The following is a 72089-nucleotide window of genomic DNA, read 5'->3' on the forward strand; positions in this document are numbered from 1 at the left end:
TCTCATTCATCTGAATCTCTAATCAACCAGTCGGCCAACCAGACAGCAAGCTAGTCACCCAGCTGTTCGGTGGGTTTCATTCATTTTACCCGATAGTTTCAAGTTTCAGGAAGTCTCAGGAACTCAAGGAAAGTCTTCCACATTTTACATTTATCTCCTCTCTTTACCAACAATTGCTGTGATTATCCATTACATATTATTCAATTTTCTCAGTTTTCTAAGTTTCATTATCCAGGGTACACAAGATTCTTATGCAGAATCTTATTATCGTATGTTATGATATGAAATTTCGTTCACTAGAGTGTAAATGAATTATGAGTAAATATTTTCACTATTATTAGAAATTATGAAAGGACAAAACAGATGAAAGAAGGAAATAATAAAGATAGGAAGTAACTGTATCCAGTAGTAATCACTATTATTGTGATCATGGCGTCCTAGCTTCGTCTCTTCGATGTATATCAACTGTTATATTTCTCTCTTGTGTCTCCCCTGATGATGTGAATATTACACGAAAGTGTATGAACAGACTAGTATCAGAATTTTTCCTAACTACCTCAGAGAAATCACAAACAAGGTTCTAATCGTTGAGTAATATCAATACAGAAACAAGAACCAAGACTGCTTGTGATGTTGGGGCCTGACATTGATAGATAGCATTTTCTTCCCCTCTTGTGGTCTGTTGTTGATAAGTTATTCCGGTGTGATACGGTACTGAAAATATGGTAAAAAGATGGGAAATATTGAGTTAAGATGTTACCATTCCATCTGTTCCATTCTGCTTATAAATCTAGACAAAAGTAAATTTTCTTCCTCGTCTCTCATTACCATAATCTGACGTTCTCCATCGTAGGTAGTATACAGGTGTTTCACTGACTCCCATTCAGCCAGCACCAACGCCTCCCCTCACCTGCGCCTCATGACTCATGCACCGCTTCCAGAGTTCCAAGTATTTACTACTTTCTCGAGGCTGCCTTCCACTCCATACACACCACCTAACTAACATGAAACTTGTTATAACTTTTCCAGACTTACCTGACGGAAAATCCAAGGCTCACGCGTAAATTTTAAGTCTCACGCTGTTTTGTTTTTGTACTACTTGAATTTCCTTTATTGTCCTCATGTCTTGATGCGCATCACTTACCCCACACACAGGTGAGACCACTTCTCTACCAAGCCTGTCTGTATCCCTTTGATTTAATCTCCTCTCCACTTCACTCACTTAATGTCCTTCGTCAGCCACATTATGCATCATCCATATTTGTAAGATGATAAATCATATTGCCACGGTTATATAGGACGGCTGTAAGTTGCTTTAAAAGCCTCCACACACACACACACACACACACACATACACACACATACACACACACACACACACACACACACACCTGGGCCACAGCAGTTCCCCGGGGAGCAACACAAAGTTGGGGCAGAGGGCTGTAATGAATTCCTGTCTGGTGCAGGTGTGCCCAACTTGCTCCACTTCTCACGTGCCGCCCGGACGGTCTTATACCAACCTGGGCACTTGCTGCCGGAACTCTGCTGGAAAATACGATCAATTTATTGCCACTGAACGTGAGGCTATAACTTGTGCCTGAGTAAATAGCCGTTGGGTGGGTAGGGTAGTTTGTTGATGGTCAGCCATCACTTGTTGCAGGCTCCCTAACCCTACTGGCCCACCTACAGGGCGTAGTCCAGTGGGAACAGGCCTCAGGGTACATCCCACTGGTCCACCTCACTCAGTAAGGACACAGGCAAGACATTTCCCTATCAGATATATTTACAAATTCAAATAACATAATAGCTGAACTATACGAAAGAGACGTTTTCTTTCCTCTCTATATATATGGTATGGTTTGTAGAGAACAACGAGACTTAAGAAATGTCTCAACATATAACAATTTCTCCCGGCCATTTTCCAGTATTGCTCTGGCTATAAATAATGTGTTATCTCCCTGCAACCTCCCCAGTTGCCATAACTCACCTGAAGAAGGTTGTAGTTTCCAATTACCTTTACAGGTCCCATGGGTCCTTCCTTGTGTTGAATTACGTCGATTTCAATTTTTTTACAAATATTATCATCAAAAAGTGTATTTTCTCTTCTCTGGTGTACGTACGAGATTCTATTAACTCGGGAAGCTCGGGTAAATGTAAACCATGCAAGACCATTTATACTCAGACGGTACAAATCACTAAAGAGCTAGTTAAGGTACAAGTACCATTGCCAGCTCAGATCATCAACAAGTTACTATGTAAGGTATAGGTATTATTTCGGTCGACAGGGAGCACTAACAAGCCTGACGTCAAGACCTCTGTCAACACAAGACAGATGAAAAATACGTACCACTAGTTACACAACGGAACACAAACCAGGCAAGTTATACACACTACACCAGCAACTCAGGAAACCATTTCATGCGTGAGAAGCCCACGGACCGCTTGACCTGTTCCTCAATACCCACCACTGACGCATCACATCTGTCGCTCCTCATGACATCAGATGTTTCAGTTCTGCTGGGCTTCCCTTCCTCCTTTGTTTTGTTCCATTCTCTACTGTATCTAGTTCCTCTCTCTCTCTCTCTCTCTCTCTCTCTCTCTCTCTCTCTCTCTCTCTCTCTCTCTCTCTCTCTCTCTCTCTCTCTCTCTCTCCGGGAGTGTCGCTGGCTCCTAGGCCAACACCCACCTCAGCCAGCACTGGGGATGTTTATACGTATCACACGCTGAACCTGATCGCTATTCAGAGCCTCACCCCGATCATCACGGCCAACCTCATCGTTTATTTCCCTTACATGAGCCTCACCTCCCGTGCGCACCTACCTCGGGCTCTTGCTAAATCATACACAAAAAGCTAACTGTAGTATTCATCAAACTAAAGCTTCGCAAACTTGGAAAAAGAAAGTGTGTTGGTGCAATATGTCTCACTTACCGTAAAGATGGCTCCCAGTCGGTCAGTTGCCTGGTTGGTATTCCAGCTGAATTCCAGTAGATAAGGAGTTACTTCCATATTCCTTCCCCGCCCGACCTACACTGTATATAAATCCTGGAGGCCCGACCCTCGAGCCTCCAGGAAGTCGACCATCCCTGACCAGGACCCTAGTGGGGACCTCCACAACTTCCATGCGTCCCCTGGAGCAGGTTTAGGGAGAATTCCAGCTAACCATGGCCCAAAAGATCTCACAGCACCTCCCTGCATCCTCTCAGGGAAGACTTTCCCCTGACCATGGACCTAAGTTGCCTTCTTCACCGCCTTAGATGCCAGCTTCCCTCCACTGTGGGGTGTGCCTGAGCCATCCACAACCCGCCCATACCCACAACTCGCCCATACCCACAACCCGCACATACTCGCATGCCCTCATTATTTCCTGCAAAACAATTCCCTACAAGTTAAAAATTGGATTTTCATTGTGGAGAGTCTGGCCTTTAATTTCGCCAACTTGTGAAATGGGTTTTGTGAGAATTAGGGTTTTAACCTGAGCCGGGATATTGCTCCAGAGTTTGTAAAGAAACTTGTAAACTGGTTAATACTGGAATGTCCAGCTTGTGACCGTCTGAGTGGCCAGCTAGTGTCCAGCTTATGGCCGTCTGAGTGGCCAGATTATGTCCAGTTTGAGGCCATCTGAGTGGCCAGCTCGTAACCGTCTGAGTGGCCAGCTGGTGACCGTCTGAATGGCCAGCTGGTAACAAGCTGAATTAGGTTTCAACCACCTGGCACGTCCTTTCTTTGAGCTAGGAACACTGGTGACGCAACTGTCCCTATTCTGGCAAGGGCCATAGTGACCCATGGACCGGTTCACTGAAGGTCAGAGTCACAGTGACCCACGCACCGAGTCACTGCAGGTCAGAATTACAAAGGGTCACTGCAGGTCAGGCTGACAGTATCAGAATCAGTTCGACACGTCAAACCAAGAAGGTCATGGTCAGGTCATGGTGCCATGATAAAGGATGGAGGTCATGTTTTGCATGATACGTGTGATGATACAACATGTCACAGGACATCTGGTCCGCTAGAAATAGTTAACCTCATTTCACAACTTCCTAAACTTGTCATTCTGTTTGATTACTTGTTACTAAGACAACCTCCCTACTGCACTCATGACATGTCTGAAAAACCTGGCCACATGCGGCCTGGTGGACCAACCAGGGCCATCTGGGTCACTCAGAGGCCAGCAGGGCCAGCTGGGCATATTTCCCCCAAGAATAATCACAGATCGTTAGCGAATGGTCAACAAGGGAAGACAGGGCGGGAAGTGGGTCGTTAGTGGTAGTTGCGTCTGAAGGAACGAGGAGTTATAGCCCCACCGCCGCCACACTCCACCCACCCACCCACCACTCTGTTCCTCCCCTTAGATTGCCCCTCTCCCTCCCCTCACCGCCGCCACAACAGGGGAGCCACACACCTCCCGGCCCGTGCCAGGAGGCTTGGCAGTGGCTGTGAGGAGGGCTGGCTGTGGATGAGGGGAGGGTTGCTTGTGGGTGAGGGAAGGACTGGCTATGGATGAGGGGAGGATTGGTTGTGGGTGAGGGAAGGACTGGCTATGGATGAGGGGAGGATTGGTTGTGGGTGAGGGGAGAGCTGGCTGAGGGTGAGGGGACAGCTGGATGAGGGTGAGGGGGATGAGTGATGGTCTCACCTTCACCCCTGCCTCCCATCACTGAAGGGTCTTCCTGACTGGGAGAATACAGGAACTATATAACGAGGAGACCTGATAAGGCCGTCCTCAACCCTCGTGCCCCCACCACCAGATCCAGGGATCAAATGGATTATGTTCGAAGATAAATCCCGACAAGAGGGAGACAGTGGGGATTACCCAAGCGTGATGAAATTTACCGGAAGTCTTCGATGATTTCACGAGAGAGAGAGAGAGAGAGAGAGAGAGAGAGAGAGAGAGAGAGAGAGAGAGAGAGAGAGAGAGAGAGAGCTGTTTGTCGAGCACCAGAGAATTTTCATATTTTGTAACCATTTATTGGTCTTCCAACATCAGACTCCCCTCGCAGTTCAGTCGCTCCTAACTACCTTGTTCTCTCTCGTTTATCAGTTAATCAGGTGAGAGTGTCAGTTGTTATCGCTCGTCTGATCGCTGATGGGCGTTGACAGTGTCAGTGTAAGGTTGTTTGATGGTCTCTCTCTCTCTCTCTCTCTCTCTCTCTCTCTCTCTCTCTCTCTCTCTCTCTCTCTCTCTCTCTCTCTGAGTGAGTGAGAGTTGATAGGTTGCATTAGAGGGAATGAGGAGAGCGGTTGTAAGGGATGTCTGTAAGTGGTTTAAGTAGTATTCATATCTGAGTGCCCATTAAATGTTATGGTGCTGTGGTAGATCTAAGGAATGAATGAAACAAAGGTGTTCAGTTGGTTGCAGCCTTTTTCCTTGTGACTGTGATTCTTGGGCATCAACTTTCAATATAGACTCTACACTCCACCTGCACAACGTACTATATCAGTGTTATTTATCTTATCGTATATAATTCAGGAAGAGAACTTATTCTCAAACCTCATCGCTTGGGGGTGATACCTTGACTAGACTATGAGGAGAGAACAAAGGACAGTAACATGTAACTTACACACGAACAAATCGCGTCCTAATGATCTCTGAGCACATGAGAGAAAGTTGGAAAGTCAGAGTAAATTTTCAGGTAGACTTGGTCACAAAGAGTCTTTATAAGCAGGTCGTCTAATGGTGAATAAATACACTATCGTAATAATTAACTCGGAGGTATAACTTTTCTTGCTCTTGTTAGGGTCGTGTGTGTTTGTAAATCATTATATAAGTTTATGTTAGACCTGCTGCTGCTACTGGTGTGTGGTAGTGATGGTGTTGTGTGGTGGTGATGGTGGTGATGGTGGTGTGTGGCGGTGATGCTGGTGATGCTGGTGTGTGGTGGTGGAGTGTATAACTGATTGTGTCAGTATATTCACTACATCAAACTGTCGCTAGTGTACCCCCTGCACTGCCCCAGTCACTGACCTACACACCTCCGGCCTGGACGTCATTGCTGCAGGAACACTACGTCACTGAGGAGCTCTCTCACTCTCTTGTTATCCCCATAATAACATTAATTTTTCTATACATACGATGTTCAATAAACTTCACAGTATATTGTAAAGCTACGAGAGGATAACATTCTCTGTTTCGAAAAACCTTTAGAGAATCAAAGTTTTGAGCTTAGGCTCTTCCCCCGTTAGGTCCAGGTGGTCGTCACGCCCATCTTGCTAAACTGCAGACTTGAACCACATCTCAGCTGACCACAGTACAAAGTATAAACATCACGTAAGAAAGTGATGGATTTCTACACTTACAACTCGACAAATCCTAAACGGTGATGTTAGAAACCAACTGGATTACAAGGGATTGCGCGTTATTGTCCCTCCTAGCTATAGGGGATGACAAGCGTGACGCTGGTACGATGAAGGCAACCAGTAATGAACTCTGGTCATCCCCTGAGGGTTAAGTAAATAATCCGGAAATGTTCAGAAAATATTAATATTATGGAGTAATTTCTGATTGATCGCATGTTTCAAAACTTGGAGTAGTGAAGATAGAGGCGTGCTATGTATAACTACCAGTCTGTTATTGTAACAAAGGCAAAGACTTAATTGATATCAACCAACAGCCAATGAAAATTTAAGGTCCATGAGAGTCTTCATGTAGACTGGTTTTTTTTTTTTCATACAGATGAACAGCTTATTTGTCCTTCCCAGAGCATCCCGCGGCGGTAATTAGATTGATGTGTGTCTTCCATTCATCCTTTCTCACAGAATATCTATATCAGCATACTTCCTCTCTGTCATATGATGTCGATGGCTATTTCTCTATTGGCTGATGTACCGGAAGGCGTGGTGGATCGGGAGGAGCCCTGATATTTAAGGTACTGTTACCGTCCTCCAGCAACAAACATTGTCACAGACCATCAAGGGTTTTATGATTTGCCTTTTTCATTTACTCCTTACCATCCTCCTCTTCTTACTCCTCCCCTTTCTCACACACCTCCTCACTCCTGGCTAGCCTCAGCCAGGCAAGTCTGTGTTGATAATGCTAATAAGTTTCCTCCAGTAAATATATTCATACTTGGGCAAGTCCGCCGCCTCTTGAGGTGGGGATAAGATGCCCAAGATGGTATAGATGTGATAATAATGGTCCTCTAATATCACGAAGAGAAGGAACAAAGGAGGAGCAAGAGAGTGAAAAATGTCATCGATATTGCTTTATCAACTTCCAGCGAATCATCCAACTGTTACTGACGGTAAGAAGGAGCAGTGTGGCAGGAGCCGTTGGAGGAGCAATGTGGTAGGAGCCTTTGGAGGAGCAGTGTGGCAGGAGCCGTTGGAGGAGCCGTGTGGCAGGAGCCGTTGGATGAGCAGTGTGGCAGGAGCCGTTGGAGGAGCCGTGTGGCAGGAGCCGTTGGAGGAGCCGTGTGGCAGGAGCCGTTGGATGAGCAGTGTGGCAGGAGCCGTTGCAGGCGTCGCCATGCTGGCCAACCCTGAAGGTTGCCGGGGCCGACAGATCCAGCCCCAAGAAGTCCATCTTCCAGTAGGAACATTATACTGACTACTACAGTACCGTGTACTCCCGAGGGTGCATGACCAGAACAAGTGGACTCTAGTAGTAACATTCCTTCCTGTATGAGTCAGTAGATAAGTAAAGGAATTACCGGATAAATGGAGGAAGGAAACCCAGTTTGAATTATGATGAACAGATGAAGTGGCCTCCGTGACAGATGTAACTGATGATTAATGTCTCTACATCAACTGAAGGTCATTAGTCGAGAAATGACTTGTTACCAAGGTATTGATGTTACCGCCCTAGTAACGCTGCCTGAGTAATGACACGTTGATGACCAGCATCTTAACCACACTCTACCCACCCAACAACATGTCCACAAAAACGGAGTGCCGAGCATGCCGCACTCACAGTCAACGCACCTTTCTTTCCTTTCTGTGAACAACGCACTCACCTCCCTTTACATTCAACGCACCCACCCACCTTCCTCCTCCCTGGGCTGATCAACACAAGCAATATATCTGGAAAATTCAATTTCATGGCACCATTGTCATGCCCGGGTGTGAGCGCCAATCACCTGCAGAGGACTCGACCCAGCGAGGCAGACCCTCCGGCATAACATCCAGTGCACTGGACGATGGTAGCAGACGCGCCCCCGTGAAGCTCTGGCGTCGGACCTGTGATGCAGCAGGAAAGACCCGCCCTAATATTTTTCTGGAAAATTTAGATGATGCGTAAGTCTGGTGGGATGAAGTATTAAAGGCCAGAATCATCAGGGGAGTATTATAACTTGTGGCAAGAAGGCTTCCTGCCACATCATGGCCCACTAAAATCTGCATGGCATTAGCATAATGTCAACACCAGAGTCTCGGCCTCTCCTTAAAAATGAATTTACACCATCTTCCAGCCGAACCGACTTGCCTCAGTCTTGTCTAAAGCCTCCAATGTTCTCAGAGTATGTGATTTTCTCTGGAATACACAAGAAATAATCTCCCACACAGGAACAAGATCCTTAAATATTTTGGTCAAGACCATATTCTTTATCGACATGATATATTCTACTCCAGATATAAGAAGGAGACGGAAGCATCACTGATCACAATTTCAAAAAGTCAATTTGTGTGAAGCGTAACTCGGTGTTCACAGTCCAGAAGCTGGAACGACGAGTCTGGAAAATACTGGTCTGTCGAGCGCACCATTTGCTGCATTAACATAAAGGTGAAGTCTGGATACAAGCCAGATGGTGGGGACAAGGAGTTCCAGGTGTCTAGTGGAACACATTCTAGGCTGAATACAAGCCAGGAGGCATTGGAGGAAAAACCCTAGCTGCCTGATGGAACACATTCAAGGATAGATTCAAGCCAAGTGTCGAGGAAGAGGAGTTTCAGATGTCAAGGTGAACATAATTCAGTAGATTTTTCCCGCGGGCTCTTGCCATATATTGTTTATGATTACAGCTGAAGAAGGTCGATATTGATGTCCGCTTCGTATGTTTGTTGCAGAGTATGATGTAGTACGTGGATACGACGGAAAGTTTACTCTGGTCGGTTTCACTCAGACTATCCCAAGCTGTTCTTGAAGGTTGTCATTGCAAGTGTTCATTCTATACACTTACTACAGGTGACCATCCCAGTTGATTATGTTATTGTCTTGCCCCTCTTTGTGGTTACCAGCAGTTTTCCATGTTGCTTTCGAAGAAAGTCAAGAGATATTACTTCCAAGAGGCTGTTCACTGTTATTGTTTTCTGAAGTAACGCCATTTGCTTCCTCCAGAAAAGTTACTGTACATTTTTCTCCAAACACTTTTAAATGGAATTCAAAGGCTGTTACGGAATATTCTCAGATGTTCATCAGAGATGTTATTCCAAGAGGTTGTTCCTAGATGTTGCTCTGAGATGTTCCAAGTTAATGTTCCAAGAAGACTGCTTGAACTGGTTGTTCCAAGATGTTATTCCAAAAGGTTTGTTTAGGGGTTCAAGACACTGTTACTAGAGATTGTCCGTAAATAGCAACATTTGTTCTAAGAGGTTGTTCCAAGGGACTGTTCCCTAGAAAGTTCCAAAAGACTGATCCAAGACTTTGTTCCAAGGGACTGTTCTTTAAGAGTTCCAAAAGTCTGTTCCAAAAGTACTTTTTCCCAAGAGATTCTTTGTAGAGAGTTCCAGAAGGTTGTTCCAGACTCTCTCGTGCAGTGACATTGTCTGAGGCTGTTGCAGGGTCCCAAGACACAAGGTACCTGAAAATCACACAAAGTTCCTGATGCTGCCCTATCTCAAGGATGGATGTTACTCAGGACCAAGGGCAGAGAACTGCATGAGCAATAAGATAAGGGAATGATAACTCAAAGAGAAATATGATCTGAGAAATGGCCACCGTTTCTCACCAAAATTTCAACGAAGAATAAAATTCTTGTCTCATAAGTGGTCTGGAGATTTACAGCGGACGATGACTGCCTTGTGAAACCTCACTTCTTTACATCAAAATACTTGTTGAATCTCGTAAAAATCCCCCCAAGACGTTGAAGAAATATGTACCACTCCACCCCAGTGATGTTATTCTGGCCAGCTGGACTACTAGATGAAATGTTTATTCAAATTGAAAGTAGTTTACATAGCGTTTGTTGGTCGGAACTATTTTCGAAACATTTTTGAAGAATGAAAAATTAACTTAAATATTTCTGTAAACAATGGGAAGATGAATGGAAGAGGAATAGAAATATTCATATACTGAATCACACACACACACACACACACACACACACACACATATACATATATATATATATATATATATATATATATATATATATATATATATATATATATATATATATATATATATATATATATATATATATATATATATATGTATGTAGAAGTGGTAGAGGATGTGTGGATCAGGTGTTTGCTTTGAAGAATGTATGTGAGAAATACTTAGAAAAACAAATGGATTTGTATGTAGCATTTATGGATCTGGAGAAGGCATATGATAGAGTTGATAGAGATGCTCTGTGGAAGGTATTAAGAATATATGGTGTGGGAGGCAAGTTGTTAGAAGCAGTGAAAAGTTTTTATCGAAGATGTAAGGCATGTGTACGTGTAGGAAGAGAGGAAAGTGATTGGTTCTCAGTGAATGTAGGTTTGCGGCAGGGGTGTGTGATGTCTCCATGGTTGTTTAATTTGTTTATGGATGGGGTTGTTAGGGAGGTAAATGCAAGAGTTTTGGAAAGAGGGGCAAATATGAAGTCTGTTGGGGATGAGAGAGCTTGGGAAGTGAGTCAGTTGTTGTTCGCTGATGATACAGCGCTGGTGGCTGATTCATGTGAGAAACTGCATAAGCTGGTGACTGAGTTTGGTAAAGTGTGTGAAAGAAGAAAGTTAAGAGTAAATGTGAATAAGAGCAAGGTTATTAGGTACAGTAGGGTTGAGGGTCAAGTCAATTGGGAGGTAAGTTTGAATGGAGAAAAATTGGAGGAAGTAAAGTGTTTTAGATATCTGGGAGTGGATCTGGCAGCGGATGGAACCATGGAAGCGGAAGTGGATCATAGGGTGGGGAAGGGGGTGAAAATCCTGGGAGCCTTGAAGAATGTGTGGAAGTCGAGAACATTATCTCGGAAAGCAAAAATGGGTATGTTTGAAGGAATAGCGGTTCCAACAATGTATGGTTGCGAGGCGTGGGCTATGGATAGAGTTGTGCGCAGGAGGATGGATGTGCTGGAAATGAGATGTTTGAGGACAATGTGTGGTGTGAGGTGGTTTGATCGAGTAAGTAACGTAAGGGTAAGAGAGATGTGTGGAAGTAAAAAGAGCATGGTTGAGAGAGCAGAAGAGGGTGTTTTGAAATGGTTTGGGCACATGGAGAGAATGAGTGAGGAAAGATTGACCAAGAGGATATATGTGTCGGAGGTGGAGGGAACGAGGAGAAGAGGGAGACCAAATTGGAGGTGGAAAGATGGAGTGAAAAAGATTTTGTGTGATCGGGGCCTGAACATGCAGGAGGGTGAAAGGAGGGCAAGGAATAGAGTGAATTGGATCGATGTGGTATATCGGGGTTGACGTGCTGTCAGTGGATTGAATCAGGGCATGTGAAGCGTCTGGGGTAAACCATGGAAAGCTGTGTAGGTATGTATATTTGCGTGTGTGGACGTATGTATATACATGTGTATTGGGGTGGGTTGGGCCATTTCTTTCGTCTGTTTCCTTGCGCTACCTCGCAAACGCGGGAGACAGCGGCAAAAAAAAAAAAAAATATATATATATATATATATGTGTGTGTGTGTGTGTGTGTGTGTGTGTGTGTACCTTGAACCTTACATCCTCAAACCTTATAAAACGCTGTATTGTTTTGGTATTTACATAACTGTCTGCAGTACATAATGGGGCTGTAGAGACCTTGAATAAATTAGGTAAACGAAAATCTGTGTAGAGCGATACTGGTTCGTACTTTCACTTTCCTATTTTTCTCGTAATCATTCAGCCTTTTATTTCCCGTGCAATTAAGTAAAACATGCCGAACAAATTTCTAACTTGTATATGCTTCTGTTTTTTCCTCGAAGCATTTTCATGGGAATTTCATGTGTTTCCTCTCTATCTGCTGACTCATATATATATATATATATATATATATATATATATATATATATATATATATATATATATATATATATATATATATATATATATATATTACGGAAGCGGGAGCTCAGCTGGGAGCGAACCATAGTTAAAAAGAAATAAAATCATATACATTACAAACACTAACTCCCCTTCCAATGAATATATTTTTGCTGTTAGTTTTTCTGGCCAATATACATTTTTACCCCCTTTGCATTTTATATCCAGGCAGAGTAGTGGTGTGAAGTGCTGAATGTATGAGCAGGGAGCCTGAAGCAATAATACTGGCATGTTATAAAATGTGTCACACCGTAACCTGTGACAATATGCCACTATATCATGCCATGTGGCATTTTGTGACGTCATAAAACGTTATTGAAAACAACGCAAGTTTGGTTAATGTCACGCCTCGTATGACGTCTCATGTGAGGGGACGAATCGATAATGGGTTACAGCACATGAGGAAACGTGATTGGCTGTGACATCGTGCAGGGTGGAATAGGTTATTGTGACGGGGCGCAGTGAACCAAGATATGACGCAGCTTGACGTAACGTAACCCTGGGATCCGACGCAATATGACGTCACAAGGCACAGGAGCACGTGATGACATGCTGACTTGAGATGCCACGACGTGAGGTGATGTAACATGATTCTAGTCAAAGGTAATGTGACATGACACAACCAAAATGATTCTGGAAAAATGATGCTCATCCTTGGCTATGGTTATCATGGTTAGGGGTGGGGCGGGCGAGGGGAGACTCGAATCATCACAACAGAAGCATCATCATGACTGAAAACCTTGAGCAGTGCCAATAGTTCAGGCAGAGCCAGCGACCACAGAGGCTGTCGAAGACCAGTGCTGACTTTCAGAGGACAGTACAGGCAGCACACACACTCAGGTGTCTCTGTGAAGGTGAACGGGAGGCGGTAAGCCACATCACCTCTGCCATCAATCCGTCAGTTGGTCATAGATTTGTTCGTGTCAACTCTAGCATCACAATCAACTCATATGTCATTATAAAAGACCGGATGCCGGTTGACCCACTCTCTCATCCGTCATCTGGCGCTTCGCTTAGCCTAGTTGCATATAGCCATCACACACACACACACACACACACACACACACACACACACACACATCAACCAGAATCATCATTGGGATCCTAATTTGATTTTTCGCCTCATAAAACTGATTTAGAACTAGGGCGACCCATCCTTTCTGTCATCACTTGAAAAAATGACATACAAATTTCACATGAGTTGCTGCAGTGAATGACGCTATGCAATTAAACAATCAGAAAATATCCATAAAATATACAAGTCTTTCACTCCGTCTGCTTCAGGTCACTGTGATATGTTTGTTGAAATGATTCATGTAATGTTTGATGATCCATCAGACTGTGTGGATGTGTGACGGTGTTAAGTAAACGTGATTGCTAGACGCTCTCCCCTGTCAACACGAACACGATTGTTCTAAGCCTCGTAAGCACTCTTTTACACACTTACACACTTCACGCGTACACACACACTTAATCCAATCTACCCCCCGACCCAATCACACACACACACACACACACAGTAGCTACCCGGCTGGTCATGTCTCAACGTTCTGTTGTCTGAAGGAGCTCCAGGTGGCGCCTCCCAGACACACCTTGATTACTTTACCGGCCAACATTTGACACCCCCACGCACCCTCCCTCCTTGCCCTACACTGAGGCCACGCACCCTCCCTCCTTGCCCTACACTGAGGCCACGCACCCTCCCTCCTTGCCCTACACTGAGGCCACGCACCCTCCCTCCTTGCCCTACACTGAGGCCATGACAGCCAGAGTAGCTGTGCAAATTTTTTATCTCCTTTTATGGATCAGATTAATCTCTCTATTTATCGAAAATGGTCGTTATACATCGACGACGCGTCTGTAAGTATGTGGAATTTCTACTGTTAGTGCTGATTTGGTGGTATACAGCGCTGGATCCTTGGCCATAATATTGTCTGCATCACATTCTACCGATCTGTATCACACTCTACCAGTCTGCATCACATTCTACCAGTCTGCATCACATTCTACCAGTCTGCATCACAACATCTACAAAAATACGAGTTTTGCGACCAGATTACTTCCTGGCCAACGCCACCTCCCCATCCACACCAGAGGACAGTGATAACGAGAGAAATTCTCAGTTGGACAGAAACCAACATGATTTGTGGGAAAATAACAGGTATTGAAAAGGGATCAATCAGCTAGATAACAGCAGTCTTGTAAACAACCTTTCCTAAATATCTTCATGATATAAATAAAGATCTATATACGAATATATATATATATATATATATATATATATATATATATATATATATATATATATATATATATATATATATTATCCCTGGGGATAGGGGATTAAGAATACTTCCCACGTATTCCCTGCGTGTCGTAGAAGGCGACTAAAAGGGGAGGGAGCGGGGGGCTGGAAATCCTCCCCTCTCTTTTTTTTTTTTTTTTTTTTTTTTTTTTTTTTTTTTCCAAAAGAAGGAACAGAGAATTGGGCCAGGTGAGGGTATTCCCTCAAAGGCCCAGTCCTCTGTTCTTAATGCTACCTCGCTAACGCGGGAAATGGCGAATAGTTTAAAAGAAAAAAGAAAAAGATATATATATATATATATATATATATATATATATATATATATATATATATATATATATATATCCCTGGGGATAGGGGAGAAAGAATACTTCCCACGTATTCCCTGCGTGTCGTAGAAGGCGACTAAAAGGGAAGGGAGCGGGGGGCTGGAAATCCTCCCCTCTCAATTTTTTTTAATTTTCCAAAAGAAGGAACAGAGAAGGGGGCCAGGTGAGGATATTCCCTAAATGGCCCAGCTGTCTGTTCTTAACGCTACCTCGCTAACGCGGGAAATGGCGAATAGTTTGAAAAAAAAAAAAAAAAAAATATATATATATATATATATATATATATATATATATATATATATATATATATATATATATATATATATATATATATAAACGTCTTCCACAAGTTCCATAATTCATGTATTGGAAACATGAAAACAATCTCAATTTCCACAGAGCCCCTAAACCTGTATCCACTGTTGTTGGCTCAGATTTTTTTCCAGTTTTCCAATTACGTCCAGAAGTCCCTCGAGGAGCCTCACATGGTGGGCTAGACAGGTCGTCAACAGGTTTTGCTTCGAGCCTCAGCCGCGCTGTCGTTAATGCTTGAAGTATCACTAACGTGTGCAGAAAATCGAAGACATTGTTTACATGAACGTGTGTGTCTTCCTCGTGACCCTGACGACCACTTGCTGCTGCTGATGTCCCGTGGTGTAGCGATTAGCGTTGCTGACCGTGACGTATTCACGGGGCACCCAGGGGCGAACGTATGGGTTCGAATCTTATTCATGGCAGTCAGGTCCTCAGGCAACACAGCTGTTCATCAATCCCTGGAGGTTGGTCGATGAAATGGATACCTAGCTCAGGCTAGGGTATATATATATATATATATATATATATATATATATATATATATATATATATATATATATATATATATATATATATATATACAGCAGTGTTTCACCAAGTAGATCCAGTAGATCCAGTAGATCCTAGTCTCACTTTTGTATTCATGATAATTGTCGATTTACCACTGTCCTCTGCGGAGCCACAAATATGTGTTGTTACTATGTTATATATCGTATTCCTCCAGGTGTCTGTTGTCTCAGTTTTGTACTGATGATGTTCCGAGTATCATGTATCACCTGAGGACACCGCTGGCAGGTGTGATCTCCCTACTGGAGATGTTCCAGAGCCTCCAGCTTCTCCAGAACGCCTCATTCTTTTTTTTTCTCAAGTCACGAGTGGTATGTGATGAGGTTGTGTATGTATGTGTGTGTGTGTGTGTGTGTGTGTGTGTGTGTGTGTGTGTGTGTGTGTGTGTGTGTGTCCTCACCATCTTTTTACGTTAATTCCTTTTCTTGTCTTCCTTTCATTAATTTTCTTCAGATATTTTCCTCTCTGCTCTACAGCGTCATCTTCATATCATCTTCTTGTTTCCATATCATATGCTTTCCGTCTTTTTGATAGGTTCTAAGTAATTCTCATCATCCTTCAAAATGTTCATCAATTTCTCTTTTCTCTTGTTGCTACCTCTAATTTTCTCTCTTCTTTAGTTTATGATTCCCTTTGTTCTTTCCTTGTCTCTTCTCCTCTTCTTCAGTCCTCCAGGTTTCATCTCCATACTTCCTCCTTCTCCTCCTTTTACTATCCTCTCCTAATCTCCCTCCCTCTTCAGCTCTCCTCTGCCATTCAAGTTTCATTTTAGTGTTTGTAATCCTGATGAGTTTTCTCAAAATATGTATTCATAGCCAGGTGGAGCCAGATGGAGCCAGTGGCTCTTGAGACGTGGGTGACGGACCCTAGCCAGGTGGAGCCAGGTGGAACCAGTGGCTCTTGAGACGTGAGTGACGGACCCAGCCAGGTGGAGCCAGGTGGAGCCTGGGTTACGGCCAAAGCTACACAAATATGGAACATAACAATATAAAGTTAACACTAAGAATCAAGCAAGTATAAACAGAGGAGACAACATATCTTCAAAATATTGTTTTCATTTTCATCAGTTCATCAGTTGTACAGAAGCCGACAATGAGAAACATTAAAGAGAAATTTTCTCCTTACATTAGCATATTCAACAAGCCAGGAAAGTTGTTCTGGACAATGAATATTTGAGTGGAAAATGTGAAGCTTTCGGGAGGAATATCATGTTACCTTTGTATACTGTATCTCTTCTGCAGTACTCTGAGCACAGGACGCTATCGTAATATTGCTCTCTTCACTATGATTATGATAAGATGGTATACAGAGCTGGGCTAACGTGCGTCTTGTATACACTTCCTGAAGTGTCGTCGCTTTGACTTTTGGTGAAGTAATACTACAGCAGGCTGTTGTGATACCCCACCATCATCACAGGCTATTCACGGGGAGTGATTACGTCACCAGCAGCTGAGGCCATTTAACTGGTAATTATGTTTCACCAGTAACACAGGTCGTTCACTGGTAATAGCGTCACCAACAACACACACCATCAGGAGATTATAACGGGAAATGTCGTCCCCTGTCGCATGGGGACCCATTGGAACTTGCATGTCATTACAACCATGTTAACAGGAGAGCCTCAGCCTGAGAGCCACAGTCTCAGAGCCTCAGCCTCGGTCTTACTTGTTACGTGTTCCGAATGTTTACATTCTGTTCCGGAGGTTCTCAGAGAGTCACTCACCGTACACAGAGACGTCGTTCTAACCTACAGGAAAAACTATAATGTTTTCATATATTTTTCTCGAGAAATCATTCCATAAAGTTGTCACAGTTATCATCCGCCGTAGCGTGTGTCATCATTCTCAAGACGACATTGTTATTGGGGATTATTCTTGGAACAATTTTACCAACTGCCTTATTTACTGTGATGGCTGTTGACTGCTAATGGGCCAGATGACATCTGGAAATGTAAGATACATCCTTACAACAAGAAGTCTAAGCCAGGTTTATTTGCTACCAGAAACCACATCAGTTGGTTTGAACACCTCGAGCAAAACAGATTTTGGCACAGGAATCTCTGGTGTCCGGTTTTTGAAGAAATTCCGTCACAACTGTTGTGATGGACGCTCTCCTGAGGAGGGTCCATACATGAACATTATCACCAACACTTCCAGCGTCACTTCCAGCCCCGTAATGTCCTCTAGTTCTAAGAGACTCAGAAATATCTAGAGAAAAATAATGAAACATGAATAATAAAAAGTCTCATCATATATATATATATATATATATATATATATATATATATATATATATATATATATATATATATATATATATAGTTTAACGACCAGTTTACATAGTTTAGCTTTCGATTTCAGATTTTGATATTTATAAACTAAGTAGCCATCGAAGGTTTGTTTCAAATGATGTTACTTGTCCATGAACGTCAAGTTATATGGTGGTGTGAGCTCTATAAGTATTCTATAAGATCAAGCACAAATAAACAGCCAGAGCCTGAACCGCACTTTGGGAAACTAACTAGAACGTTTATTACATGAAGTGAGTTTCCCTAACTTTAATAAAGTCTGCTTCCCAGACTGCGATCTAACGAATTCTTTATCCATTTCGAATAATCATCAAAAGTGAAGCGAAATTAAATCAACAGCGAGCTTTATTCCGTTTTCGTTTGGGTTGACTGATGATCATCATCTGTACCACAGACCACAGGATATCAAGCAGACAACAAAGCATTAAGTATCGACGCACCTCAGGTGGAGTTCTCGAAGCTGCTTCATTCATCGGTTCAGTGTTGGTGTCGGAATATGATGTTTCACTTCATCTTTCAACCTTATATTGGGGTTTGATCGGCAAATTGGTCGTCGTTATGTAATCTCAAGAGGAATGACGGAGATAGAAGAGGAACGGAAACTCCAAGGACAAATGATCACTAGATGACCTAGTTGATAGCGCTGTTAAACAACACTTTGAAGAAAACATTATGGCAAGATACAGACGAACGGAACGCTTCGAAGCCCGTGTACCGCAGCTCCCTGGGGCCGCTACTGAGGCTCATTTGTGAAGGTATCGCTCAGTGATGGTTGAACAGTGTTTCATGTACCACCAGACGAGTATGACCGGAGGTTATGACGGCCGGGGACCTTGATCTACTGCGACTCGCTGTCCAGACTCGTGAGTGGCTAAGTCCTCCGGCAGGTGGTCAGCAGTATAACCCGGCTTAACCTCCTTATCTGTGGAAGGCGAGTATCATACACCGTCATGTCCTGACCTTCTGCGTGGGTATATGTTGCATACAGTGTTCACGTGGGCTTTAAGCCATATTGTGGTGACGAAATCTGGCATATGGAACGGTTACGTCTGGCAAGGGTATGGAGGGAAAGGCAATAACAAGAAGGAACTAAACTTTTTCATTGGATGATTAAATACAAGAGGATATACAGTTCGAATAATATGCGAGGGGCGCCTGGGGTTTACTGTTTGTTCTAGAGGCACAACAGTTGTGGATATACCTGGTTATAAACCTGCTTCCCTCGAGGCATCTTTTTGTACAGTGTATCATTAATACTTCGTGGAGTAGCTGACACGTGATTGTTTACCTTTAGTCATTGTTGTACTGGAGACGACACGCGAGACCATGTAGTGACTGAAGGTTGGGTGGTGATGGTGGTCACATGTTATCATTCTGGTTTTGGCAAAATTACTCGTTAGGTGACAACACCAGTGTTTGCGTAACTTGGCTGGATAATACAGTGGTCTTGACGTCACGGAAAACGTTTTGCCATACTGTGCTTTTCAGACAATAACTACCAGTTTTGAGTTGGTGACATCACTGTGTGGTCAAATTATGCTTGTGATTTGGTTGGTTACTTGAACTAACGACCAACAAATTACTGGTTAGCAGACTCGGGACGACGGTCTTTGATGTTGGCACTTCTATCTTGGTCGACTCTGGTGATGACTATGGTCGTACCGAGACGAGACCTGGGTGATCTGGGTGGCTTGCCTCTGACTGGTTGACATGTCCAGTACCCGTACGTTGACTGGATGAAACCTCGGGAGAACCATTACACCACATGCAAATATTGAATTTTGCAAAGGAAAAATCTTTATCTAAACCTAAGTTCATCTAACCTAACCTCCGTTACATCTTCTAGAAAAGTAACACATCCGATTTGATTAATTTGCAAGTTTTGTGACCAATTTTTTTTTTTTTTTATATATTTCTGCACAACTGAAAGTGTTGCATTATCACCGTCTCTTGTATACACCAGAGTAAAGGTCGCTGACCCACAATCATTCTCTTGTGTGGGCGTCATTAAACGTCAGATGACCTTGTTTCCATCAATGGCCGTCCACAAAGATGTACCGGCTGCCAAAGGCGATAGCATTCTTTTAACAAGGTTTAATCTGCCTGTAACTCAATGTTGAGAAAATGCTGTTCGTCGGGCTTGTTTCCTTGTAATGTGTTCGTACAAATAGGTTTCCAATTTTCAATTCCGTCATAGATACTTGGAATCTAAGCTCATATTTCCCGCAAAGCACTTGGATTCTACACTGGTCGTGTGATGGAGACGACAACGCTAACATTTGGATTCGTTACAAAATTGCTCCAGACGTTTCTTGCTGTTTCTCTTGGCTACTATAACACACGAGTTTGGAACTCTCTAAAACATCCATCGCTGGTAAGTGCTGCTCGCTGGTCTGTGGAGCGAGGGTCCTCCTGCCTTAGATGAAGGGGATCAAGTATATCCAACTTGGCATTTTGATATCTAGTAGTTGGTCTATATATTTCCTTTTCCATTTACGGAGGAGTTACCACACATTCTTGACCGTTATCAAATTGACATTCTGCACTAGTCCAGACTTCCGTAATCCTGGAAACAAAAAGAAGGCACCTAGTCATCTCGGGTGACCACCATTTCCCAGCCTTCCAGTGCGCGAAGCCACGTCGTCGTCCAAATCTGTGTGAAGACCTCGGTTGGTCCTTAAGCTTACCAGAGTTGTAATTCAAAACAATACTAAGTCAGAATAGGAAAATGTTTTCGAGAGGAACTCTTTTAAGTTTACTCGTTATTTAGAATGTGTGCCAGTTATATTTACCAGCTGTAACTGGCAACTCTAAATTGTGTATATTCTTCTCATACATCTGGTTTATATACCAACCTAACTGTCGTGTGACTACTTGCAGACACCTTGTGAGGTGAGGCTCTGTGGTGACTCCTCCTCCCTGGTGACCTGACCTCTGAACTCCAGGACCTTACCAGGATTCCCTCGTGGTCATCGTGTGTGTTGCAGACGTCATCATGACACAGGAGTACACCAACACCATCGGTAGCAGCAGCTGGTGCCTCCTGGTCAGGCTGCTCCTCAGGTGGGTCTGCCAGGGGCACGACCAGTTAGTCAATGGGAAGGTGGCAGGGTGGGGAAGAAGGGCTGAGAGGAAGGGGGGGGGGGAGAAAAGTTCCTGCAGGGGAGCTGCAGCCGCTTCAAGGACGGTATTTGGGCAATTCTGTTTACATTAAATTTGACCCCCATCCACACTGCAGTGAGGCACAACCCCTACTACTGGCCCCCATCCAAAAAGCACTGGGACACAATTCATCTACTATCCCTCATCGCACAGCCCTGGACTACCTTTGCTATATCATCTGGTGAGGCTTAGACTTTGATGATTTAACACAACTCTAAATTGGAAATCATTAGAGAAGTTTCCTTATGTTATACATAGAACACAAGTACGTGACTGGGAGACTTTACATATTCATTTTTACGAGTTTGTTTCTAGAATAAAATTTCAACAGAAAAATATAAAGATATCCGTAAAAGGCTTGGCTTGTAAGGTGTGTCAGCATGAGAAATGTTTACAAAAGTTAACTATAGTGATGTTGACAGATGGCGGGGCAGCGTGTATAAGGTGGTGTGGGGGGACTTGCTGGTGTACTGTCTCCTGTACACTTTCATCTCCTGCCTCTACCGCTTCAACCTCGACGGCCCAGATAAGAAGTAAGTAGTTCCCTGATTCTCCAGGACTTGTAGTACGTGGTTCTTCACTCTCAAATCCTATATATGCATTGGTTCTGACAGTGGTCTGCTCCTAACTGGTTCTATGGACTGACAGTCGCCTTGGCTCCCCGTCTGGTGTTCAGTTCTTAAGATTGGCAGACGAAAAAAAATATATTTAATACTTAATCTACTGATGATCTAGTTCAGTATATTCATTTGTTGATTCAATATGCTTGATTAGGTATTTCATTTTTCATAACTCTTGTCTATCCCAGCAGTAATCTACTAATGGCTGGCAAATTTGTCCCAAACAATTTTAGACCTTTAGTTTTACATGACCGTCATGGGTTGTAATCTATACATCTTTTATAACTTTCTCGGGTCGGTGATGTGACTTGAGGCTAAAACCCGGGGTGACGAACTATCAAGGTACAGATATACTGGATTAGACATGACTTAAGGGGCCTTGGCTACCTCGTACGCCACTCGACCCCGACGAAAAGTTAATTTCATATCTGATAAGTTCATATAACTCGACAAATCTCTGAACCTTTATGAATGGCCTATGTAAAATGTCTCGTTTACACGTCCTTCGCTCACTGGCAATACAGTACTTTCTAAGGGATTCGTTCCGTTTTGTGATATCTTCATTACGGACAACTGTTTGGTGTACGACGTAGCTACTACATTCTCTAACTTTCCTTGATGATATACTTAGAATACACCAGCATGTGTGGGCCGGGGAGGTAGAATCTCGTCCACTGAGCAGAGGTGGTGCCCTTGATCTGATGTTTGACCCTTCTTATCCAGGATCTTCGAGGAGTTCGTGATGCAGATCAGCCGGTACCGGAACCAGGTCCCTGTGTCCTTCATGCTGGTGTTCTACGTGTGGCTGGTGGTGAGCCGCTGGTGGAACATCTGCCTTGCTCTCCCAGACAACACTAGCACCGCCATGCTCCTCGCTACCTACATCCCAGGAACAGTGAGTCTGTGTCTTGTTCTCCTCCACATTGACCACTTTATGGGTTCCTCTGTGTCGTTCTAAATCTGTAAGATATTCACTCTGACTTAAAGATCACTTAAGGTTGTCAGCCGAAGCAGTTCCTCGAGTGAAGCCTGTCGTAGTTTTATGTAAATCTTGTTTAATTATAATTGAGAACCTGTTAGGTGTACATACCTCTAACGCTATATGGGTATTGTGACGGCTCTTTTCAGTCTGTCGCGCCATGTGTGGAAAATCTATACATACATTTACTCAGATTGCTTCCATACTCAAGTCTGACAAGACAGTGCTGGAATGATCAAGGCAATACTGGGTTAAGAGAATTGTGATCCTCGTGTGATTGCATGATCACACGGAAAATGAAAAGGCAACAGTCAGTCTTCTCAATTTTGGTCTAAAACTGCAAAGACTATGAAAAAACGGCCACCATTTTTAGATCACATGATGGATATAGGTTAATTGTGACAAATTTGGAGGTAACTCTAGTAGTTTAGTTGGCAAGGGCGGTGCTGGCCCCTGCCGTCAGCACCGGTCACGATGCTGGTGAAGGTGTTATAAACAGATGCTGCAGGACCTCTTGACCACCATTATCTCTCAACAGGACAGCCGAGCTTTTGAGGTCCGCACTCGGATCGTCCGCTACATCAACCTGACGTACTGCATGGTGTTCGCCCACATCTCTCATCCCGTCCGCAAGAGGTTCCCAGACTCCCAGAGCCTCGTCAATGAAAGTAGGTCCTGCCATAATCTTGACAGTTTGGCCCAGTAAGTGTCACTTGTTCTGTTAACGAGGTAGGTCATGTCCACACTAGACTGACTGAAGATGACTTGGACAGTACCCAGCCATGGCCTCCACACAAGTAAGTACTGAACTAATCTGTTTCAAGACATCCTTTACGTGGCATGAAGTATGACAACTGTTAAACCATTTTATCACACTCTTGTTGCTTTGTCACATGTCATGTTACTATGCTTCATTCTGGCCTAGGGCCACAAATGTTATTCGTTTTTCAACCATTTGTAATTTACATAATGTTTCACTTGCAGATTTTGTGACTGGGGAGGAACGTGAGGTACTGGTGGAGGTGGCGGTTTACGGGAGCAACATCGCTAAGTGGGTGCCTCTGACGTGGTGCTGCCAACTGGTGCAGAGCGCCAGGGAGGAAGGCTTCCTCCAGACTGATGCTGGCAAGGACGATCTGGTCAAGGAGATCGTCGACCTCCGTCGCCAGTGTGAGGTCGTCCTCGACTGGCACCAGTACAACATCCCCCTCCTGTATACCCAGGTCATGTTTCACTTTCCCTCGTTTCCTACACCTAAAGCAGATGAATACACTTTTGGAAAGTCGCATGTTCGTTGAGTTACAATTTTAGGGTACTGGAACTCTTCTGGGAGATTGCCTAGCACATAGAAGGCTCGGACATCCTCGGATTAACAGCTTTAGGAGGCTCATGAGCATGTTGGAGGCTGATCTCTGGTATGCTATCATACCTTTGAGACTGTGATTGAGAGATCAATGCATACCGAACAGGTTATTCTAATTCCTGGATGCCGACATTCATTTTGGAGATCCATAAACATTTAGAGGACTACATTTTCGTTGTATAACCTCCAGGAAGCTACTTAACAAGCGTAACGTTATTGTATTGTAAGGAGAATATTGTCTTATCTGGTCGGGTACTACCCATCTGGGAGGATGGTACACGTTTCAAAGGTTTTATCTTCTCTGGGAACCAATACTCATTTTCAGGATACCACATATTGGCAGATTTCTAAGTTTGATGGACCTTTTAGAGCTACCCATAATTTTGGTGTCTTGCATCTTTTCATGGATGACACATGATTGGTTAGTACACTTCAGCAAGGTTAGTTTCTACCACGTCCGTATGCACCAAAGATGTTACTCCCAGAATTGACTTTAGCAGGACAAGTTTGAGGAACTCCACTTGTACTTGAGGAGCTCTACTTTAACAGGTGTCCAGGTTACCAGTTGTTACACGTGTATCGCAACATTGTACAAGCTCAGTATCTGCCAGAGATACTGTCCTTGTGCTGTGCTCTGTTCCCCTCCCGCATGTGCTCTGCCAACAGCCTGTTGAAATACAATAACCTGAGCAATTATCATTAATGAGAACAAAATACATTAATCCTCCTCTTTATACGAACACTATTTTGGATTAAGCCAATAGCCATGATTTTGACAAAACAAGGGAATTACAGCCCAATTCATTTTGATTTACTGCAGCCATTGTTCACTGGCAGTTGGTTGTAATCACCTGAGCTTGACTTTTATTGGGTGTTGGCACATGGTGTGTGGGTCTGGTGCCACCACTCTCCCAGAGGAGTTTCATGATATGCATTATGTAATTATTGTTCAGTCTCTACTTGCAATGACGTGGCCTACATGTAGCTGCTCCTAATTACTATTTGTTTATACTTTCAGATTCTAACCAAATCTGGTAAATTTCTATGTATATGAATGGCGTTTCGTAAGGTAAAGTGTCAGCAGCCGAATGACTTGTGGCAAATTTCAGTAAGAATGTTAGCAACACTGTCCCCTTGTAACCTAGCCTTCCCACCTGTTCCCTAACGCAGTCTCCCAACTTGCAGCTGTCCTTCCCGTCACTCCCACTGCCCCTTTAGTCAACCTCCCCACCTGTCCCCTACCAGTCTCCCTCCTCACCTGGCGCCACAATCTAACCCCTTGTCTCTCTACCACCACAGGTGGTGACGATCGCAGTGTACACGTACTTCCTGGTGTCGCTGGTGAGCGAGCAGTTCTTGGACGAGAGCCTCCACTACCCCAACCACGAGGTGGACATGGTGGTGCCAATCTTTGCACTCCTCGAGCTCATCTTCTACCTGGGCTGGCTCAAGGTGGCCGTCGCTCTCCTCAACCCCTTCAGCAGCGACGACCACTCGTTTAACATGATCAAATTTATGGAAAACTCGCGTCAAGTATGTTTATACACGTGTCTCGTTGTCTACAAGTGGAAATTTATAACAATTTTGATCTGCTGATAAATTTCTATTCATTTGAAAATTGTAAGCAAGGAGATGGAAGAAGACTACTTTAAACAAGGTGATGTATATACACACAGACGATGAAACAGCTGGCATAACTATTTATCACATACATAACTCGAAGCATGTTACAGCCAAGGGTTGAATAAGTCTCCCATGATGACTATGTTCTCTTCCAGTCGGCCTTCGTGCTCTGCCACACGCGCTACGGCCAGTACACAGCAGCAACCCAATGGGCATACAGGGAGGAGGAACCAGGACACGCCTCCGACCAGGAAGGGGCTTCCGGCATAGCAGAGAATGAAGAGCAGTTCATGAAACAGCCTTTAGTGGGGCCCTCCAGTCGGGACCAGTAGCACAAGCATTTCCCAGGAGGGAATAGTTCTCTACAGAGGGAGACAATATAGTAGGTGACTATTTATTGGAATCCTCCAGTGGAAGCTTCTCGGAAGATGCCTCCAGTAGTGGGCCTCCTGTTGGTGGGCCTCCAATGATGAGCTCCTCGTGGTGGGCCTCCAGAGCGAAGAAGTCTCCAGTAGTGGGTAATGGGTGGGAATGGGGGAGGCTTTTTGGAGTGATCCTGCCCAAGGAGACCAGTGTTCGCTCTCGTTCCATCCCTTTCCCAATCTCCTTCTCCTCGCAGTCACTCCCATCTGCTGCCTGTCTTCCTTTTCCTTTATCTCTCTTCTTCCTCATCCTACATTCTTGTTCGTTCCCTCGTTCTGTCCTTGCCCTCTTCATTCTCTCTCCACTATTCTTTTTTTTTTTTCTCTCCCCTATCGCCTCGCCATTCCTTCTCTTCTCCCCCATCCCTACCTTCTCTTTTCCTATTCCCTTCCACTTCCTCCTGTCCCACTCTCCTTATCCTCTTTAATCTCGCTACCCCTCCTCCATCTCCCTGCTCGATTCATACCCCACCCCAGACACCCACCCGTTATTATTAGCAACAATATGATCACCATATCATTACTTCTAGTCACCTTAACTTAAAACTGTGATATTTATGCAATAAAGTATTCTTTATCATCGGTCTTTGGCTTGTACTGTACACTTCCTGCAGACTGCCCCTAGTCTGATCACTTAAGATACATGAGCGTTGTGGGGCTGCAGGCCAGGTGGTATAGGTTAGACCTACACCCAGGGAAGTATAGGCCAAGGAGGTAAAGGCCAGAAGGGTACAGGCCAGGGAGCTGCAGGCCAGGGCAAGAGAAGGTGAGGCCGGGTCAGACGTGCTTGGTATGCGACCCACGGAGCAACTTGTTAATTAACTCGAGGACTGGCAGAAGGTAGGAAATAAATTTGGAGACTCCTCTGTCTGCTGGACACCCTCGGGGCAGCCTAACTCTAAAGGAGAGTTTAAGCTGACCTAATAATCCTGCAAGCGAGTTTACCGATGAATATCAAAAGACTTGGTGTTTCTCCTGTCACAGTAGCAGGTTTAACCTTTGTTTCTCACAAATTTCTGTTGAATTAAGTATAGTCAACATCTACTTGCTCAGTATGATATTCGATGCAATGTCTTCGCCGCTATAAAAAGATGTTTGACACTAGTTAACCAGAGACGCGACACGTCACTCCTGCGTGACACTTGCCACATCGCCAATACCGGGAGTAACAGTCCACCTTGGTAACGCTTAATCATAAGACGGGCAGTCCTACAGTATCTTGCACACAGCAGATTTCAACACTCCGTCAGAGCGCTGAATAGCCTTGGAAACTCCAGCGCTTGACTTGCAAGACTAAATTTTATCGAATCCAATAATCCATCATTACTTGAACGCGCGCACATAGGCGCGCACACGCTAACGTTTGTGGCAAGTGTGGTAGTCTTTTCTAAGAACCAAAAGGAAAGATCTGAGGAACCTTCAGGACCTGCTAGAAACTAACCTACGCTGATGACTTGTATACCAGCGTCAGGAAGGTTACTTGGTGACACAGTCGCCAAGATGAATGTAAACAAAGGCTTTCTGAATGAAAACTGCCTGATGAACGTAAAGCGGGCGGTGCTGAAAAAAGAGATTGCAAAAATTGGAAACCAGGTACTCTAGCTACTGGATGATTCGGAAGTTATGTACTGGGGAAAAACTCGCAGGTGTGGGTCAAATGTATGATTCCTATTGTAACCGTCTGATATTTACAGTAGTTTAGAGAGAGGAACATGCTGCAGGTGGGAAGGTAAGCAGATTAAAGAAGAGAGTTTGGAGCATTGTGAACACTAACTAAAACACAGATGGCCACACAATGTTGTACACACCGTCTGCAATGAACAGCACACAGACTGTGGAACCTCCATGTAGGAAGTTGACAGAAGAGTGTATGACTATAGATGAGACAGGAGAAGTTGTCAGTAGGTGAGACTGACAGTAGATGAGAAGAGAATGTGACTAATAGACTCTGGAGGAGCACAGCTGGTGCAGGTAGACAGAAACGTGAGAGCACAGCCTGATGGAGACCTTCAGAACATGAAGAACCAAGACTGCACATTTCTGTTGTTTCACAGTAGCTGATGCAGAGAGAGAACATTCCCTTTAGCATGTGCCTGTACTACCGACAGGAAGTGAAATATCGGGTTTAACGCTGAGGAAAATCTGTGCTGGTTATGTACTTGAATGTTGAGGTTGCTGCTGCCTCCTAGATTCGGTTTATAATGCAGGATGACGATACTTGGATCTGCTGACGGCCATGTGTTGACAGAAGGGCGCATGGTAGAGCGACACTCTGCACATCACGTAACGTAAGACGTTTAGCTTGACGCGCGCACACACACACACACTGTAGCCTGATAGCTTACTGTTGCTTCAACCCCGTCAGCTGGTGCAGCAACATCCTAGGCAGCCGATTCACTAACTAGATATGAGAATAACGAGACCAACGGAAAGCTGCTGGAAAACTAAGACATTTCTGAAGATATTCTGAGATATGATGTGCGGTAATATACCAGTTGACTTAATAAAATGCTTAAACTATCGAGAATTATGTAATGCACAAAGATTGAAGAACATGGGAAGAACGTATGACAGGAGACCTGATGGTAACTGGCGACGATCTGCTAATGAACAGGTGGTGTTGTCCTGACGTCATAAACATATTTGCGGTAAAGACAGGAGAGTAAAGCAGAGGGCGCTTCCCTTGCCACCACTCCCTCCAACACAACAATCGATAGGGAGATTAATAATAGTACCACCGTAAGATAGATAGGTTGGACTGCCGTGGAAATCTTACATGCGGGAACTTCCCTACTGTGACTGCAGCAAATTCTCGGGAAGGAAGCTCAAATCCGATTACTAAAGAAAAAATGTTGAATTTTAAAACGATACAGAAGCATCCGAAACAAACAATGGCAACACTTGAAGACATGGAAGATACTAGCTCGAGCCGTAAGACAAGAGGGAATATTTGGAATATATCATAAAAGTTCAGCTAACTGTGGGGGCTCTTGGATCAGGTATGGTCCGTGGCGGCTTATGGATGTGTTACTAGAGTAAAGGTAAACTAGTGAGGACATGTTAGGTGAACTGTTGAGGTGCGTTCCAGCATCACCTCTCTCTCTCTCTCTCTCTCTCTCTCTCTCTCTCCTACGGTCCATATTGCTACGAGGAGGAAGGAGGCCAGTTTTTCCGTCCCCTTCAGGGTCTCCGACATGGACCAGACTGAAGATGATTAATCTCGTTAGCGTTTATTCGATCAATGGCAGCGCTGGATGAACTTATCAGAAATGACTCGATTAATCTTACCCTTGACTCATTACATCTCAGGATACACTATTGATCTCAGGATACACTGTTAATCTCATTTCTAGGGCTAGACTCAGCCTCTGCTCGATTATTCCAAGCGTTAATTTGGTTGATCTTGGCCTAGACCAGATCGATTCCGGTTTGATGTAAATCATCTGAATTTCGATAGATGTTTGATTAGTCGATTAATCTCGTACATCTGTAGCTTAATGATTAATGTCAGCCACGAATTGGCTTCTTTCTCCTCTAACTCAATGAATCTTAGCGAGTCTTAGATTAATCTCGGCTTCGACTCCATTAATCCCAGATCTCAGCTCTTGGGTTCGTCTCTCGTGTCATGTTGACCGTCGTGTTGTGTCTGATAACGACCCTGAACACAGCAGCATCGCTTGGCGCATATTTTGCTCGCAAACTTTGCTTCATCTTGTAATTTACTGGCGAACATGAGAACCCGGCTTTACTGGTAGGTTGATGAGAGTTTCCCACGGTGCCAAGGTCGGGGTGCCGCCCGCATACAGTGCAACTTTACTGGTTAACAGAGAGAGAGAGAGAGAGAGAGAGAGAGAGAGAGAGTTCATCACTTCTTACTATCTCTCGACATCCGAGAGAGACGAACTAGAGGATGAATCAATTTCCGAACTTTGTAACTATTGGATAGTTTGGCTATGTTCATTTCTATAGTAGCTTTTTCATATATATCATCCCTGGGGATTAGGGAAATAGAATACTTCCCACGTATTCTCTGCGTGTCGTAAAAGGCGACGAAAAGGATTGGGAGTGGGGGCTAGAAATCCTCCCCTTCTGTTTTACTTTTCCAAAAGAAGGAACAGAGAAGGGGGCCAAGTGAGGAGTTCTCCCCTCTACGGCTCGGTTATCTGTTCTTGAACGCTACTTCGTTAACGCGGAAAATGGCGAGTATGTATGGAAAAATATATATATATATATATATATATATATATATATATATATATATATATATATATATATATATATATATATATATATATAACAAACATCACAGAAAACATCTTTTTCAGGGCAAATGGCAGACAAGGTTGTACTGTGTGTGTGTGTGTGTGTGTGTGTGTGTGTGTGTGTGTGTGCGTGGCTCCAGTTGGCTGATGTGAACCATCTGGACCCAACATTTTCATCTCTAACTTTGAGTCATGGGTAACACCTGCTGGATGTTTCACCTTACACTGATATTCTGGATAAGAATCTTCCCATGATCTCTTTCTCTCCTCGTTCACTCCCTTAGTTTGGCTTTGTTTCTCCTTTGCTGTTTACCCATATCATCATCAAAGTGTATTTGTATTTTCCATTTCATCATTCCTTGGTAATAATTGAGTGTTTTTATTATATCCTCACTGTTCCCTGCCGCCCCCCGCCACCCCTGCGGCCACTTCCGTCCCCGACGCCCCTGCCGCCCCCAACACCCGTGCTGTTCCCGTTAGTGAAAGAGGATTATGGTAAGGGGCGAAGATGGGGACCTCAGCTGTTGCTAATGGTCTCAGTCCCTTGTCATGTGTCAAGGCTTCTCATAGGCCTCCTCAGCCCAGCAGTAAGACCTTGGCAGCGGGTGATCACAGCTTATGATAACACGAGATACGGCAATCTTCCAGGTGTGCAAACTCAATCTTCAGTACCCGATCAAGAACTAAACAGTTTTTTTTCTAAAGACAAAAATAATCAAAGGACTCTGACAGTTACATCCACTGTGTATGTTCAGTGTTCCTGAAGCTTGTCAGAGAGGAGGTAAGCTCTGAGTGAGAGGTATGTTGATGCTGAAACAATGATTGGTGAAGGACGGAGCAGTAATGTAAGTGCTGGGCTCACACCGGCAGGACTGCTGTGTTGCCCTCACACCGGGAGAACTGCTGTGTTGGCCTCACACCAGGAGAACTGCTGTGTTGGCCTCACACCGGGAGAACTGCTGTGTTGGCCTCACACCGGGAGAACTGCTGTGTTGGCCTCACACCGGGAGAACCAGTCTCACTTCTTTCGATGTCATTCCTGATCAGCATCAACAATCATCATTAACAGGCTGATTTATGATCAATACTAACACGAAGTTTAACTTCTATAATGTAGTCATTTTGAACATTCAACGTGAAAAGTTTGACCCCTAAATTTCGTTGGCATGTATGACGTTCAAGAATTATATTTTTTTCTTTTGCTTTTATATGGATGATGATTATCCATGTAAGAAGAACTATAAACAAGTCCAACTTTATGGTTACTCTTTTGTTTTATGAGCATTATCTTTTTTTATAACCCACGGGATTTTGAGCAACACCAGACTGATAGTTCCGAAACTGCTTCACTGATCAGCTACGGGTAAACAACGGAGTTAACGCTTCATTTGGTCGTTCGAGAAGTGCACGGGGGTTTGTTTGACGATGTATTTACAACAGCTGATCCAGAAACAGGATTCATGGATTTCACACAGTCGATTATGGAGAATGAGAAGACGAATTGGAGGAGAGTAAGATAAAAACTGTTGATAAATCCCTTCAAAGTTGATAACGCTACCAGAGACGTGAAACCACCACACATCAGCGTTTCAAGAATAATAGAAAAATGTTTTGGCAACAGAGTCGAACGAAATGCTTCGAAGCTTCAGTATCGTAGCCCTCCCCCTATGTTTGGCTCAGTCCCATTATGAGGCACGAGCTGTGAAGGTATCTGATCGCTCAGTGACGGTTGAACAGTGTTACAGGAGGGAGTGACGGCCGAAGACCTTACTCAGTGTCCAGACTCGTGAGTGGCTAAGTCCTCCGGCAGGTGGTCAGCAGTATAACCCGGCTTAACCTCATCTGTGGAAGGTGAGTATCATACACCGTCTTGTCCTGGCCTCCTGCGTGGGTACGTACATTTCATAATAATGAATGACCTTAGCTCCACCACCTGGTTAGGATATTCAGCCATTTGCTCTATAGAATGAAACTTGAAACATCATAGGAAACGCGGACATATTGGTTTAGAGAGAAAGATGATAGTGATAGTAAGTTTTCAGTGAACCGTTGGACAAGCCCAAGTTGTTGGGTGTGGGCAGCCATATTGAACTGCAGGGAAGGGACTGGATCATAACAGCCGGACCAATCAACCTTAACTAACCCTACCCCCCCCCCCCCCAGGCTACCTTACAAGTGGACAATAATTCGGAAATATTTCACGAGAAGCGGCGGACGATGGCCAGCCTTCCATCAATATGGTCGATCTCTTCCCACACTTCAGCTAGGGAAACAATATCTTAATGAAATTTATTTTTCCCTCACATATTCTTTGTCTTTCGGTATTTTCAACCATTTTTCTTCTACAAAGCTGAAAGAAACTAATACAGTGACGTAACCAAAGAAACTAATACGGTGACGTAACCAAAGAAACTAGTACGGTGACGTAACCAAAGAAACTAGTACGGTGACATAACCAAAGAAACTAGTACGGTGACGTAACCAAAGAAACTAGTACAGTGACGTAACCAAAGAAACTAGTACGGTGACGTAACCAAAGAAACTAGTACGGTGACGTAACCAAAGAAACTAGTACGGTGACGTAACCAAAGAAACTAGTACGGTGACGTAACCAAAGAAACTAGCACGGTGACGTAACCAAAGAAACTAGTACGGTGACGTAACCAAAGAAACTAATACAGTGACGTAACCAAAGAAACTAGTACGGTGACGTAACCAAAGCATTTACTTATGGCTCATAGAGGTGCCAGAGGTGGGATGAAAACTTTTTTTTTTTTTTCTGTAGGTTCCAGTTGGCCATACACGTCTAGCTGGTGGACAGGAACCGTCCAGGTGTGACGGGCAGCTGACGACGCGGCTGCCGACACTTCAGCATACCAGAGGATGGATGTTGTGATGGTGTTGTGAGGGTGGATATTTGTGATGGTGTTGTGATGGTGTTGTGACGATGGTGTTGATGTAATCATGGGATGATGGTAGTGATGTGGTGATCGTGTGATAGTGTGATGATGACGTGATGATGGTGTTGTAGATGTTGACCCTACATCGTCTCGTGCTGTACGACCATTGTGAAATTAAAAATCTTAAACTAAGGTGATTAATCCTCCAAGCATGACCATACGACCCTTAGCGCAACAGTTGGACCCTCGGGCATTATAACCAGGCATTTGGCCAAGTCGTTAATGGTTATACTGCTATACCCAGAAATTCTTCCATCGTGCTAAAGGTGGTTAAGAGGTCATTTGAGGTAACAGGAACATTTTAAACAGATTTGTTGGTTATTACGTTTGGTTTATATGCCATTGTGTACTTTAACCGACATACTCTTAGCTATAACGAATCAAGCACAGATAAATAATTCTGCCATGCAATCTGTCCCATTGATAAAGCAAACACGGTGGATTCTATGTTCCTTGTGATGAAATTCATGTTTGAAGATTTGTGTTGTTGTATGTTGACCATTATATGTCTTCTGCAGGGACCAGCAAGGCTCGTCATAACCTCTCCACTGGTGACCTGACCTCTGAACTCCAGGACCTTACCAGGATTCCCTCGTGGTCATCGTGTGTGTTGCAGACGTCATCATGACACAGGAGTACACCAGCACCATCGGTAGCAGCAGCTGGTGCCTCCTAGTCAGGCTGCTCCTCAGGTGGGTCTGCCAGGGGCACGACCAGCTAGTCAAGGGGAAGGTGGCAGGGTGGGGAAGAGGGGCTGGGGAGAAGGAGGGGAGGGAAAAGTTTCTGTGGGGAGAATGAGGAGGGGCAGTTCGTCCTGCAGGGGAGCCACAGCCGCCCTAAGGTTCGTCAGAGAAAAGAGAAAGATGAATGTTTGTAAGTCGTGTTGTTGTTGTTGTTGTAAAAGAGCAAAAGATTATTGGTAATACTCACAGGATTAGCATTGTTTTCAAACTACGACAAGTTAGCCAAACGAGAGTGTATGTAAAGACAAAGGTATCAGTCACAGTCACTTCTGAGTTACATGTGAACCAACTGAAAGCTTGGTAGAAGTGATGACAGACCCTAAATTTCCAGAAATTAAAACCTGTCAGTAGTGTGCTCAGTCCCTAGCGGTGTCTGTAGGAGAGCTAAAGTTGACTCTGTAATATTGATGTTGACAGGTGGCGAGGCAGCGTGTATAAGGTGTTGTGGGGGGACCTGCTGGTGTACTCCATCCTCTACACTTCCATCTCTTGTCTCTACCGCTTCTACCTCGACGACCCACACAGGAAGTACGTGGCATTCTCTAACACGGGGTACTTGGCTCTGTAGCCTTATAGTTGCTCTTTCTTTAACGTAGTAGTTGTCTGGTACTAACTGAATCTGTGGGCAGATAGTTGCCCAAGTATCCAGCCTGGTGGTTTACATATGTCATCTACGTTAACAATAAGAAAAGGTAAACAGATTCAATCCAGCGGGTGTTTGGCCATGATTGTTTGGTTGTGTTTCCTGACAAGTTTTGTTTCGTATGTTTACTGTAAACTTGTAGTAGCAACATTCTAATTTCTCCCTAGTTATACAGTCAGATAAGCTGATTCAGAATCGGGAAGCCTTACATATTTATCAATGATCCTTCAATACCACATTGAGTTTTCATCTGTACAGTTATCCTAGTCTGGTCCAAAGTGTTGTCACCATGATTATTGATCAGGTAGAAGCACAGTAGCTGGAGCTGTAAAGGTGAGTAATAGATAATCTATAGATGTGTTACTTGCCTTAATTACGATCAGTGCGACACCTGTCGGTGACCCCTAGCAGCAACAGTACCTGTAGGGTGGAGGGCAAAAGTATCATTTCAAACATCGTCCATTTACAACAGCAGAGGTGCCCTTAATGATATATTAATAATACACCAGCATGTGTGGGCCGGGGAGGTAGAATCTCGTCCACTGAGCAGAGGTGGTGCCCTTGATCTGATGTTTGACCCTTCTTATCCAGGATCTTCGAGGAGTTCGTGATGCAGATCAGCCGGTACCGGAACCAGGTCCCTGTGTCCTTCATGCTGGGGTTCTACGTGTGGCTGGCGGTGAGCCGCTGGTGGAACATCTGCCTTGCTCTCCCAGACAACACTAGCACCGCCATGCTCCTCGCTACCTACATCCCAGGAACAGTGAGTTTGTGTCTTGTTCTCTCCACCAACCTTCTAGGCAGTGTGTGTGTGTGTGTGTGTGTGTGTGGTGTGTGGCTCTCCCCTCGCCCATATCCCCACCGTGTGTCTGCCTCTTGCTCTGCACCCACCCACACCCCAGGCGCCCAGGAATCCCACCTACCATTCAGCTAGCTTATGGCTTCATATCTCTCAGTGGGGCTTCAGCTCCCTCTTATCGCCGTTTCATCCCCCCCCCCCCCCTCTCTCTCTCTCTCTCTCTCTCTCTCTCTCTCTCTCTCTCTCTCTCTCTCTCTCTCTCTCTCTCTCTCTGTTTCATTATTCAAAGGCATCAGGCAAAGCGTTGTCCGTTGCACCGCTTACAAAGCACCTACACCCCACTGTGTGACTGGTTGCTGTGTGATGTGTGGACAGTCGTTGTAAGGATTTCAACATTTGACGCAGGGCTGAGGTTTTTTGATCTTATGTATAACTGAATGAAAGGTTGTAGCATTCCTGCACGAAAATTTAATTCATTGCCACAAGTATAGTCACTAGTTTGCAGTTTTAAAACGATTGATTTTGAAGCCTTTCTCCTTACGCTGACATTCAAATATAGACTAAAAGTACAAGATATCTGGACAGCTATTGTTGCATATTGGCTGCTCACTGACAAACCAGCGAGCTGGTGATGGTCTGCTATACTGTCCCAGCAGAGATAAAGGGTGTGGCGAGGCAGTCGACTGAGTAAATCATGGACGACCTTTACATAATCTTCATCTCTCGACAGGACAGCCGGGCCTTCGAGATTCGCTCGCGGGTGGTGCGTTACATTAACCTGACGTACGCTATGGTCTTCGCTCGCATCTCTCCCTCCGTCAGTAAAAGGTTTCCAGACACCCAGAGCTTCGTGTACGAAAGTAAGTCCTACCTCTCTCTCATGTACGAGAGCTGACACACCAATTGCCTACCTGTGACTGATTATCACATGGCTTTAGGCTGATAGTGTACATTCATAACTCGAATTTCTTCCTTATCTAGTTGTTCAGGACCCAGTTATCTTTTGTCCAAGGTGCAACGACACAATTTGGTGTAAGACTTTCAGTAGCAGTCAACCCAGCAGGTAAGGATGGAGAACACTGTCAACTTGAAGTATCTGTCTTGGTGGTTCATGGAGAACATCTAGAACCACACCACACCTGTCTCCGTCGGGTAATATCTGTAAAATGAAAGTGTCGTGCAAGTACGCGCGCGCTAGCGTCTGAGCTTACCAGAACATCGTCAGACTCGCATCTAGGGCTTTGTACTTTACGTTATGCTGCATCGCGTTAAAATTTGGCAAAAAAAAAAATGTTGCTCTCTTGGTACGTGACATCGAAGTGACTTAACACGTTCAAAGAAGAATGGTAATAGTTCGTTATGAAAGAGCGAACCTATGTTCGAGAGCTTCGTTATATGGGGTTTACTTGTGTATATTTCCTTTGTGCTTCTTTCCGTGCCAAAGCTGAGTGATTTTTCGAGAACGTAAGACGTTTGATATTCTTGCTTAGGAAATTACAGATGTGATGGTGTTCTACACTGCATGATCTAATCAGCCTTACTGGTCTCCTTATATCATGCTCTCGGTCTGCTTCAGAGTCGAGTTTGAAGGGTTATAATTACTCTTGATCTCTCCATCTAGTTTATCATGAAGAATGTCAACAATGAACTTGCAAGTGTTCGTCAGTCATCATACTTTGCGCCTGTTTTCATATCTTTTAGTTATTTACTTAGTTTCTTTTAATACTAGTAACTTTTCTATTTGTTTTACATTCATGTCTATCTACTTCATATATTTTTCATTTCTCGGTAGGTCTTGACCTATTTAGCCTGAAGTTATAGGACAATTGTTGATCATGAAGACGGCTTGTGTGTTTTAAGAACTGAATCATGAAAACAAAATAAGAAATCTTAATAACTATTACATTAGATACAATGAAGAGTTTCATTCCAATATATTACGTATGTCTGGTCTTAAAGGTGTTGTCAAGTATCCTGAGCAGAAATATTTTGGCCGTTGCTCGTCTCACCAGCAGGGGCAGATGAAGGATCATTTAGATTTATAAACATAGATATGAAGCTCGGCTTCACTTGTTCTGAGTATCTTGTACCGTATTGTAAATCTGTTGTAAACAGTGATGTGTACCTTTGATGTTTCTACTTAACACCGAGGAAACTCGCGTGTCACTAGTGAGGAACGTACATCGAATGATCCTTCCCTGACAGACTTTGTGACGGAGATGGAGCGACAGGTGTTGGAGGAGGCGAAGCAATACGGGCAGCACTGTGCCACATGGGTGCCTATGACGTGGTGCTCTCATCTGGTGCAGGTTGCTAGGGACGAGGGCTTCCTCGAGACCGATGGTGGCAAGAAGGCGCTGGTTCGGGAGATCAACAGTCTGCGTCGCCAGTGTGAGAAGTTCCTCGACTCGTTCCAGTTCAACATCCCCCTCACATGTACCCAGGTAAGGATACACCCGCAGTAGGCTATACCGGCTCCGACAGACCACAACACCTGTAGCTGCACGGTACCTACTATATGGTAAGCTGGTATACCTTCAGTACTTCATAAATACTTTGGTTACTACGTATTGGGTAGACAACTTTCATTTTGGGTAGGGTAGACTATTTTACCTTTCGGAAAGCACTTCACCTATGGCAGGCGATTACACATGGGGTAAGTTATCACAAAGTCAGTATACCTTTAGAAAGCTGCTGTTCCCATGAGAGATTACTACACCACTGGGAGGCTGTTGTACCAGTATATCTGCTGCAAGCTATAGGGGACGTAGGTCTGTGTACACACCCCAAACACGCGACCGCTGCACGAGGCCTCATCTGCCAGGAACATAAACTTTGACAGGAACTTTGTGTTCCCCACTGATCTCGTTATCTGGCACTGTGAGCAAAACACGGCGCCAAGGACTGAGGTCAGAGATTCAGATTAATCAGTCTTATGCTGCAGGTTGTTAACTTTAAACGGTTAGTCCCGAAGACTTACTTCACAGATGATTAGATTGATCTTAATGTGATTATATATACATGAATTATCTAAATATCCCAGGAAATCATCAGTTTTTCTCTCGGGTAATCACGGATTATGCTTTAGAACCTTTTGTGATCATTCAGGACGGTTTCATTTTTGTCAGATTTATGCCACCTCTGGTCTGTAACGGCGCTGGTATCCCTCCTCACAGCTGGCGCCGCCATCTGACCCCTTGTCTCTCTACCACCACAGGTGGTGACGATCGTAGTGTACACGTACTTCCTGGTGTCGCTGGTGAGCGAGCAGTTCTTGGACGAGAGCCTCCACTACCCCAACCACGAGGTGGACATGGTGGTGCCCATCTTCGCACTCCTCGAGCTCATCTTCTACCTGGGCTGGCTCAAGGTGGCCGTCGCTCTCCTCAACCCCTTCAGCAGCGACGACCACTCCCTCGACCTCCTCAAGATGCTTCAAAACACCCGAGATGTAAGTTCACTTGAATCTTTTCTCTTCGTTTTCCTCTTGTGTACAGGAAGGGTGTTTGTTTCACAACGACCAATGCAGTTCACATGAAACTACACCTTTCCATGAGTCAAAACCATTTGTTGAAACTTTCTTCCTCAAAGAATGATGCTACTAATGTGTCCCTTGTCAACTGTTAGCTTCTTTTTCAAAGATATAGTTGCGGAGGGGTTGTGTTTTTCTCTGCATAGAGGCAAGCATTGTTTTTGTTTTTGTTTCCCTTCGGAGGTGGTAGCCATTTAGGGTTGTTTTCAATCTTCTCAACAATCAGCTTCCGGACTTTAACGAAGATGCATTTTACCCAGTCTGTATGACCAGTAAGTGCCAGGTCAAACGTCAGCGGTGTCCAAGGCGTAGTGAATATTAAGGTGCATTGAAGTTAGCCCTTTGACCTACCCTGATTGGATCAGGTCCAAGGCTGGCATACGTTAAACTCTTGTATAACGAGAATTGGTCTGACCTGCTTAAGTGAACTTGGTGAGTGAAAGTGTAGAGGAAGGCGTACTGCATTCTATCGCCAGTGATGGCATTTCTAGTTTAACTTCAACAATTCGCAAAGCTCCGTCCCCACCTTGTTGAAGGCGTTGCTTCCACTTGCAGTCCGGCTTTGTGATCTGCCATATGGCCTACAACCAGTACTCGCCCGACGCCCAGTGGAGACCCAAGGAAGAGGACCGGTTAAGGATCATCGACCTGGGGGTCTTGACAGCGTGGCAAAGACTGGAAGCTCTCTCTCTGGAGGAGAGCTACCCCAAGGCCAACATGAAGGCAGCCTTCAGATCCAGTCTTTCTTCTGGAATCTTCGAGGACCCCTCCGCCGCCATCCTCCAGTAGGTTAACTCCAATGGGAACCTCCCCTCCAGGGGCTCCACTGGCAGCCTCTCGTGTCGATCGTGTTACAGGTGGAAGGGTGTTTAGGGAAGTTCGTTGCAGGGGTTCCTTGTTCCCTTCACTCTCCACTTCGCCCCCACCCCTACCCCGTCCCTCATCTGTGCTCCTCTTCCACTTTCCTATTTCCTCCCCTACTCTCATTAATATTCCTTTCCTTTTTCCTTCCTTCGCCTCTATCCTGTCCTCATGAGCCTCATCTCCCAACAACCAATACGAACTGAAATTTACTTAGAGATAGAGAGAAAAAACTGATGTCATTTCCTACTCTTGTTTCAACATTGTGGAATAAAGTGATTACAACATGATCTTTCACTTTTCTCAGTCATGTTTTCTCAACGTACATATCTACCAACCTCTCGGCCATTAGGATTTTGATCAGCAAAACTTTGAAAGGCAGTGATGATTTGGTTGTTGTCACCAGTTTAATCGCTAGTGCCAGTTTGATTACTGGCATCAGATTAATGTGAGGTGTCTATTTGATCGCTGGCGACAGTGTGATCGCAGCCATCAGTTTGATTGTTGGTGTCTGTTCTATAGCCAAGTTTGATCTCTGACGTCATCGTAATCGGTGGCGCCAGTTTGGTCATTGGCGTCAGTTTGATCGCTAGGAATAATAACTAGCACCAGTTTAATCTCTATAGCCAAATTTAAACCGGCGCTAGTTAGATATCTAATGCCAGTTTAATCTCTAAGGCCAGTTTGATCGCTGGTGTCAAGCTTTAAAATCGACACAACTTCCATTAGTAAATTGCTCTGAGAATCAGTTACTAATTACAACACTGATATTAGTTCGCGAATATACTGTTTTGTTGTATTTCATACCCGTACAGTACACATATCTTGACCTCGACAATGTATTTGGTTTTATGTTGACCTCGACACTCTCTGTGACCAGACAACTTTGATCTAGGGTTTGTCCTCCTAGCGTGGAAATTGACTGACAGGCACTGCTTCAGAATGTGGGTTCGATCCAGGGACCCCGGAATTACTTCTCCAGAACAGTGATCACTGTATCATGGAGGCGTTACAGTTGAGGATTCCACCTGTAGAGGCGGGGATGAAGGGCGAGGGAGAAGATAGCAAGTCCGACCAGACGACCCATGAAAGTACTCGTGCAGGGGATGTGAAGGACATCCTGTGGCTACTTCTTCCTATCCTTGTTCTATCTATGGTTTTTAAGACTCTCTCCACTCAGCTGTCTGAGTCATTTATGTCACCACCATGCAAGGTTACAACCAGCGCTTAGTTGAATAATGGCAACTACCGGCAAGTTGGAGAGCAATAGGTGAAGAATTATTAAAATAACAGTTGGAGAAAATGGATCAAACAGCAGCTATCAACGCAGCAAGAGATAAAGAAGCTGGGTGCTATATAGGTGGAGGTTAGGGAAAGCAGGAAAAGCAGCAGCAGCAGATCAAGAATTGGCAGGCTAGGCAGCAGGAGGTCAGGAAGCAGCAGACCAAGGGAAAAAGGTGACACAAGGACGACGGTGTTTGGTATGCCACCCACGAGGCAACTTGTTAATTAACTCTGGGATCTGGCAAGAGCCAGCAAATAAATCTGGTGGCTCCACTCTGCCTCTGAGTCCCGTAGGCATTCTGATGGCGGGGGAAAGTTTCTTTGTGGATAACTCAGGATCGTGTCGTGGGGATGGCGAGAGAGAGAGAGAGAGAGAGAGAAATGAAGCGGGCCAGTTCGGATGTGATAAAGGACCCAAGAACTTTTGATTGTGGAACCCAGAAGAGTTAGAGCCGTCCCTGAGCCTTACACTGAACCATTGGGTTACTTTAAGACTTTTCCCAACAATAAGAACCACGATAGAACACCCAACTCCTGTAGTAAGGCCTGCCACAATTGTGATGCTTGGCCTCATCCCAAGTCTGCATCTACTTACCTGCTCACCAGAGGACAGCTGAGCATCCGGAAAGGCCATGCGCCCTCATCCTGCACCAGAGATCGACCCCGGACCGGTGGGGGTAGACGTTAAGACTACACTACTGGAACACCTACACCCCAAATATGACCCTTCATATCGCCCAGAGAATAACAGTATCATGTTCGGAGGATCAGAGGAATAATCTGATACGTAAGTTTCGAAATCCTCGAGGGACTTTATCTTGCGTCTGATGTGTTGTAAAATGCAACCAGTTCACTTGACAAGTTCATATACCTGACTAGGGTATGCAAGCTCGAGGAAAACAGAAATTTGAGGAAAAAAATGAAAAAGTGGAGAATGAAATTAAATCATACACGTATAGTCGAGCCCAAAGCTGCAGTTCATACAGGTTAAAAAAGAAAAAACAAAATATTTAATTCAGCACAGGATAAAATTCCAGTGTAAGGCCTCGCCAGTGATATTTGAAGCTGAAGTTCAGAGGTCCACATTGCTACAGGTGGGAGGTTAAGCAGCTTAAAGAGGGGACTGTGGACCATTTGGAAGACAACTTTTAGAACCATGAGCACATGCCGCACTAGGGACGGTCTTCACTTTACAACACGAGACAGAATGGTCTTTATTGTAATGTGAAGAGTTGGGGAATCAAGAGGAGATGAGAGATGAGAATCCTGCAGCTTGTGTAAGACTCCCCGAGCAGCCGCCAAGCCAATGTGTGTCTGTACTCCTTTCAACAGCCTAGATAAATTATGATAAAAAATATGATTAACAGTAAATAGCAATATTTCTGAGGTTAATGAAGATGGCAGGCTTTATAGAATGAGGCACACAATAGCCACCTCTATGTGTCAAGTTTCTAACGTGGTTTTCCAGCAGCTGTAAGAAGCCATACGTGGGTTGTGGCCGGTGGTAACCTACTCGGAAATTACTTATAAACTCGGAGGGGCGCCAGACCTGTTGAAGCTGCTGTCGTGGCTAGTGTGTTGCGAGATCCGTAAGCCAGCCAAGTGTCAAAAGATCGCTTGACGATACAACACACAGCTGGACTGATACAGAGTAATGCAGGTGTTCGTTAACACTGGAAGTAAAAGTTCAAAACATTCATTCGTCATTGGATATGACTGCAAGAGACTTGTAGTTTTTGTGAATATGATTCCTTATCAGCAACTCAGTTTGTCTCGTATGAACCTTAACATCATGGTTGTGGAGCTGGTGACGACAAGGGATTGTGAACTTGATCAGCCGTTCAGGTGAGAGTGACAGGGAAGACAAGACTTTTATGAAATACTTCAACGTGTAGAAATCATTACATGAGGACGTATGTTAAGCACTGGTCGTCACGTTCACCTTGTCACAACACGGGCCGAGAGCCGTGGTCGTCACGTTCACCTTGTCGTCACAACACGGGCCGGGAGCCGTGGTCGTCACGTTCACCTTGTCGTCACAACACGGGCCGGGAGCCGTGGCCGTCACGTTCACCTTGTCGTCACAACACGGGCCGGGAGCCGTGACCGTCACGTTCACCTTGTCACAATACGGGCCGGGAGCCGTGGCCGTCACGTTCAGACAGTCGTAACAACACTTGACAACTGTCATCACTCGCAGAATCCATCACACAACTTGTGGGACAAACTACTAAATGTGCAGTAGTTATGTTGGCTTCCTTGTGTTGTGTTGCCTGTGGTAGAAACCTGGAGGTGAGAACGTTATGACAGGAAACCGTCTGGTAGAAACCTTGTGGCGATAAACTGTGATGGAAATATAGTCGTGGAAACTCTGTGGTGATCGCTTTGTGGTGAAACCTTGTGTGGTAGAAACATTGTGTAGTAGAAACCTTGTGTGATAGAAACCTTGTTTGGTAGAAATCTTGTGTGGTAGAAATCTTACCATGTAAGATCAGCGGTAGGAACCGTGTGGTAGAAGCCATGGACACAGTCACCCACCTGGGTCGATGTTTAGTATTCGTGGTGGCTGCTGCAGCTGCTGCTGTCTTGGCCAAACGTCAGAGACTGGCATCATCGGTGGCAACATAAGGGCCACTGAGGGCCACCCTGGATGGCTCAGCTACTCACAGTGCCAGGGGTTGGAGTGGGGTGCCCCCTTACACTAGGTACAGCCTTTGGGACTGCCTTAAATATATATATATATATATATATATATTATATAATATATATATATATATATATATATATATATATATATATATATATATATATATATATATATATATATATGTGTGTGTGTGTGTGTGTGTGTTCAAGATATACCCATGATTTAATGATTATTGGAAGCTCAACCTTTACTTCCTCGTAGGTCGTCCGTATAGCGTTGTAGCGATGGTACAATCAAGCCTTACCTGTACCAGTTATATCTAGTCTTAGTCCACAAACCTGTGAGACGTCACCACAACCAGTTCATGCAGTTTGGGTGATTTATGTTCTCGTGTCGCCACAGTACCAACGTTCGTCAGGTATCTTCCCTGTTGTAATCCTTCTGTATCTATAGCAGATTCCTTACTGGCCTCATAAGATGGTATTCTTCCGCATGTAGAGTCTCCTGTGCTTCTCCACAATATAAGTTGCTATTTTCCTCCCTCTGCAGAACCTTGTGGACTGGTGAGACATATGGTAAGTGGTGAGTTGCTTATTTTACATTCATTTGCATTCTTGATTGGCATTACCTAGAGGAAAAAAGACGAGAAGCTGTAAAATTTCAGCTGCCAAGTCATTTAAGAATGTCATTAGGTTAGAAGGTTTTTCTTCTCGTCCCAGAGCCTCGTTACGGTAAGAAACATTTTATATAAGACGAGGGTCGAGGACTGTGTGTAGGGACGTGTGAGGGGCTGTGTGTAGGGGCGTGTGAGGGGCTGTGTGTAGGGACGTGTGTGGGACTATGTGTAGGGACGTCAGAGGGGCTGTGTTCGTGGACTCTTGAAGGGATGTGTGTGTATCGGGGGGAGGGGAGAGAAGACGTGTATCTGGGATAGACGCTAGTCAGCCGATGTAGGTTTGTGGAGAAACGTTTATTTGTACAATGTTTATTGTGTGGAAACGGACGTGTGCGGTTTATGTATGTGTGGGGGTAAGGGGGGGATAGGAAATGTGTAGGGGGAACACAACCGATCATGAAGTGTTTTGGTTAACAACCACACGAAACTAATCCACTCACAACTTTCATAGGCCACAACCACTGACTGTCTGTACGACCCACTGAATGTCTGTACCACCCACTGACCAGACGCGGCGTCTGACCCAACCCTCATCAGGAAGCGCACAAGACGACCACTCTGATGTAACTGTGTTCAGGTTTTGTAGAAATTCCTTTTTTTTTATATTCATTTTAGCATTACATTTTCTGTTATCATACATATAATTTCAGGTGACCATGACTTACGTGCAGAAGTGACCGACAACATTTTTTATATAATTTTTCTTGATTGTGTGCCCAGCCTTCCTGCCCGTCACTCTGGTCACAGGTGAGCCAGGATGCCCGCCAGCACCACCACCTGTCGCCCTGGGATTTCTCTCACACTGATTTTTTATCTTTCTTTTCTAAATCGCTCGGATAATCTACTTTTTTTCATGCTATTATTATTTAAGTACGTCCCTCTGTGTACTTATATCTTGCTAGGTAATTTACTGACCAGGTCCCCTCCACATCATCATCCATCCTCAGGCCTTCACGTTATAATTTTCCTCATCTTGCATCATTAATTCCACCTTTTTCCCCCTTTTCTCTCTTCTTCTGATGGTGTTCCATTTTTTCCCTTCACCTGAAGTAATGCTCCCCTCCTCCATCCCAAGCTATGGTTCCCTCTACCTCCCTTCTTTCTTTCGTTCTCCTCTCCCTCCTCTCACCGGCCGCCACAACCCTCCCAATTACTGGTGAACATAAAGCCAACTTCCCCGGCGGCAAGAGAGAGCTTCACCTTAGAGAAGTGGTCGATCCTGATGCTCATCCTCCCAGTGAGGACACTTGGGCCATCATCTCCGTCGCTTTTATTCTCCTCCTTAATTGTGATTTAGATGATCTGAGAACTGGCTACGGCCCCTTCATGTGACAGGAAGGATGGGCCTTCCTGTAGGACCTGGGGTGGTGAGCTGGGGGCTGGCTACGGGCCCTTAATGTGGCAAGAAGGATGGGCCTTCCTGTAGGACTTGTGGTGGTGAGCTGGGAGCTAGCTACGGCCCCTTGATGTGGCGGGAAGGATGTAGCTTTCCTTTAGGACTAAGGGTGGTAGGCTGGTGGTGCCTGGTAGGTCGCACAAGGGGATGTGCACCCTAGTCTGTCCTGAGGAAGCGTGTGGCCCTGGTACGTCTTGCTCTGGTACGATCTGAGGGGGGGGGGGGGGGTTGGTGGAGGGCGATGTTTAGGTGCTGGAGGATAATTTGAGCGTCCTAGCAGGTACGAAAGATTAGAAACCTTTGTAGGTCCTTTGTGAATCCAACGAATGGGTTCTAAAAAGTATGAACATCCTCTGTCAGGTCCCAGGAAAAATATATACAACTTTTGTTCGATCCTGGAGGAAGGATAAAAACGTTGAGTAGATTGTGGAGGAAGCTGAGGGACATTGCTAAGTTAGAATGGATGGACGTTCTTGCCAATGAAAGTATCAACCTTAATATACGTCCGTGGGAGGTATAGGACGATATGGTCTAGGGTTTTGGAGGTATGGATGAAGGCCGTCATATGTACAGGAAAGAAGAACGGGACTTCAGATACAGGAAGTCCTGACAGATAGAGGGAGGTGTAAAAAAGGGACGATGAAGAGAGGGTCATGGATGGAAAAATGAGGGAAGGGAGAGTAAGAAGATATCCTCCATCTTCGTTAGAGTCTGAAGGAGTAAAGAGGAATGGCTACATGCATAGGGAGGGAGCTGTGGGCATCTTGAAAACGGAAGTTTAATCCTTGAGAAGAATCTGTCGTCTTTCCTCCGTTACCAGAGTAGAAAGGAGAGTCATGAGTCACTCTCTTGGGTAACTGAGTAATTCTGGAAGTTTCTTGTGGCCCACAACAGTTCCTGGAGAAACACAGAACTGGAGACTTGTGTTTGCTTCCAGGAAAGGGAACAGATGGCAGGAATAGAGTAGATATTACTAGTTGTGTCGGTTCTTGTTTGTCGTTTTGCCTTCCATAAGCATGCAGCGCGATGCGTCTAGCTCATCACTTATGTGCTACCAGGGATTTGATTTTTATCCTCACTTCTTTGAAAGAAGGAAACTGTGAAAAGTTATCGTTTGAAAGAAGAGCAGAGGTTTCGTGTCAACATCTTAAGTTCTCTTGACCTACTGTTGGGCACTAGATTGAAAGAGCTGAGTGGATAATAGCGGGATTCTCTGATCTTATGATAAAGTTCCTGGAACAGGCTCGACAGTCTCTTTAAACTTTGTGGAAGGACAGTGTGTGAAGCTTCAAGTGATCTTTGGTTAAAGAGAGAACCTTGAGGAGGCCAACCCCGGCGCTGGCTTATAGAAATGTCTGACAGACGAGAGTGCTCCTGGTGGTGTGTGCAGAGGTAAAGGTCCTCACGCCAGCAACTTCAAACGACGAATTTCACATACAACAGGAAGATGAGGGGATGTGTGAGGATGGGTAGGGCTATGAGGATGTGTAGGGCTGTGAGGGTGAGGTAAATATACGGGTGTGTGAGGCTGTAAGAATATGTAGGGCTGTGAGGGAGAGAAAATATATGGATCGTGGGGTTGTGAGGGTGAGTATTAGCCAAGTGACTCAACCCAGCGTGGCCCAGGCCGGGGTGACCCAGGCCGGGGTGGCTCAGGCCGGGGTGACCCAGGCCGGGGTGGCCGCCCCACAAGTAACCTTACCCGACGCCACTACCATTTTTCCCGGCCTCTGATCCTCCTCTGCTATTCCTACCGCCTTCGTCCGGCACAAGTTCCTCTCCGCGTAACTTTGATAGCTGGCATCTCCAGGGATATCACCAGGGAATTTCTCCAAGTAATGTTGTAAGTAGCAGTCGTCTGGCCGGAACTTTGCTGGCCCCTTGAGGTCTGGCGTGGGAGGAGGCGCAGCAGCAGCAGGCCATGCTGGGGATATTATTGTCCTGGCTACCTGGCCTCTGGCTGTACAGGATATTATACCTCCGGTAGGGCCAGACCAGTGATGCCGCACGTTAGGCACCGCGATGGAAAACAAGAGAAACATGGTAAATGTCTGGACCGGAACCAACGACTAGGGTTCAGGCTAAGGTAAAGTTGGGGGAGTGTGTGTGTGTGTGTCACACGGACGTCCATACAGGTACACACACACACACACACACACACACACACACACACACACAAACAAACACACCCAGCTGACCACAGGAGTTCTGACCCACCCAGCTGACCCCACAAACTCCACAAACTTCCTCGAGGGTCAAAGGGGCGATCGCCTGACTGACGTCCGTCCCAAGTGTCACCTCGCACCAACCCACCAGTGGTGCACACATACAAGACCGTCCTCGCACCAACCCACCAGTGGTGCACACATACAAGACCGTCCTCGCACCAACCCACCAGTGGTGCACACATACAAGACCGTCCTCGCACCAACCCACCAGTGGTGCACACATACAAGACCGTCCTGTGCCTGCTGCTGTGAATGTTATAAAGCAAGCAAATAGCTTGGTTTTCCCATATTTATGCGTATGTCAACTACTATATTACTGTAACACAACCAACGTGAAAATATGCATCACTTAATGTCCACCATTAAACACACAATGTATGTCAACACGGCACTGCTGTAGTTCAGTTATGTAACTTTACATCGCTTAATGTTCACCATTAAAATACATAATTTATGTCAACACAATACTACTGTAATTAAGCCAATATGTAATTTCATATCACGTAATGTTCAATTAATCACTACTAAATGTATAATGCATAAACCATAAAATTTCCTATGTTGAACTTCCTATACTGTGTCAATATCTTTCACTCAAGTGCTCGTCCAAAGCCCAAAAGTATGCGATAGCCCCACCTTGACTTTCTCTTTTGTGATAGACTGGTGATCATGAAAACCTTATGTAATTCCTAATCTATATTTCTGGGTGAATGTCTGCTTGAATTCAATAAACTGTTCTTTATTTATTTATTTGTTTATACATAATCCCCAACGTTCTGGACAAAGCTGCTGTCTCCGTGTACAGACAGCATATTGCCTGGCTGTCCTCCTCTGTCCGTCCGTCTGTAGGTGAGGCCGTCCATGCAACTCTGTGTAATACACATGTGTCTCTCAGACTGTCAGTTTGTGTCCTGCTGTACGAGGCTCTCTCACTTCCTGTCCATGTTTCTTACCTCGTCTCATGAGGGTCAACAGTGGACAATACACTAAACCTGGTCAACACAGCCATGATAAAGTACGTACACGACAGTGTCTCTGGCATAAGGCAGAGCAGAAAGGAAAGGTGTGTTGAGTGATCAAAATATCTTAAACAGTAAACCGTTGCTACCATCTGCCACAAGCCAACACTAGCAAACGTAAGCCAATACAAGCCACTCTGAGCTACCAAGAGTCAGTGCAAGTCAATATATGACACTATGAACTACCAAAAGTAAGTAAGTAAGTAGACTATTACAGGTAAAGACAAGTTCCTGCAGGGAGGTGTTGGCCATTAGCAGGGAGGGCTACAGGCCAGACGGAGGTGAGGCAGCAGGGAGGTGCTGGCCACCAGCAGGGAGGGCTACAGGACAGACGGAGGTGAGGCAGCACCAAAGTTTAAGACAGACCGGCAGTGAAGGCAGACTAGAAATAAAACACTGTGAAAGACTATAATCCCACAGTGAAGGCAGACTACATATCGAAAGTGAGGGTAGACTACCAACCCACTCTGAAGGTAGACTACCAAGACATTGTGCAGGCAAACAAACCCATTATGCAGGCAGAATAAACCTACTGTGAAGGTAGAATACAAACCCACTGTGAAGGTAAACTACAAACCCACCGTGAAGGTAAACTACAAACCCACTGTGGAGGTAAACTACTAACCCACCGTGAAGGTAAACTACAAATGCAAACGGGAGAAAAATTCTCTTTACACAGGTGGGCCGTCGTCCGTCTGCCTTTGATGTGTTCATGTGTTGGTTACCCTTCCATGGTCCTGTGTGTGTGTGTATGTGTGTGATGTGCTAATGTTCTAGTTACAATGCCATGCACAAGTTTTCAGGTAAAGTAAGTGAAATGCGGCAAGCGACGACCCTAGAGTTACGTACTGTTGTTTTTCTTTAACAATCGGGTCGCGTCTCACTAGGTATATATGTATATACATCCTGGGAATAATATAACAAGCGTATATCCTGGGAAAAAACCTTAATCATACATACAGGGAATTATTAGACCTTAAGTCTATATCCTCGGGAAAATAAAACCATTCAACATCCTGGGAATACTAAAACGTTGTCAATATCCTGGGAATAGTAAAACATTCAGTCAATATCCTGGGAATAATAAAACGTTGTCAATATCCTGGGAATAATAAAAGCTTCAATCTGTATCCGGGGAATCATAAATAAAAATCTGTGCACATCCTGGGAATAAGAAAAACCTCCCAATCATCATAGTACTTCAGGTGCTGTGTTGCAGACTCAATGAGCAGGACCTGACTCGCCATCTCCCCATCTCATGGTACCCCAGCTTCCCAACTCATGGTAGTGAGACTGAGGGAGGATATTCACGAGGCAGTGAGGAAGTAGGGAGACTGTGAGGAGGTATCTATGAGGAAGAGGAGACTGTAATGGGAGGTGACTTCTGAAACAAAGATAAGAACATTGGACATTGCTTACCTGAGGCAGAGGAAGAAGGAGAGCTGTGAGCGCAGAGGGAGGAGATGGTGAGACCAGGAGAGAGGGGGAGGGAAGGACTGTAGTGATGCGTGGAGGCAGGAAAGTGAGGGAGGGAGAGGGAGTGGTGAGAGTCCACCGTCAATAGTAGGGAGAAATGTGATGAGACATTCGTTGAAAGGAACAACACTAAGGTACTGCAAGATAGGAGTACTTCGTGAGGGGCAGAGCGGGAGGGAGAGTGTGTGTGGGTGAGAGACCGGGAGGAGACGAGTAAGTGTGTGGGAGGTCAGGGAGTGTGGGGTTGGGGGATGTGGGAGGGGAAACCGGGGGGTCAGTGGAAGAGTTAGGGTCATTTTAATGCAAATTCTTACAAGAAATTCTCAGGAATATTCCCTTCACATAGTAAGTTTGGCCATAACTTCTCTAGCGTGAATATAATCCCCACAAGCAAGACACAACTTCCATCAGTAATGTACATCCCCCTTGAGGCAAAATCTAGCCTTTGGCGCCACAGAGAATCCTCTTAACGTTGGTCTGTCAAACATGGACTGAAAGTGTTACTGTGCGGTGGAAAAGCACCTCACCAGCTTCTTAAAACTTTCACCTTTGACGAGTGACAGTGCAAGGTGTTTGTACGTGAGGCAGGTGGGTAGGCAGCCTCTGTCGGGACACAAGCACCACCGGCTGAGTGCAGGTGGGGTTTGCGTCCTCTGAGGCATAATACCCAGCGTCGCCAATAGTTTATGTATGTGCAGAGACCACAGAGACAAGGAGCGTGTTGTCTTACTATAATGTGTGTGATCATAACTTTGTTTGGTCTGATGGTACGTACAGTCTACCCAGTACAATTGTACTATGTTCGACTACACTCACGTTCATTCCAGTTAAACGCATAGTCTTTATGATGAAACTGCAATTCCAACATTACATTTGTTTCTGCCCCAGTATCTCCGTTATGACTGATTCACGTGCAAAGCCTGTCTGATTAAATCCTCGGTCTATCCAACACTAAACTATAGGTAATGTATTCACTCATTTCTATAATCATTCAGCTACATTCCTTTAATCTTCCCAACAACATATCCTATTAAATCCCCGTAAACCTTGCCTTTTATCCTGTGAATTCTACTTCCCATGCGACCATAGCAGCTTATACCACCAGTGTGTGTGTCAGGTCATACTCGTAGTGTGTTCTACTGTTCCACAACCTAACGTATGACCTGACGAAGGTAAAGATGCCCTCCAGAGCCACCGTCAGGATAGCAGACGGACAATGAATATATTGTCTTCCAGATGACTCCAGACTATATCAAGCTGATGAAAAACCTTGAAAAATGAGGATTTATAAACCTTATTCCTTTTACCTTCCGAGACTAGAAATATTTGTGTCTCTTAATCGTGGCGCCGTTCCTCGCCTCGGCCATTAGCATATGCCAGGCTGCTCCAGGGGAGGGAGCAGTCATTCCAGGCTCTGACGCAGCATACATCACCCTGTCAGTCTCCGCCTGGAAGACAGTAAAGACCTCCCCTATGGCTTTCCAGAGCCCAAAGGAATGGAAATATCATTCTTAATTCGATTATGCATATAATACTGATACATTCAGTGATGGCTCAGGATCCACTCTACTGAGTGTTCTTATCCGTACTGTATGGAATATTAACTTCTGCTGCGTCAGTCCTCCAGCACTGCACTCACTAGATCTGAAAGGTCTCCACAAAGTGACCTTCTAGCACCACTACCCAACATTCCAGCACCACTACCCAACATTCCAGCACCACTACCCTGACGTGTGTGTGTGTGTGTGTGTGTGTGTGTGTGTGTGTGTGTGTGTGATAGAGGGAGAAAAATATAGCAGGAAAGCTGTAAAATTATACAAAATACGAAAAACTGGCGTAGAAGGAAAAATGGCTTATGATGCACAGGAAACTGAAAAGGAAAACTTCGGTCTCACCTCACCAGATATTTGACCCAGACCTCGACCTCTGACCTATAAAAATCAGAATTCTTTTTTTTCCTTGTTAGTTATCTTTATCACCTCCATAACATCATCACTAAAACTCGTTGCATATTTCAGAAAGTCATATGTACATGATGAACACACACACACACACACACACGCGGGCCTTCATGGTGTAGTGTCTAGCGTAACTGACCATGAGTTGGGGGGGTCGGGCTAACATGGGGTCACCACTCTTACGGCACAAGTCATCTGCGTCACAAACTGTGACTAAATGACCAGGTGACGGTCAGTGTGCCCTACTGCTGACCTCTAGCGAGGCTATTGGTCAACACGTTCGTTATAATGATCATCAGGCACGTGAAATGAACCAATAAGAGAAATGTCTGAGACACTGTGAGAGTCGGAAAGTTTGTAAATCCACAATCCTCTCTCTCTCTCTCTCTCTCTCTCTCTCTCTCTCTCTCTCTCTCTCTCTCTCTCTCTCTCTCTCTCTCTCCCGCGGCCACTGTTCCTCCCAGCCATGGTCGGTCACTCCAGGATATCGAGCCAAGAAATACGTCGGAGAACGGAATATGTTTTGGTGGGAATCAGATATTAATGGCAGGGCTATTGTGGTGTCTGACAACCTGAGCGACAGTTAGGGTCGGGTATGGGTGGCGAGGAGAGAGAGAGAGACGGAGGGTAGGGAGAGTCAGCAGTGAGGGGAGAGAGAAGGAGGGAGGGTAAGGAGAGTCAGCAGTGAGGGGAGAGAGAGAGAGAGGGAGAGTAAGGAGAGTCAGCAGTGAGGGGAGAGAGGGAGGGTAAGGGAGGGAGTGACGGGAAGGAGGGTAATTGGAGAAGGAAAGAATGAAGGTAGAAATGGGAAGATGAGAGGGATGTAGCCGTGGGAAGATGAGAGGGATGTGGCAGAGGGAAGAGACGGGGTCAGGGATGGGGGAGAGGACAAGGGAGGCGGTGAGAGAGCACAGGGAGAGGAGAGGACGGAGGAGAGTGAGGGCCTGGGAGCCCCTAAATTCTTGCTGTATCCCTCACGCCCTTAAGGGCCGCCATTCCCGGGACAAGAGTGTCTGGACCACAGCCAGAGACCTGACACTGTGGCTGCTAGTAACTGGGAGCATGTGTAAGGTATGCCCCTACCCCCACACTAGGCAGATGGAGGGAGCCATTAGGGGGGAGAGAAAGTCAGATGGGAGCGAGAGAGAAGGGAAGAGGGTGGAAGTTTGGAGGGAGGAAAGGAGGGAGAAAGGAAGGTGAGGTGATCCCTAACCTTGTCACTTGGCCCCAAGCTGTCATTAGATGGAGGGAGTTGTGGGTAGGAGGGAGGATATGTGTACATGGAGAGCCCTACAGGTATACAGGAGGTCCTGTATGAACACTGTAGGTTCTGTTTATAGAAAGAAGGTTCATAATTGACTGCATAGATTGTGACTACTTCCTCCTATACATTTAAACGTGTTCTGAATTTCTGATTTACATAAGTACTTCAATTTAGTGAGAACCAGTGAGGGCCTTAACCAGGGAGCCAGTCTGTGACGAGACGATCAACGTACATCCCAGTCAGACTGAAAGATGAGGAAACGTTCCCAGACAACCAAAAACGAAATACCAAGGACTATGACCCAGTCACACGGGGATGACTAAGCCTACAGGCCAACCAGGTATGGTATAATACCCAACGTAAGGGTCAGCCAGACAACCAGGTGTGGTATAATACCCAACGTAAGGGTCAGCCAGACAACCAGGTGTGGTATAATACCCAACGTAAGGGTCAGCCAGACAACCAGGTGTGGTATGATACCCAACGTAAGGGTCAGCCAGACAACCAGGTGTGGTATGATACCCAACGTAAGGGTCAGCCAGACAACCAGGTGTGGTATGATACCCAACGTAAGGGTCAGCCAGACAACCAGGTGTGGTATGATACCCAACGTAAGGGTCAGCCAGACAACCAGGTGTGGTATGATACCCAACGTAAGGGTCAGCCAGAGTCAGGACCCACAAGCGAGGGTAGGCGGTGCTCCTTGTAAGAACACATTAACATCTTCACATTAGATAAATACAGGAGGAACATAGATTACGTGGCTTTAATACGCCTGCAAGGTTTCCCTCACACGACCAACCATTTCCTGCATGAAATTTGGTCTTGTTTACTTTGTTTACTTCAGTGATTCTGAACAAACAACTTGGCTGAAAATAACAAAACACGACCGAGATGTGTGTTGTCAGTGTAAACATGGAGAGAAGCGAGCCTGTTTTGGTTGGTGGGAAATATGTCCTCAGACCAACAGTTACCTTCTCTCCAATAATCATTTATGAATAAAGAAAACTCATTTATAGCTCTAACGTCAAACGAATTATATAGAAGCTTTGTTTATCTGTTTGTTTGTTTGGTTTGTATAATTGCCACCTGGAGTGGGTGTTCTGGGGGAGGTAAGACGACCGACCCGTGGTTACCTTACCAAGGACTGGGGAACCTGGGGGTCAAGGAGAGGCTCCTGGTAGGGTGACTCCCACAGGGAACTAAACATCCAACGCAATAGTTGGTCTCCAGTGTAAACCTTCTTGAACTTTATAAAGAACAGATTTCTCTTACGACGACGATACTTATAACAAACCAGAAGACTCATTTGCATAGTTGCATGGTTTTACGTAGAATATACAAGTTAAGGAAGCTCATCTTATATCATTAATGCAACACAAGCCAAGTGATCAATGACTGAAAATACCAAAGTAGAATGCATCTAAATTTCCTTGAAAAATTAACATTTTTGTTTTTACCCAAACAAACTCACTTAATTCATAATACACTTAAAGCCTCAGGGATATGAAGTATATCTTATCTTCTTAACACTTTCATCACTTTTTACACTTTAGAGAAACTTATCTACGTTAAGTAACGATAAGCATTCAGGTCCTGGTCTTCCTGTGGACATCATACCATAATCGCTCGATCTGTTCTACATAAACCTTCAACTGGTGAGAACCTAAACTCTGGCTATCTATATACATTCCTCGCTCTCTGCTGCGTCTCTCCTCGCTACCGGAAGTCCCTCACGCTCTCATTCACCGTCTGATGTATGATTCATTGTATTTCCTCACCTCCCCCGTCAGACCCCCGCCAGACCTCCCCTCACGACAACTCTACCCCACCTCCCTGGGGATCTACGACGGCCTTCCTGGACGGCGTGATCAGCTGATGGTGTTAGGGGTATGGAGGAGGAGGAGGAGGAGGAGGAGGAGGAGGAGGAGGAGGAGGAGGAGGAGGGGGAGGAGGAGGAGGAGGAGGAGGAGGAGGAGGAGAAGGAAGAGGAGGAGGAGAAGAAGAAGAAGAAGAAGAAGAAGAAGAAGAAGAAGAAGAAGAAGAAGAAGAAGAAGAAGCTCATTCCATTCTTACAATACATACTTTCCCCGTCACATTACCGGTCTTGATCCCATATATTGCCTCCAGTTATCCACCACATTAGGCCACATCTTCACTACACCAACGATACAAGTGTGGCAGCTGCTGCCTGGCACCAGGGGGTCACACAGCTCAAACGCCCGACTGAGAGGAGGACTCTCCGGGTCATGTGAACCTTCTTCACCCCCGAACACACGCCAAGACTGAGTCAGGCTGGAGTCTGCTCAGTGCACCCTGTACAAGCCTGTCCTGAAGTGTACTTTGATGTACTGCCATGTACCTTATTATCATGCCTTGGACTGTATCACACTGTAATGTATTCTACTGATGTGTAATGTGCTGTATCATAATGTACTGTTTGGTAATGTACGATGTTGTAGTATAATCCCCTGGTGTGCACTGTAATATGCTGTCATGCATGGTAAGGTATACTATAGTGTGATGCCCAGCAATACTTTGCACTGTAATATGTTTCAGTGTAATGGAATGATGCACTGTAACGGACTGAAATGTTGCACAGAGGACACTACTGTATTATACTGTATCGTCTTGCAATGTCCTATAATTGACTTTAAGTATAAGTAACATACTGTAACTGAGTGTCATGTATGGCAATCCCACTGTAGTGTTCTGTGTTGGACTACAGTGAACTGCAATACACTGTAATGGAACACAATAACTGAAGCTGGAGAAGTAAAGTGATTATGCAGTTGTCGTGGAGGCTGAGGTGAGGCTGAGGATAATAACCTCTACAACAACGACAATGTTGCCAGAGAAAACCTGAGCTGGGAATTTAAGGCGGGGTTCCCTCACTCACCCTTGTTGTTGTGGCTCAGTAATTACGGTGTGAGCAGGGAGCGGATCTCAGCAGGCGGGATCCCTCAGCAGGAAGGAGCCCTCAGCAGGCAGGTGCCCTAACCAGGTAGGAGCCTTTAGCAAGCGGAGGCCTTCAGCAACTAGCAGTCTTCAGCAGAAGGAAGCCCTCAGCAGGTAGGATCCCTCAGCAGGCGGAAGCCCTCAGCTGCAGGTCGCACCGTGGAGCTCTGTCTTGTTGTTCCGGGGCGGAGACAGTATTTCTCCGGCGAGGACAACTGCAACAGAAGAATTTTAATTTGAAGTCAGAAACACCACCGGAGGAGGAGGGGGGGGGGGGGAGGTACGAGTGGGATGGGGGAGGAAAGAAAAGAGGGTAGGGTTGTTGGGGAGCGAGAGGACGGGTGCTGGGGAGGGAGAGGACGGATGTTGGGGAGGGAGAGGACAGGTGTTGGGGAGGGAGGGGAGAGGGTTTAGAGGCAACATCCTGGTCTTTGTTGACGTGGCGGCCATGATGGAATCTCCAGGCAGGAAGAGAAGATGTGGCCTTAGTAACGCTATACTGAGGAGGATCATACCTGTGTGGTGCTATACCTATGTGAGGCTATACCTGTGTGGTGCTATACCTATGTGAGGCTATACCTGTGTGGTGCTATACCTATGTGAGGCTATACCTGTGTGGTGCTATACCTATGTGAGGCTATACCTGTGCGGTGCTATACCTATGTGAGGCTATACCTGTGCGGTGCTATACCTATGTGAGGCTATACCTGTGTGGTGCTATACCTATGTGAGGCTATACCTGTGCGGTGCTATACCTATGTGAGGCTATACCTGTGTGGTGCTATACCTATGTGAGGCTATACCTGTGTGGTGCTATACCTATGTAAGGCTATACCTGTGCGGTGCTATACCTATGTGAGGCTATACCTGTGTGGTGCTATACCTATGTGAGGCTATACCTGTGTGGTGCTATACCTATGTAAGGCTATACCTGTGCGGTGCTATACCTATGTGAGGCTATACCTGTGTGGTGCTATACCTGGGGGCATAACCTTCAAGTGACTCCAGGCGAGGGGTCCCACCTGAGGGTGAGTCTGGCGAGGGTTTACAAGCTATTCTTGTGTATCACCTCCATGTTTTGACAATGTTGGCCATAGTTTGGGAATTTGATTCTGAATAGTAAGAGACTTGAGACTGCTGACTGATGGTTCAGTACTGGGGAGATAACACAAGTATTTATGATGATGGACAACAGAAAACTGTACAGTTCTCTCCAACACTTGTGTGATGACGCGATAGGAATATCCTCAGCTCATAACATATGATAACAAAGATATCAATTTATAACGATAACAGGAAACTTCAACCGTGGATGAAGGACCACAAAGAAGTTGCCAACTTCCGTGTAAAGTAATGGTTCCAAAACATCCAACTTCTTCACCCAGGCGGGATATTCCCTCTGAACCAACAGTGATAACACAAACCTGATTTATACCGGGTATAGAAAGGCCTGAGTTAGGGCCAGACTGAGCAGCCAATCAGAGCACATAAACGACTCTCCAGCAGCCAATCTGATGGCAGGATTGGTCCCCAAGTGAGACACAGACCTCAAGAGTTATTTAGGTATTCCGTGAACGGCTCCACACGCTGGACCAGCCGCTGTGGCCCAGGATATTGGCTAAACTTTCCCTTTACATCTGTATTATTGACTTTTTTTATTCCTCAAACTTTTATGAACCAATTCCCTTTCGTCTTATTTTTGAATGGCTCAAAATTTTCGCTTCCTTTTTTTTAAGGATAAGAGAAACTTTGGCAATAATTATGAAAAAACGATGAAGTTTTATATTTTATGAGAATCAATTGAGTTAGAGCGTTAGGCTCAGAGGGAGAGGAGCTCACACTACCTGGAGTCCGGGTTCTGCCTTCATCAAAGTTTTAAGTAGCGACCAACGGTGTAGCGACCAACAGTGTAGCGACCCGACCAACAGTGTAGCGACCAACAGTGTAGCGACCAAAGTGTAGACTACAAGTGATGCTTTCACAGTGGATCCCTGATGTAGCACACTGCTTGTAGGGCAGTGGCCTGGGTTATCAAGTCCAAGTAGTGGCTTAGGATATAGCCTGGGTGTGGGGTTTGGGGGGTTGGGATTGCGAACTGGGGTCGTGGGTTTGAGGTTGTGGACTGGGGTAGTGGCCTGAGTGTGGGGCTTGAGATAGTGGTCTGGGGAGGAGGTCATGCCAGCCCTGGGGAGGAGGTAAATATATCTGGGGAGGAAGGTTCCTGGAAGGGTCTGGACGACTCAAAGGTTAATTGTATTTCCAGAACAGGTAATGGGACAGGCGCCCTGCGCCAGGGACAGTAATAACGGTAATTAAGATCCAGCGTGACCCGCAAGGACGTATATAGAATGGTTCTCCTCAGTAATTACATCTTTAATGTCCCTCTGTGCCATTAAGAGGACACTCCACCTCTGACGTAAGTTTTAATAGCATTTATTAATTATCAGTTCTACCTTTACATATTCTATGGCAAAACTGTCTCATTACTGGCTTCCCTCTACCTTGGCACCACTGTTTCCTTACTACCAAAACTACACCTGGTGAGCCATAGTTACCCTGCTTCATTAACTGCTACTTTATAATGGTTGGTAAGTCATAGTTATTCTGCTTCATTAACTGTTACTTTAAGCTCCTAACGAGCCATCAAAGTGACAACTTGTTGTTAACTGTTGTTCAAAATCGGATTTCACGACCAAGATTTTGCTGGACTCACAACTCACAAATTTCTCACAGAAAGTAATGATTAATGTCAAAAGTATAAAAATCTAGACTGCCAATATTTCATAAAGCCAATATTTCCAAGAGAAATAAATTACTTTTCCTCTGTGAAAGCTGGAAAATATTACCCTCCCAAAGTTTGCGAATAAATCAAAACTTTGGAAATACAATAGATGGCTGAGTGTTGTATCTTGTAGACTTGTTTACTGCAGAGTACAAGACTGATGTATTGTAGTCTACATCTCCTGTACCAGACTTACTGGCCATCCTACATCACAGCTCTTGGATGCTGTACACCACACTGCTTGTTCTCCTACATCAGTCTCCACCCCAGGTGACAGGATTAGCCAGGTGGTTCACCACAAAGGTGGTGCAATAGCCAGATGGCTCACCATACAGGTGGTGGAGGAGGCCACATGGGTCATCACACAGGTGGCGGAGGGGGAGGCCAGATGGTTCACCACACAGGTGGTGTGACAGCCAGATGGCTCACCATACAGGTGGCGGAGGAGGCCACATGGTTCACCACACAGGTGGTGCGGCAGCCAGATGACTCAGTCATGGACTGGCGGTAAAATATGTTCAGTGCGTTCTACCGCCCAGGCGACGTTAGCTACGCCAGGAACCATGGCCAGGAGGACGCACGCCTGCGCCAGCAACTACGCCGATAAAATACAAGTGAAAACATTTGTCTCGAGCAGCAGGGAACTTCATATCCTAAAGAGGCAAAACATGCGATGCCTCCATCTTGACAAGATTAAGCTAGGACCACGTCTGGCGGAGGAGGAAACGGAGGCCCAGATGATGTATGATAACAGGAAGGTAAGACGAAGGCGAGAACAATAACAGAGTCGGAAGCGAGGACAGTGATAGAGACAAGGCAAAGGCAGTGATAAAGACGGAGGTGAGTACAGTGACAGAGACGGAGGCGAGGACCATAATAGAGACGGAGGCGAGAGCAGTGACAGGAGAGGGGTGAGGACAGTGATAAAAAAAATAATATGGAGGATGTCAGCACCATGAACGTTTGACTCCACAAAGATCTGTAGCACTACTTCCTGGAACTGAAAGATCTTTAGGGATTCCTGGAAGTAACAGATCTGTAGCACTTCCTGGAAATAAGTGATGTTGGTGTTGTAAGGACTAGTACATGTACTGCTGGCCACCTGGAAATCATCTCTATACTGTGTGTGTGTCTGTCTGTCTGTGTCTGTCTGTGTGTATGCGTCAGTGTCTGCGCCTGTGGTGGTCTGTGGTGGTGGTGCTCGTGGTAGGAAGGCTTGAGCTGATGACAAAATGTCCTATGAAGATAACAGATTAAACATGGGTGGTGGGAGGTGGCATCAGTGTCAGGTGCCGTGTGGACCAAAGGTTTTTCTGGAAACACATCTTGGCAGTTATCACACAATATACATCATCATAACCTCCATATGTTATACATTTTATCATTATCTCCTCCATATATTATACATTTCATCATTATCTCCTCCATATATTATATACTTCATCATTATCTCCTCCATATATTATACATTTCATCATTATCTCCTTCATATATTATACACTTCATCATTATCTCCTCCATATATTATACACTTCATCAGTATCTCCTCCATATATTATACATTTCATCATTATCTCCTCCATATATTATACACTTCATCATTATCTCCTCCATATATTATATACTTCATCATTATCTCCTCCATATATCATATATTCCTCATATAAATGTGCGTCATTCAGTATATCACCTTAGATATCATACCAACTTACCCCTCACCATCACGCCACATGATAATTCTACAAGAGTTGCATCTCTAAGTTCAAATTCTCAGCGTTGACTCCAAACTTTGAGCAGAATTGTAAACTAAGGAAATGGGAAATGTTTTCTCGTCCAGTTTCCAGTCTGGGAGAAGATATCTGTCATGTCGCCAGCGTTCAGTATGTGTCTCAAATCTTATTTCTAGCAGAAAAAAAAAAAACTGGTAAGACTTGCCAAGGAAAGTTTTCCTTCCGTTTTCTCTGTACGATAGAAAGTTATGAAATTAGATTATGTCGCTCTGTAACTTGACTTTTCTCACACGGAAAGAAGAAAGCCTTTCACTTGATTCCACGAGCAGGAAAATGACATTAGCTGCTCTGCTAGACAGTCCTGCTCGGGCCCTACCCTCAGAGACGACACTAGCATACAGAAGCTGCTGAGTACCGCCCCTGGAGGAGCCGGTGGTCCCACGCCCTCCTGCCCTGACACTGGTGCAGGATCTTGGTGGGCCAAGCGACCTCTAACGAGGTCTTTCAGGTCAACATGAGGATGCAAGAGGCAGAGTTGGTGATCAGGACGCCTACTGCCTTAATGCCACTTCTGGTCCACAATGTTGGCTTCAACTGTGGCTTCCAGCAGGATGTGGAACCTCACCAGGGACGACCCTCTGGTCCAGGGCAGCCCGAGTATTGACGATCTGACCTGCCCCAACCTGTTGTGATTACTGGGGCGAGTGGTTGGGCCCTGACCTGCCCCAACCTGGAGGAATTACCATAGAGGGAGGCTGGTGACCCGGCATGCCCTAACCTACTCTTTCGTTAGGTTTGATGGTTTATTTTGAATGACAAACAGTAGTAAACTGCGTCTACTACTTCTGCTGGTTTTATTGTTTTCACGAGCCAATCCTACATTCTTCAAGAGCCAAGTTACAGGATCTTAAATCTGAACAAGAGGGCGTTTCGTATTTCTCTCCACCATTCACTTTACTCAAGATGCATTTTACATCCTCACGTCACACGTTAGTCAGACACGGATCTTTCAAGTTAAAAAAAAAAAAGTAATCCACTCTGTTTCCTGAACAAGACTGGAAACGTATCTAGTGAATATTAAAACGAAAAGAACATGGAGTGTTTAAGAAATCTTGTACCCATCTGGTGGAGGCGTTACTTTCCTCACCACTACACTCAATACTTGTTAAGTTTCCCTGGTGTAGTCAGGTGTAGTGTGTGCTCTCGCCAACGGAGGGTCTTGGTCACCACCCTGATTGGCCACGTGTGCTTGCTACCACATACCACTGAACGTGGCTTCCAGCTGTCCAGTCCCGCCCTATGATCTTGCCATATTGTCCACCACGCTAGGCCAGCCAGCCGTTTCACATGTCCAGTCCAGCCATCTCGTCCAGATATCCTGTTCCCCCATCCTTAAGACGGCTGTCATGTCAAACGGTCTGGTTCATCCGTCTGGCGGTCCAGTCCAGCAGTGCAGTACTCCCTCCAGTCCAGTTGCTCAGTAACCCGAACAGTTCCATTCTCCAGTACATCGTGCATCCAGTTGCCTGGTCTAGCTGTCCATTCCAGACCAAGATTTTATACATTTCATTCCCTGGAGTCTTGCCAATCTGCTGGAACAGTCAAAGACTTCCAGTGACAAAATGGAAACTCCGACCATCAGAGCACACAAATTATGCTGGGGTCAAGAGGGTGCTTGTCGGGTGAGTAGGCGTGGTAGGTCGGGAAGGTAAGTGACTGGGCGTGGCAGATCCTGCGCGAGAGTGACGGCGTGGCATGTCGTCTTGGGCGCCTGAAAACAATCTCAACTCGACGCGCCTCAAACAAAACAGTAATAGCTCTTATGGGAGAGTGTTGTCTGAACACGGACGGTGAAGCTGTGACAGAGGGTCGTCCGGAGATACTTTGGCCCGTGTGGCTCCAGAGGACGATGATGGTTATTGTTCACTCGGGACAGAGCGAACGATGATGGCTCTTGAGGTCTTCAGAATGGGTTGGACCGAGTGCTGGGGGTTCTTCTAATGACTCTATCATCTGTGTCGTGTATGTCGTATTCCTTGTTGGATGTTCACTTAGTCCATGAGGCGCTGTTGTAAGTGCAGTATGTATATACGAACGCACACCAACAACTACAACAACAACAGCACAGGCGTCAACAACAGAGGAAGTCACCAACCAAGAGTTCCCCCGTGGCTCTCGGCCCTTGCCACCCCCTCCAGCCTCCCACACACACACGTCCCCTGTCCGCCAGGACAAAGCACGTCCGAATGTGGGCCCCAGAGCGGCCCGGACGGAGGCTGGAGCAGTAATGTCTCTGTGAGCAGCAGCTCTACGGCCATTGTCTATGACGGGCAAGGCAAGAGAGAAACGTATCGGTACTGACATATGTCCCCAGAACACAGGCCGGCTTGTCTGTGGCTCTGAGGTTGCTCCCTAGAGCAGAGGCCGGCCTATGATACTGGGGTGGCTCCCCCCAGAACAGAGTACTGGGGTTGCTTCCCCTCCCCAATTTATTACGACGGGGAGGCCAGCGTTGGCCTGCTGAGGCCGCCCTCCTCCCCTGGACCAGGAGTCTCGGCCTGGTGTCCCACATGAAGGACGACAATCAGCATAATGAATCTCCAGCAGGACGTCTTGTGTAGGGGTTTGGATCGTCGTCCCCGGGGTCAGGGGACGACGGGACCACAGTGGTCGTGCTGGCTGGACACAATAAATCCGCCACAATAAATCCGCCATGTTTACCCGTGTTCCATGTTCCATAGGAATCATAAAGTCCATTCCCTTGTGTCCAGCCAGTAGCCTGGCTCCTTCCTGGAGAACCACGTGGGACGGCAAATATGAATGTGAAACGAACCAATGATATAGAAACTGCTGGAGAAATTTAAGATCAATTATGTAGCGAGTTGTAACACTAGAATGAAAATTCTTAGCAGCTGAGTAACAGTGGCAGAAGATAAAACCCACAGTTTAATTTGGAAGGATAACAAGACAGGAAACTGCACGTATGTCACACGACACATTTCACTTACTCTAAAATTAAACTGTGAGTAATTTACACTGCCACACACACTTTTCTAAACACTAGACTCTTGACGTTTATAGAACATGTGATGTGGAAGAAATATGGTTTCAGAAACACCACTAGATTTGCTCTGCTAAAGCAAAGACACACACACACACACACACACACACACACACACACACACACACACACACACACCCTCTACAAACCTATTATAGTAATGAGTGAACACATAACAACCCTCAACAGGAAGATCAGTTTGAGTCTAATGTTATACAAGACAGGTGGCGCTAGGGCAGGTCTGGAGGTAACTATGGCCCAGGTCAACCCAAGTCACCCGCCTGTTAGTCTCTCCATCGTAAAAGTTTTCAATAACTTAATATCATCCTTAACTTCCTAAGTAACGGTTAAGAGGTAATTAACTTTTTACATCATAGTGTTGCCAACATCAAGAGCCAACTAATTATCTTCCTGACTTCTCTCTAAAAATATTATACTCTAGAGCAGTTGGTAATACTGAGTTATACGTTGGCCACTGATGTGTGGCTGTGTGTTTGTGCACTGCTGAGGCTGTGTAGGCTGTGTGGGCTGGTAGGCAATGTGTTTGTGTGGACTGTAATTACCTATTTATACTGTACGTGGAGGGAGTTCTGCATTCATGAGGCCCCATCACTTAAAATCTGGTTGTTATCGTACAACTTTCTGACCCTCTGTATGGTGTCCACACTGACACTCCCTTCATTCAGGCACTCCATTCATCCACTACCCTCATAACCACAACATTACCTCCACATCTTTTGTAATAGATTTCTAGTATGATTCAAGGTATGGTCGTTGTCTAGGAATAATTTTGAAAATATTATCATAACTATTACTACATACATTATTTTTTCTCCGGCTCTTGTATTTTCTTCAAAATCTCGTCCCGTCACCAACCCAGAGAAGCCTGACCATCGTTACGTTACCTCTCTCTCTCTCTCTCTCTCTCTCTCTCTCTCTCTCTCTCTCTCTCTCTCTCTCTCTCTCCCATTATCCTTCATTTCATTTAACTTTTCTCATCCGTCGTCATTCCGATAGTGATTCCCTTTAATGGCAACACTCGCCATTAGGCAATGGCTCCCTCCATGTCCTCGACCATTACACTCCATTATGCCTACCGTCCCCTACCACACACACACACACACACACACACACACACACACACACACACACACACACACACACACACACACAGGGTTTTAACATCAATACAGATACATGCATAAAAAAGTGATTATATCATAATTTTTGTTCCCTGCGTCAGATAAACCCATTGTTTTTATCATCTCTGATGGAAAAATATTATGTGCAAGATTTGTGCTTATAAAATCTGTGCTCCCAAATGCTTCAAATAAATGATATATTGCCGACCGGTTAGCGCTCCAGTCTACCACGCAAAGGCCCTGGGATCGAGATTGGCTGTTGGAGGGTGTTACGTGATTATATATACATATGTAAATATATACATATATATATATATATATATATATATATATATATATATATATATATATATATATATATATATATATGAAGCAGTGTACCTTGGTGAGCCTAACATGTTATATATATTATGTGTCCAGAGACGAATTTCTTGTGAGGGTCGCCAGCCGGTGATTTAATTCTGTCAGGGCTTTTTATCAACACTAATTACTATCCTAGAGTAGTGGCACCCTAGTTAATGTTGACACATGTGGCAGCCAATAAGAATCCTTTTCAAGTCATCATAATGACGACTTCACTCGCAGTTAACCAATCACAATACGTCGTTCTTCAAGAGGAAGTGACGACAGAGGGACGTTTGGCCTGCAGGGTTGCCTGCCACATACGCCGGCTGCACAACACTCAGAAGGAAGATCAATATAGAGGAATCAACGCAGTATGAAGCGACCCTGAGTCAGTAGAGTTGACCTTGTCATTGACCTCTCGTTGACGTTACAAGATGACTGCTGCCATGTGGATGATTGTCAGTTTTGGACATCGTTTAAGTTCTTGAAGATTGACACTGACTTCGTAGAGGTTACGATGTAAGTCAGGGTTGTCTTTGGTCGTGCTCTGGAAAGTATCCAGCCTAAGTAAGGCCAGGCTGGCATCTTCAGCATTTCGTGTTTTCCGGACTTAACACGTCAGTATAAATCCTCCTTGAGTGTAATCTTGAGCCGAAGGGATGCCATCTTTACCTTGTTAAGAGACAGTAGTTTGTGAGTCCCGAACTTCACATGAAGCTGTACATTGCCAACTAATTCAATAACAAGGGAATTCCGAGCATCGTAGCTCTGGTTTGTTACGCTGGGAGACGTAAGGTAAAGTTTATAACAACAAACACTCCTTGTACGAAAACTTTAACTGGTTTATTTATGGTTATAAGTTTGTCGTCACGTGTGACTGCATCAGAGAGTTGGTCTCGTGAGTTAAGGAAGGAATCCTGCTGATGAAATTGCATTACCGACTTGTCTTACGTATTTTGCACTCGGAGTTAGTAGTCGCGGGTAGGTCCTCTCTGTGGCTGCCGTTTGTCGCAGTCTGTAGTCAGAGCCTCGCCAGATGCTAGTAAATTTCATTTGGTATTTTTTTCATAAAGTAAAATATCGTTTCAATGACCGTAGATCACGTATAGCCAGTGGTGCACATCATGTCTAGGGGGCTTCGTCCTCTTCATCGACCCATCACCATCAGGTTAGTTACATCTGGGAATGAGGAATATTGTTATTTTCCAAGATTTACCGTTAAAATCCAATGGTCCACAGGAAAAAACGACTCAGCAACGACCAGAGACCAACTGTTGATAGGTCTTGTCAGTGTTGCTGAGCACGGGAACCGTTAGGGACGTATACTGTGGCCGGAGATATGTTCCGTGGAACACCGGTAGCATCTGCTTTTGCTACCTTCCTCCACAATATGCCAGCAGCAGCTCCAGCATTTGGGAAATCCGGTGCGGGCGTACACCAGCTGTGATTCGTACTCCAGCTGCTCACTGACCAATATCATGAGCAGACAAGAACCTGACATCTGGCTCAACACAACGTTAATGAGTCATGCACCAGCTGCCTGACTTAACAAGATTGTGGTAAGTCGTAAGTCAGTTACTAACTCAGGCAGATGGTGATGAGTACTGTCTCACGCACCATGTTATTTAGTTCACTATCATTTCACTGTCAAGGTATGTTACCATATGCAGCGTCTCTCTCCTCGAGTTGTCATTATCTTCATACTGCGAGAGTGTTTTTTCTCGTCCTGTATTGCTTTCGTATCTCTGTCACTGTTCACTTAGGTAGATGGACATCCAGAGCACCAATGGATCATTCAGTTGATGGCGGACCGACAGCTTTTGGTATAGTCAATAACATATAAAGGGAAAATGCTAATGACTTTTTAATTACGTTTCCCATCGACATTTTCTGTCTAGTGGCAACACTAAAGTTGATTAATGATAACGTGTGTTATGGCGAGATGATATTTTGGTGAAAAATTACCACGATTACAGGTCAGAGGTCAAGAACTCGCGGGGCTAAGGATCAGGGGTCGAGGTCATTCCTCAGAATTCAAGAGCAAATTGTTCAGGTTGTGGGATAAAGAGAATCCAGGGTCAAGAGGTAGAAGTTCACTATGAACTGTAGTAATTAACTAAGGTTAACCTCACGTCCATCACGGGTCTAATGGATACACAGAAAATATGAAGGTTATGTCTTGATGTTTTATGACCTCTAACTCATATCAAAGGTCAAGTGTTGAGATGGTAAATAAGTGTGCTAATGACTCAGTGATTACTAGCCTGGACACTGGTGCGAGACTGGTCATTACCACACCTTAATCTTGGTGCTGAAATATTCTTCATATGCTACAGATGTCAGCCTAGAGGCAGACGGACCTTTCTCCACACAGACACCAACACTGGGAAGCAAATGGTTAAGTCATGACCTCCATGGACAGTGAGGAGGACCTTGCAGATGACAAGGCTTCCAGCCAGTCTTGTTGTGCTCCAAATCAACAAGTACTTCAACTCATACGGCTTGCCAGGTGTCAGGGGAAGTGGGTCTTCTGGAAATGTGATTCGTCCTGAACACCTTCAGTCGGGTTTACACATGTTTTGATAATTCTGAGCGGTGGCAACAACCACACCTTGCGAATATATCCTACTGCGTCTTCTTGAGCTACCACATGTGCTGTATGCACCTTCATGTACTCTATATATACTACACATATATATAAATATGTATATATATATATATATATATATATATATATATATATATATATATATATTTTTTTTTTTTTTTCCGCTGTCTCCCGCGTTTGCGAGGTAGCGCAAGGAAACAGACGAAAGAAATGGCCCAACCCACCCCAATACACATGTATATACATACGTCCACACACGCAAATATACATACCTACACAGCTTTCCATGGTTTACCCCAGACGCTTCACATGCCTTGATTCAATCCACTGACAGCACGTCAACCCCGGTATACCACATCGCTCCAATTCACTCTATTCCTTGCCCTCCTTTCACCCTCCTGCATGTTCAGGCCCCGATCACACAAAATCTTTTTCACTCCATCTTTCCACCTCCAATTTGGTTTCCCTCTTCTCCTCGTTCCCTCCACCTCCGACACATATATTCTCTTGGTCAATCTTTCCTCACTCATTCTCTCCATGTGCCTGAACCATTTCAAAACACCCTCTTCTGCTCTCTCAACCACGCTCTTTTTATTTCCACACATCTCTCTTACCCTTACGTTACTTACTCGATCAAACCACCTCACACCACACATTGTCCTCAAACATCTCATTTCCAGCACATCCATCCTCCTGCGCACAACCCTATCCTTAATATTAATTACAATTATATTATTGTCGTAATTAATCGACTAGTTACACGAATTTTCAGATTTTGACCACAGATTCGTATTCAGCAGGCGTGAAAATATCTATGATGATATTTTCAGGAAAATCTATTTTTTCAAAAAAATCAAGAAAAATCCAAGGGCTTGGATAATATTTTGCTCAGATTTTCAAATTCTTCAGATTTTAATAAAAATCTGGAAATATGTGCTATTCTTTTTACTGATTAAGGATATCGAGTCAAAATACTGCATTTCGTAAAATTAATCGATTAATTACATACTTAATATTAATTATAACTATAATAATATGCTAATTACTCGACTAAATATACGAATTTTAAGTGTTTGACTACAGATTCTTATTCAGCAGGCGAAAAAATATATATGCTGAAATTTTCATGAAAATCTATTTTTTTCAAAAAAATCAAGAAAAATCCAAGGCTAATATTTTCCTCAGATTTTCACATCCTTCAGATTTTATTGAAAATCTGGGAATATGTGCTATTCTATTTACTGATTAAGAATATCGAGTCAAAATACTGCATTTCGTAAAAGTAATCGATTAATTACATACTTAATATTAATTATAACTATATTAATATGCTAATTACTTGACTAAATATATGAATTTTAAGGGTTTGACTACAGATTCTTATTCAGCAGGCATAAAAATATATAAGCTGAAATTTTCATGAAAAATTATTTTTTTAAAAAAATCAAGAAAAATCCAAGGCCTTGGATAATATTTTGCTCAGATTTTCAAATTCTTCAGATTTTATTGAAAATCTGGGAATATGTGCTATTCTTTTTACTGATTAAGGATATCGAGTCAAAATACTGCATTTCGTAAAATTAATCGATAAATTACATACTTAATATTAATCATAACTATATTAATATGCTAATTACTCAACTAAATATACGAATTTTAAGTGTTTGACTACAGATTCTTATTCAGCAGGTGTAAAAATATATATGTTGAAATTTTCATGAAAATCTATTTTTTCAAAAAATAATATTTTGCTCAGATTTTCAAATTCTTCAGATTTTAATGAAATTCTGGGAATATGTGCTATTCTATATAGTGATTAAGAATATCGAGTCAAAATATTGCATTTCGTAAAATTAATCGCTTAATTACATACTTAATATTAATTATAATTATATTAATGTCCTAATTAATCGACCAATTACACGAATTTTCAGGTTTGACCACAGATTCGTATTCAGTAGCCGTTAAAATATCTATGCTCAAATTTTCAGGAAAATTTATTTTTTCAAAAAAAATCAAGAAAAATTTTGCTCAGATTTTCAAATTCTTCAGATTTTAATGAAAATCTGGGAATATGTGCTATTCTATATAGTGATTAAGAATATCGAGTCAAAATACTGCATTTCGTAAAATTAATCGCTTAATTACATACTTAATATTAATCATAATTATATTGATATGCTAATTTCTCGACTAAAGACATGAATTTTAAGGTTTTGACTACAGATTCTTATTCAGCAGGCGGAAAAATATATATGCTGAAATTTTCATGAAAATCTATTTTTTTCAAAAAAATCAAGAAAAATCCAAGGCTAATATTTTCCTCAGATTTTCACATCCTTCAGATTTTATTGAAAATCTGGGAATATGTGCTATTCTATTTACTGATTAAGAATATCGAGTCAAAATACTGCATTTCGTAAAAGTAATCGATTAATTACATACTTAATATTAATTATAACTATATTAATATGCTAATTACTTGACTAAATATATGAATTTTAAGGGTTTGACTACAGATTCTTATTCAGCAGGCATAAAAATATATAAGCTGAAATTTTCATGAAAATCTATTTTTTCAAAAAAATCAAGAAAAATCCAAGGCCTTGGATAATATTTGGCTCAGATTTTCAAATTCTTCAGATTTTAATGAAAATCTGGGAATATGTGCTATTCTTTTTACTGATTAAGGATATCGAGTCAAAATACTGCATTTCGTAAAATTAATCGATTAATTACATACTTAATATTAATTATAACTATAATATGCTAATTACTCAACTAAATATACGAATTTTAAGTGTTTGACCACAGATTCTTATTCAGCAGATGTAAAAATATATATGTTGAAATTTTCATGAAAATCTATTTTTTCAAAAAAATCAAGAAAAATCCAAGGCTATAGCCTTGGATAATATTTGGCTCAGATTTTCAAATTCTTCAGATTTTAATGAAATTCTGGGAATATGTGCTATTCTATATAGTGATTAAGAATATCGAGTCAAAATACTGCATTTCGTAAAATTAATCGCTTAATTACATACTTAATAATAATTATAATTATATCAATGTCCTAATTAATCGACCAATTACACGAATTTTCAGATTTTGACCACAGATTCGTATTCAGTAGGCGTTAAAATATCTATGCTCAAATTATCAGGAAAATTTATTTTTTCAAAAAAATCAAGAAAAATCCAAGGCTATAGCCTAGGATAATATTTGGCTCAGATTTTCAAATTCTTCAGATTTTAATGAAATTCTGGGAATATGTGCTATTCTATATAGTGATTAAGAATATCGAGTCAAAATACTGCATTTCGTAAAATTAATCGCTTAATTACATACTTAATATTAATTATAATTATATCAATGTCCTAATTAATCGACCAATTACACGAATTTTCAGATTTTGACCACAGATTCGTATTCAGTAGGCGTTAAAATATCTATGCTCAAATTATCAGGAAAATTTATTTTTTCAAAAAAATCAAGAAAAATCCAAGGCTATAGCCTTGGATAATATTTGGCTCAGATTTTCAAATTCTTCAGA

General features: G+C 44.3%; 2 protein-coding genes across 3 annotated transcripts; both read left to right on the top strand.

The window, feature by feature from the left end:
- The first annotated feature begins 18768 nt into the window (after positions 1-18768).
- On the top strand, positions 18769-26742 carry LOC139754013 (bestrophin-3-like). The gene is made up of 8 exons (XM_071670979.1): positions 18769-18924; positions 20874-21056; positions 21578-21688; positions 22499-22670; positions 23293-23422; positions 23739-23977; positions 25417-25650; positions 25896-26742. The coding sequence occupies exons 2-8, from the start codon at positions 20989-20991 to the stop codon at positions 26070-26072; spliced, it is 1131 nt and encodes a 376-aa protein (XP_071527080.1). The 5' UTR covers positions 18769-18924; positions 20874-20988; the 3' UTR covers positions 26073-26742.
- Positions 26743-32105: 5363 nt separating this feature from the next.
- LOC139754012 (bestrophin-3-like) lies at positions 32106-40252 on the top strand. 2 transcript variants are annotated; one of them, XM_071670978.1, is made up of 8 exons: positions 32106-32315; positions 33903-34076; positions 34545-34655; positions 35362-35533; positions 36300-36429; positions 37775-38013; positions 38787-39020; positions 39657-40252. In XM_071670978.1, the coding sequence occupies exons 2-8, from the start codon at positions 34009-34011 to the stop codon at positions 39888-39890; spliced, it is 1188 nt and encodes a 395-aa protein (XP_071527079.1). In that variant the 5' UTR covers positions 32106-32315; positions 33903-34008; the 3' UTR covers positions 39891-40252. The 2 variants fall into 2 exon arrangements, with proteins under 2 accessions (XP_071527079.1, XP_071527077.1); XM_071670976.1 differs by having other exon boundaries at positions 32107-32275.
- Positions 40253-72089: the final 31837 nt, after the last annotated feature.

This window comes from Panulirus ornatus, chromosome 16 (assembly GCF_036320965.1).
Source record: "Panulirus ornatus isolate Po-2019 chromosome 16, ASM3632096v1, whole genome shotgun sequence".
In the NCBI taxonomy this organism is placed as follows: Eukaryota; Metazoa; Arthropoda; class Malacostraca; order Decapoda; family Palinuridae; genus Panulirus; species Panulirus ornatus.

Coding starts and splice junctions, on each gene's coding strand:
- LOC139754013 (XM_071670979.1), top strand. CDS start 20,989: ATGACACAGGAGTACACCAACACCATCGGTAGCAGCAGCTGGTGCCTC. Junction 21,057..21,577: donor CTGGTCAGGCTGCTCCTCAG/GTGGGTCTGCCA, acceptor TGATGTTGACAG/ATGGCGGGGCAGCGTGTATA. Junction 23,978..25,416: donor TCCCCCTCCTGTATACCCAG/GTCATGTTTCAC, acceptor CTACCACCACAG/GTGGTGACGATCGCAGTGTA.
- LOC139754012 (XM_071670978.1), top strand. CDS start 34,009: ATGACACAGGAGTACACCAGCACCATCGGTAGCAGCAGCTGGTGCCTC. Junction 34,077..34,544: donor CTAGTCAGGCTGCTCCTCAG/GTGGGTCTGCCA, acceptor TGATGTTGACAG/GTGGCGAGGCAGCGTGTATA. Junction 36,430..37,774: donor CCAGAGCTTCGTGTACGAAA/GTAAGTCCTACC, acceptor CTTCCCTGACAG/ACTTTGTGACGGAGATGGAG.